Genomic DNA, 70,721 nt, shown 5'->3' with positions numbered 1-70,721 from the left:
ATGACTGCCAGGTCTGTAACACCCCTGCTTAAAAAAAAAAAAAAAAAAAAAAAAAAAAAAAGTGGGAGCAATAAAATAAGAGCTTCCCCGGGAGAAGTTCATTAAATAAGGCAGGCTGGAGAGCCATCTGCTCCTGGCACTGCCCGGTGCCTTCACGGTGTCCCTCGCCCGGCTAGGGCTGCCTGCCACCTGAGGAGTGTGGCATCTTTGATGTCGTCTAGGGCAGCAGCCATACCCAATTGCATAATCAAGGTCACTGGAAAATTACACAAAACTTTGCCCAGGTCTATTGGAAAAAAAAAGAAAAAAAAGGGAAGCGCTGGCAAAAAAAAGCCCAAAAAACCCCCCAACCACCCAAACTCCTGCTCATGCCACCAACTTGGTACTCTGTGTGAATGCACCTACAGTGCCAAGCTGCCCCCTTACCCTCCCCTGCAAGCATTGACAAAAAAAAATTATATTTTCCACATTAAGGCAATTGCAAATTTTCCCCGGTAGCCACATGGATTCATCCCTGTGGTTTTCCCTTGTCTTTCCTTCAGCTACAGTTTCAAGTAGATAACAATGATGTGCAAATGCAAGAAGTAATAGTCTCATGCTTTGCATTGCTGAATGCTGACCTTCTGAGGATTTTAAGACTCAGGGTGGTGAGCTGGGTTTCACATGCCCTTAGGAGCTATCAAGTCTTTCCAAGGCTTGATAGAGAAAACAGCCAGCTTGAAAAAAATCTGTAAATATTTTTTGAAAAAAAAAAGAAGAAAAAAATTCAGGATTTATCTCCAGAAAAAGAGAATTCTTGTAGAATTTTCTGTTATTCCTCCAACATTTTTCCACTTCCATTTGTGAGGAAAAGAAAGTCATGGACGTGGCGTAAAGAGGAAGAACTTGTAGCTTGAAAGAAACCGGGGCTAAAAAATGGAACAAAAAAAAAGTCCTGAAAAATCAAAGGATTTTTCTGACAACAAAAACCCCAATCTGGGGGGGGAAAAAAAAGGAAAAAAAAAAAAGAAAAAAAAAAAAAAAAAAAGGAGAGAGAAGAAGAAGAACACCTTGCTGGCCAGGTGCTCTGTGTCTGAAGTGTGCAGATCCAGCCCTGTTTGCCCAGCTGGACTAGCAAGGGCCATGTTTCCCAGTTGCTGCCCACTGTCAATTCACTGGGGATCTCCTGCTGGTATTACACCACCAAAATGTGCCACAAAGGTCCAGGCACTGCTGGGCAAGACACTGTGATGCCCCTTTGAAAATGTTACACTTTTAACTCTGAATTTACATTTCTGACTAGCCCCCTTTTGCAGCCTAGGCATTTCTGGGTAATTCGAGTTTGTCTCAAACCAATTTCTACCCTGTAAAAGCTCTTCTTCTTCAAGCCTTTCCCAGTTTCCTGAGGAGGGTTTGATAACTGTCAGTATTTCTGGTCGTGAGAATATCGTGACAGAACTTTTTAGCTTCTCTTTCCACAGACCCAGGTAAATGAGTAATATGAAATATTTGTTGTTTCCTAACTTTTAGAGTTCAGGTATCCTAGAGACAAAACCATCTTCCCCCACTCCCCCACAGCAGAAGGGCTCTGTCTTTCTGTTCTTCACATCATACATGGAACAACAATTTGAGTCTGTCATTTTTGAAAGTTTGAAAGTTTAATAAACCCTTTATCCTATTTTTATTTGTGAGGAAGTTGCTAGTAAACATCCCCATGGCTTTCCATGCCTATATCATATCCTCTAAAAGAGAACTCAACCTCCTTAAGCCGAAGGACTTATTTGCAGCATAGGAGTTGAAGGAATGGCACAGTCCATCAGACTGAGTTTCCCTTGTGCTCTTGTTTTGGTTTTTAAATGGACACGGTGGGTAAAGATCCTTATTCTTAGGACACTGACGTTTGTAGGGTTGTACTGCTTATATTATCTCTGATGGGCACTTTGTTATGTCTTAAGTAGTTTAAATTTCCACCATCTGATTTCATGCTGGAGAAAGAAAAAAATAAGATATCCATCCTGGAGAGCTCCTAAATGCCTGTGGGCACCTTCCCACAGATGCCTGGTGTACAGCCAGGCATTCCACTTGATGTCAGCTACCAGCTCCTCCGTCATCACAACAGAGTCACTTTCCAGTTTGTTAAGGAGTAAGACTTACATTACAACTGACAAAGCATGTAGTAGATGTCCAAGAACCTTTGGTTCCTTGCTCAGGAATGAGATGCAACTTAAATGCCGGGGGTGGAAAGCACCGATAGGAGCTAGCACATGGAGATCTTGCTCTCCATTTATTAAGAGAAACTGCAGCAGGCCCAAGGAAGTGCCTCGTTTGGCATTTTTTTCCTCCAAGGGCTGTCAGTCATGGTTTAGCTCTGGAAGGCTTTCCTCTGCCCTCCAAGGAATCACCTTGCTCCCATGAAAAGGGGTGGTCTTGGGGCTGGGTAGCTGGGAGCCTCACAGACCCAGCAGTGTCTCCATGTGCCCGTTCCAGCTGTGGGGTGGAAATTCAGTGACAACATACAGGAATCTGGCTAAACCCGTGCCTGGCCTGTTGGGGTAGTGGGATGGCTCTGGGGCCACGGGCAGGGCAGGGGCCTGGAAAGCCAATAAATTCAGGAACTCTGCTTGCTTGGCTGCTTTGTGCAGAGATGTAACAGTACCAGCTGGGACATAGCCCTCTCACACATACCTCGAGCGTTTCCTGTCACCCTCAGAACATTTCCTGGATTAGCAGGATGGCTCTTCAGCTGTAATCTTTGTTGAAATATCTTGCTTTAAACCTAGGGAGCACCAATGAAGGCCTCAAATCTGTAAATCAGCTGCACTTTGGAAAACAAATCACTGCAGTGGAGCTCTGCCAAGCCAATTTTCTGTGCTCATTCGTTATGTAGTTTTCACTTTATGAGCTGATTTAAACCGACCGTGCTCCAACTGTACCAGTTGCATCCAAGATAGGAGCCTGATTTACACTTTGAAAATGTGAACTGCTCCATGGTTGCATTTCCAGGAGGAAGAAATGCTACAAAGAGAGGTCGTTTGGCAGCACCCACAGGCCTTACAGACAAGAGCTTGCCGGCTGCCTCTGCTTGCCTGCTTGAGCTGGTGAGGTGTTATTGGTGAAGGGAAATTGTGATGTTCCCATGTGCTGCAGAGAAAGGGGTGTCTTCCAGGGAGAAAATGACCACACAGCTACAACTGTGATTGCCCAGTGGGAAAGCAGGAGATAAGAAGGTAGAGTGGAAGAAGTGTGTATGAAAGCACCCCTGGATAAAGGGGTAGAAGAGGAGAGACAATGGAGATGTGGACATTAACATCTTCACTCTGTGAAATGGCAGTGGTGGACAGGCAGCATCCATGGCCTGTGAGAAGAATGGGAAGAAAACAACAGAAAATTTTATACTTTATTTGAGTGGCCACATAAAACTCAGTTCAAAGAAACTGTGCCTTCACCCAGGATGTCTGCAGGGGCAGTGCGAGATTGTGAGTCTCCACCAGCACGGTAACAGCCATTAGGGAGGAAGGAGTGCAATAGTTTTTAGTTTTTCTTCTTGGCTTTGAAGGTTCCCCCGGTGTCCCTGTGAAATCAGAATTTTTTGATCGTGGTAGTGGGACTAAGCTTCACCTAAAGTAACTTTGTTCCAGTTACAAGCAAGGCAAATATGAAAGTGGAATTGCTGTCATACAGCGCAGTTCTCACACCATTTTTGCAGTTCCTGTAAGTCTGTGTAATTACACAGACTTTGAGATGAACCTGACATATTCCTTCCTTGCTCATGGGAATGCCTTTCAGGCTTGTTGAAGATTATTATATTAATGCTATATTGGCACGCTAAGAAATACTTGTAATTTCTAAGAACACACAATTATTTACATCTATCGTAAAGATTACTTTTAAAGAAGAACTTTTCTTCCAAGGGTAGATGGGCTGCCTTGTCATTAATATTGCAGCATCTTTGTTTTCTTACCTCGGTGAACAAAAAATATCCATGTACAGGGAACAGGCTTATATCCAGAAATTTGAAATCCAGAACTGGTATATGTGCATGACTGAAAAAAAGAAGCTGAGTTTGTAAAATTCTCCAATTTCACATTTGTCCACTCATAGGATTAAGGAGATTTAAAATAGTTGAACAGATTCACATAAGGACAATTGTTATAGCCTCTATCAAAACAGTATTATTGATATCCTCTTTAAAATTCTTTTTGCTGCCAGAAGCAGGATGAAGAAGCCTTTGTGTAAAATCCCACTGAGTCACCTGTGCTACGACTGTGTTAAGTGCTTGGAAGGGCAGCTGTTGGAGATACTGGAACCCCGTGTTTTCCAGCTTCTGTGAAATTCCAGGTACATTTCTCCAATGGTGAGTAGCAAGAATAGATCCCCTTGACAAGCTCTTTTATGTGGATAGCAATTAAGGGTAGCAATTACCTACTTGTTAATCTTTACATTGGCTCATCTCTGGTGTTCCTCCTGGTACTGCAGTTCCTTTTCATGTAGTTAGAAGTACCATCCCATCATCATCTTTCTAGGGAAGTGATTGCAATCCCTCAGTTTGGGTATGTCCTTCCTTCAGGTGGATCACTTAAGAGATTGTCATCTACACTTCAATGCCTTCTTCCCCCCTGCAGCTGTAAGCATCTTGAGCCACATCTTCCTAGCATCTTCCTCACTTTTAGTATTTCCAAGAAGTCATCCGGGTGGGATATCGAGGAACTGAATGTGGTGCCAGGGGTGTTGAGAATTCCCCAACAAGAAGGCCGACTGCATTTTACAAAAGAACGGTTGTGCAAGGATGGGCAGGACAGATGGCTGAACCTGCAGAACAAGTTTCAGCCGTAAATGCTCTGAACACCGTAAACGTTCGGTGGCTTTTCTTTTTTTCTTTTTGAAAGCTGAAATATATTTGGGAAGTACTTGTTCAAACTACAGACTCGGTCAAATATTAACAAGTGGAAACTGAGCGGGAGGAAAAAAAGATACTTTGAAGGGCTCAAGCATGTGTGGGTTCTTGCCGTATTTGCCTAACTATAATCACCGGGGCCACACTTGCGACAGGCTGAAATGTTGCTGTGAATAGAAAGTATACCATAAGGGTTCTCAAATATGAAAGTGGGGCTGGAACAAAGAGCAGGCACCAGACAGACTTCCCCTGTTAACGATTGCTGGCCTGTCACCCTGGTGCCAGCAGTCTCAGAAATCCCGTCGGGAGCGGGCGGCACTATCTCAATCCCAATGCGACGGGGCTGCTTTGAAACCCTGCCCACAAGCCGTATTCCTCGCTACCGCCTCGTCCCGGGGGAATGAACATTAGCTCTCCACTTTTAAGAGTGTTTGCTTTAAAGATGATTTACCACACTTGACAATTACCGAATTTCCTAAATTCAGCCTGAGGTATTGTTGCTGTCCTGTATCCTGCGCCGTGCAGCGCAGTGCCTCGGCCGCGGCGCGCAGAAGGTCACCATCTCTCGGTGTGCAGCAGGTTGCTCTCAACATAAGCCAAAGGTCCTCCAAGGCTCTTTCCCTCTGCAGTCCCGTGGCTCGGGATGTCAGTGGAGACATGAAAACCTTCTGACAGAAGGGCAGAAGAAAACAAAGCTGCAACCCGGCCTTGCAGGAGCATCAGCGCACCACTGAGTTAGGTCTCCTCTCGCTGGTGTAGCAGGAGCAAACACACAGCTGAAAATGCTCCATAAAGATTTTCCAAACTTTTTTTCCCCATGCCTTTTTTTTTGTTGTTGTTGTTTTGTTAAACCATATTTTGAACCTGGTAATCAATGGGGCAACATCTCCAAAACCATACCTATGGATCAGTAATGAATGTGATCCATTTGGTGCTAATGTGATTTTCTTTGATTATGTTGTTGCTGACTCAAGTGTTACAGGAATGCTCTTCCTCCACTCAAATGTGAGGCAACACAAGGAGTTATTGTTTCATTTATATTTTATTGGGAAAACTACCAAAACTTTTATGTTAGAATATTTGACTACAGGGTTAACAACATTTCCCTGGACTGCTGCGTAATATACTTTTAATATTTGTTTTCCATATGTTGGTTCTTTTAATCTGTTTTTATTAAAGTCTTCCATGTTTCAGTAATTTTGTCCCTGTGTTTCTTTTGAAGAAGGCAAGTGTGTGTACTGAAAGATTAGATTATCCTGTTAAAAAAAAAAGAGAAAGAGAAAAGGGAGAAATGTCTTCAAAATGAAACACATCAAAAGTAAAAGTAGGTGACAAATGTTAATATTTGCAAAGTGCTTCTGCTTTGATCCTGCATTTCTATTTTTTTAAGAGCTTGACAAATGTGTCCTGTGGTTTGGCTCAAACCACTTTGCCTAGTGATTTACTTGACCCACAATCCATTTGATCTTCCACTTGTTTTTCCTTCTGTCCAGGAGGCCTCTGGACTTGATAAGAGCTAATTCTTATCTTCCACTTGCTGCTGTTCAGGGAAATAATTTTTAATTTCGGTTGCATTAGCTTATTATGTCTATTTGTTTAGGCAGTTTCTAAAGAGATACTCACTTTGCTGTTATTTGGGATGGTTCCCTTCCCATTTCCATGCCAGTAACATCTATGTCAGATCAGCATCTGGTTTGGCTGATTGACTCTGGCGCCAGATGTGAGGAAGACCTGGTTGCTAGAATGCCTGACTTGGATGGCAGGCTGCCACTTTGTGTCTACAGTACAGTTCCCACGTGTGCAGTATCCAGTACCTGAGGTGACAAGTATTTAATACACCAGACACTTTCAGGGGCTCTGGACTGGCTACAGCTGAGTAAAATGCACATGCTTCTACAGCCCCCAAAAACTCATCCCAGTCTACCTGTTGTGATCCCAACCCCAGAACTGTCTGCAGAGCATCTGATCTGCTTCCACTGTGCTGTTTGCACAATCCCAATATTGCCCAGCTCAGTGAGAGCCATCCTGTAGCCCAACAGCCCCAGCAATCTGGAAGATGCTTCTACAAGTATGAACGTTGGCCGTAAAAGTTGACATGTGATTTATGGCCTGATTTATAGCATCAGCTCCCTTATTCCCCCTTGAAGAGCCCCTCCTCCCAAGAAACCATAACCCACAAACCACAACTGAGGGAAGAATGGAGTTGTGAGCTGCCATTTCAGCCAAGTAGGCCAGGAGGTGCAGCATCTTCCAGCCATCCTCCCCGCAGACCACTCCAGCAGCTCCAGGCACAAGGGCACCCCTCCATACCTCTTCTTCAGGGGATTTCTTCTGTCTTTAAACCAATGGAGAATAAACCATAAATGGGAATAGAAGATGCCTGCTTATGCATCAGCTTGGGGAGCACCCCCCTACAACTGAGTGAGCCCCCACAGTAGTGCTGCCCCAGGGCCTTGGGTGCTGACAGTGATGTTGGTGTTATTTATGCAGCTCCCAGGTTTCAGGACAGAGTACATCTGTCAGGGCTGCCATGTGCTGTGCATTTGCTTTCTGGAGACACAGTTAGGATTTCATTTGCATTGCAGATGTGTGGCTCCATTGCAGTCAGCTTCTGCCCCCATAAAAGCTATTGACAGAGTGAGATCAATTCCACTGGCGTGGCAAGAGACATGTATGTTTTGAATAAGTGTGAATGTGAGGGATGAAGGGAAGCTTGCTTTTGGGAGCAACAATTACAATGCCTTGCTTAATTGGAGCAGTCAGGCAGGATGTTATAACAGCTGAAAAGCTTTGCAGATACACTTCTTGTCTTTAATGGTAGTATGACACCTGCCAGCTCTCCAGCTGTTTCCCTCTCCTGCAGAACGCATGCCATCAAGTGTGTGAAGAAGAGAAGGTATGCAGCAGAGCAGATCAAGGTTCAGATTTTCACAGGTACAATGGTCTGTCAATTAAAAAAAAAAGCACCAAACAAAGTGTATAAAAAATTCTGAGAATGAGGAAAACTGTGATGATGGCACTCAGATTCAGAAAGAGCCTCACTAGGTAAACACTTCAACATCACAGCGATCTCCTTTGTGTTTGTCTGTCCCTCTCCCGTCATTCATTTTTCATGCAGACTTATTTCCTTTTGCACTTAGAATTATGTGACTCCTTTGCCTGTCAACTTTGTAGCTTCTAATACTTTACCCATAATAAGGCACTCGGCCTTCCCTTGGGTAACAGGATACTTTTCTTCTGGTGAGAACTATTTTGTGGGTGGTGGTTGTTCTTTTTTTTTGTTCTTTTTTTTTTTTTTTAACAAAGCAAAACAAAACAAAACAGAAACAACGAAAAATCATGCAAAAATGGCACCAGGGTTTTGCACCTTTCTTATTTCAGGGAATATCTGCAGCCAGATCAGCTATTACTTTCCAAAACTGTTTTCACAGGCATTTCCTGAAGACAGACTATCAGATAAAATGCTGACTTTAGCCTTTTCTTTATCCTCTGCCTAGGGTATTATTTTATTGCTTTTGTTGTTGCAGTTTCTCTCTCTGAGTTTTGCTGAGAGCAGTTTTGCTAGTACACGAGGAGTTCTGGTGCCACTGTCAAAGAACCTGCTCATGTCTCTGCTGGGTAGATGCCCGAGATTCTTTATGAATTATAACCAAACTAAATTAAACCACTAATTACAATTAAGGAATGAATTTGTTGGTTTTATTTTTTTAAATTTTTGTTTGGGTTTTTTATATTTTCAAAGACAGTCTTTTCAAGGATTCCTCTGCTTGGAGGATGTCTCTGACGGACAAAGGCTGCTGTAATGTCTCTTATTCCACCTTTCAGTCTGCAGGAATGCAAGTGGAGAGTGGAAATAACTATTTCTTGGTGCTGTGCTGGGGTCCTCTCCACTGGCTTGCCAGCCTTGGAATGTCAGAAATATTGTTACTCTACCTGTGAGCAGGTCCAGTCAATATTTAACTATTTGGTTGCTTCTGAGGCTGCAAGTCTGCAGTTTTTCCACAATGGTTTTCAGCAACTGAATGCAAGAGGATGTACAAAATTACTCCTTAAACACAGTGCTGGTTTGTGTGGAGTAAAACACCCAAAAAAATGACCCAAACCATGGAAAAGGGAGGATGTAGAAAAATATATTATAATATTAATTATTTTAGTAACAATACAGTTTCTCACCTCCCCAGTAGCCTTCTCTCATGCTTGCTCCACACACTGTTAGGTTGACATGCAAATTTCCTTGCATTTCCTGAGGAGAAGACCAAGCACAATCCTTGTGCCAGGCCACTGGTTCAGTCAGCAATAACTGCTTGATTTGCATGAAGATAGAATCATTGCTAAAGGAAAAGGTGTACATGAGGTTGAGAGTCCCAAAATGCAGGCTCTCTGAGGAGCTCCTCTTTTTGTTGGATAAATGACCTGCTGGATTCTGTCTCTGAACTACAACCTAACACAAAATGTGTCATGTAGGAAACGAGAACTTCTGAACAACATCTGAGCATCTGGATCCCAAGGGAGGGAATTCATTCCACTTGCTTGAAATCTAGAAGTTTCATTGCAGCTAATTGTCCTGATTAGTTGATGGCCACAGAGACTTAATAGCAAGGAGTGAAGACTAAACTGGTTTAGTCTGGACACTTACAAGAGGCAGAAAAGGACAGTGGGGAATGCAGTGAGAGGAAGAGTATCAGGCATCTCTCTGAAGCTGGTATTATGGCACCCTCTGAAGTGCTTGTGCTCTGCATGTGTACATTTACTGCTTCTATTTAGCATTGGCATTTTTTACCTCCTCCGCAACCAAACTGACATCCCAGCCCTTCAAATTCTCTTGCAGTCCTGATTTCCTAGTTCTGGCTATGATGTTGCTTGTGTAAGTCCTTTCTGTAAGTGCATGTGGGGGTTGACTCCCTCAACAGAGAAGGGCCAACTAACTGGTGTGAGAGAATTTCTATGCCTCTGTGCGGTTCGTTTTCTCCTCTGGGTCCTCAGCCCAAGCACACCCCTGCTTGGTGGGGAGATTCCCAACACCATGCCTCAGACAGACCCTAACCCAGGGGGACAATGCCAGCTGTGGCCACCACAGAGGAGCCCTGAGGCTGTGCTGACGTTCACTGGCTCTTCTAGACACCGTGCAAGGTGGGGAAAGTCTGTCTTTTGCTTTTGTACTTGCAGAAGTGTGAGTGGTGTTTTGCCTTGGCACGAGCACAGCCAGGAAGCCTCCAGGGAGGATGGAATAGCAGGAATAAAAATCTGTGCAGCAGTTTGTAGAATGGAAGCTTTCATAAGCTGAAGGTGGTTCACTGTTGTTACAACACCTGTCAGAGGTGGGAGGGAATACCTTGACCCTTCCCTAGTGCTGCTCAGTCTGGTGCTGATACAGTGATGGATGTCACTCACACAGGGATAAGGGAGAGGCAGGAGCAGGGCCTCATTCTTTCCAGAGAAACATGTTGTGAGAAAGGTGCAGATTTAGCAGGTCCGGAAATGCTGGGCAAGAGAAGGAAAGGATAAGCACGTTAAGAGATGAAAATGAGTACAGCTTAAAAATAAGGGAAGAAGAGTTAATTTAAAAACCCAGGCTTGAACCCAGGTTTCTTTTTTATTTATTTTTATTTTAAGTTGAAGTTTGCATATCTTACGCAAACTATTTTCCATTTTAAGGAAGGGGGGCATTGTTTGATCTAACCAGAATTGGCTTGCAAGGTGTAGCACCATGAAACGTTCAGGCAAGATTTGTAGCCTGCCTCAAGATGGGAAGCACTGGAAATCACATGAGGACTTGTTATTTTCGTTCTATTTAGTTCCGTTCTGGAGATGCAAGAAGTTTTATCTTGATCCAGCAAGACAAGTAGCTTTGCCTGACTTTTACATGTGTGAGTAGCTGTTTTGTTTTTGTGCAACTATAGCCGAGGCTCAGCGTTACAGCAAGTGTTACACAGGTAGAGAGGTATCCCACAAAATCCTTCCTTATGAGAGTCTATTAGGTACCCAGGTGTTTGTGAAACATCCAGAGTGAGGTAAATGCCACCATCTTGTGAAGCTTGTTCTCACCTCACACTGCCTGCGTTCAACCTTTTGCCCAATAAGGTGTCACTAATATAAGTTATTCCGGTAAAACTAATAATGTTAATTTAATACCAGCCTCTCATGTAAAGCCTGTTACTGTCTTCATACAATGAATTGGTAACCAGCAGGGCTGTCTGAACTGTGTACATTATTTGAGGTTTGCATATTAGCATTAATCATAGGCTGATCAAGACAAATCTCTAAAGGGATAGGGAAAGACAGTCTTCTGCCTGTTTCTTCTGATATTAGAGTTTATCTTTCTGCTGGGTGTCAAAGACAGGAGGCTTGTTTTGCGTTGTTCTCCCCTGCAGATGACTGCCATAGGTAGCGTCCCTCATCAGCACAGCCATCTGATAGGCTCTTGCCGCTCCTGAAGTTTGCCAAAGCAGTGGCATGCAGGGCAGGAAGTCTGCTGTTGCACTCACAAAGTGGAGTCATGGTGTGCCCTGGCATTTCTCTTTGCTCCCTGATTTTCCATTTGCTGCTTTCTGCTGCATTTGGAGCCATGCAACTCAAATCTCCTTCATTTCCCCAATGTGAGATATAAAGCTTTCCTCTTCCCGTTGACTGCCTCCTCAGAAATGTGCAAACCAGTTCTGCCAAAGAGCAAGTGGTGGAGGCTGTGAGTGAAGTCCTGGGTAATCTGCGGCTTTTATTCAAGGCTCCCGTAACCCCCTGAGGAAAACGGTCGTCATGGCCTTCATTTTGGTCATTCATGTGGCCATAGCCAAAACACAGTTTGCCACAGATCTTTGGGCTTTGGGCAAGAGAGCTCTGGGAGCCTGGTATTCTGCCTTGCTTGGCTCTCCTGTGCTCTTAAAAAACAACAAAACATTTCAAGAAAAAACTGAAGGCGCTTTTTTTTCCCTCCAGGATAAATGGCCTTCCATGAAATATGTCTGAAAATTTCCAAGAGGCCCTCTTGATTTTAACCAATCATGTCCTATAGACCCAGAATTTTTCTACTGAGAGAACTACGGAGGTTTTCTGTCTGCTTTGCTTCTCTCTTGCCTTCCCCCACATCCTCCATTTTCCCTCTTATATTATTACCTTAAACAATGCCTTTTTGGAAAGCATACCCTTTTGAGAGGTGCTTTGTTAAAAAGCAAAACAAAAACACAAACCCAACAGCAACTAACACACTTCCCTGAAATTCCCACAGAAACAAATAAGACAGCTTTGAAATTGTAAAGCACTGGCACACGGTGGGTGCCACTGAGCCCAGATGTTACAGCCTGAGCAAACCACAGTTGCCCTCCAGTTGCCCTGCTGACTTATTTTCAACTTCCATTTGATGCTCTTCCATCAAGCCCCAAGGTTTCCAGGCTCTAGTACCAACATCCACAGAGACCTGCTAACTGGCAGGGGAGGACCCGAATGTGTACAGAAATAATGTTCCTTCGGCTTCCTCCCCTCCCCTCCCTCCCTCCACGTCTTGGCATCTGAAAGGGCTCCCACGGGACGTGGCTACAATGGGAAAGGTGCACTAGACACTGTGTGCCCATAAGTGTGTAGACAAAGGAAAGCTCAGAAAGGCCCTGCTGAGCTGGAGCAGCCAGCATGTATGAGGATGAGGGATTTTTTTCCACAAAGCAAGAGCTGTTGTTCTTCCTCCCTCAACCCTCATGACCTTTCTGGGAAGAAAAAGAGTAGGTGCCCTACCTGCACAGTGCCACATGCCCTTAGCTAACCATCAAACCTTTTTGCAGGCAGAGAACAGCTGAGCTGCTCCATTCCAGACAGAAACCTGGAACTCGCTCTCTCCCCGTGTCTTGACTACCAAATAAGTGCCTTGTGGTGGGTGCATCAAAAAAACCTCGCCAGGAAAACGTGTCCTCTTTGCAATGCTCAGTGTTCATGAAGAACAGACAGATGAGGGGCAGTGGAAAGAAAAACCCCACGTAGTCCTTTCTCATTTCCTTTTAAAATTGTTCATGATTCTTAATATTACAACCTCACCAAGTGTTTGGAGACTGCGTTTTTAATTTAATCTTTGGAAGGGCCTTAGGACTACTGGATTCATTATATCATTGCTTCTAGAGGGATTTCTGTATTTTAAGCTATCCTCTGGGCCCAGGGCTGTATAAAGTGCACTTTCATTGTGTTCAGTTGGCATGAATATGTTGAAAATCGGGGGTTTTTTATGTCCTGCCACATCTGTGGTGTTGACATCACAGGACCGACTCCTCCTGCCAGATACTCCTGGGTAAAGCAGCCTGTGTGAGTATCTCGCAGCACAGGCAATTTGTGTGGAGGGAATTGTATGAGACCTTCTTTGCATTGTCCTACCAATGACCCCTTCTGTAATCAGGCAGAAATCGTGCTCCTGAAGAGTGGGAGGTATTAGTGCTTCCATGCTGGTCTGTTCCTGGGCCCCCGCTGCACAGACATTGCCAACAGTAACAAATTGCTCTGAGTTATGTGCAGCGGTTTAGTGATGTGGACTAGTTATTCATTAGAGAGGGAGCTGAGACATCAGCAAAGGGCAAAAGAGTGAATAAAAGGAAAATCCCCAATCAAGTGGAATGAAGCTGCCTCGTCAGGCAGGGTTCTTGCAAAACTGCTCTCTCTTCTGGATCACACCTTGTTTATCTAATGGTGGGATCGCGCGCAGAGTTTTGAAAGTAAACCCCCTAAAATTAAGGAAAGTCCCCGAAGGCTGTGGATAAAGGTGACAGAGTTGGACTAAACTGCATTTCCAGAGGTGGCAAAGCAGTGATTTATTGTTTCATTAGTCACAGTTTCCTAAGCACAAACCTGTCTGTGATACTGATTGCCTTGCTCAGAGGCACCTTTGGAAGATATATGATGAAGATAAAAGACCTCCTCCCATGCACTTGGAAAGAGAAGGCAGCTCCAGAAGAGTGAGGGACCTGTCTGGTAAAAACAAGACCAATGGAGGTCACTGGAGCAACATTCATTGCCAGGAAAGTCCTGTGCTTGTTTTGACTTGGAAAAGAAACTTCCAAGTTTAACACCATGGGTCTATAATGCGGGCATTCAAAAAATGAGAGGAGAGGTCTTTGTGGTGATTCTTTAATAGTGACATTGATGTGCAAAAGTGATGCCATTACACTACCAGCCTGCAAACATAATTAAGTTTCACCCTCATTGATTGAATTCAGTTTGCCCAGCACAGGTTTCTTGCTTTTTTCTTCCCTTCAGTTACTTAATGGTCACCCATATTAATACTCAGCACATTTTCCTGATGCAGAATCCTGAAGGGCTGAAGTGCTCTGGAGAGGACACTGTCAGCTCCTGGGAGGCAAAAGACTTCACAGTCAGAAGGGGGTGTAACAGCAACGTGACTCAGACATGGAAAGATCTGGAACAGAAGATTTGGTGGGAAGAGGTGTTGATGTAACCCACAGTGCAAAAGGCAGGCTCTGATGAACAAGAACCTCTCACTTCCCGGGCCTCTGACTCCTCACCAGAGAGATCTGTGCTCGTCTGGTGCACCAGAGAAGTTAAATACGTTTTTCAGCATCTGTGGCACACGTCCCTGGGAACAGAGACCCGAGAAAATTGTGCTATTTGCTAAACTTATCCTTGCAAAATCCTGCAGCACACCAGGGAAGTGACTTCCCCCAGGCTTTCTCCACAAAGAGAGAGGACTAAAGTAGACAGTTACATTTATAAATAGATGTTGATCTGTGAATTCTGCTGGGAAAAAAAAAAAAAATCTGACTTTAATGGTGGCTACAATCTGGATTTGGGTCTACCTAACCACTGAGCTGTGTCTTCAGGATAAAGGGTTTGAAATAAAAAAGGAGATTGGCATGGTTCAGGTTGGATCACCTCCTTCCCAACAAAAACATTGTGACAAGACCCTGGGAATCAGTGAGGCTGTCAGTTACGAGCTTCAGAGGGGCTGAGGGCTGTACCTGCGGGGGATTTGCTGCTGAGACTGCAAAGCCATGCACTGCTCACCTGTTGACCACCTGCATGCAAGGCAGGGGCTGTGCATGCCTTCCACGGGAGCAGCCACTAGCAGACCTCTTATTTGTGAAATTGCTCATTCTGTAAAAATAGAAATGAATTTTTAAAAAATTGCTTTTTTGAATTATGGACTTCTTAAATACTGGATTAATTTTCTTTTCCTCTTTCTCTTTTATTTATTATTTTCCATTATTTTTTGGCTGAATAGTATAGTAAGTGAACCCTTTTGCTTTCCCTCCTTTTCCCCCTCCCTGGTATTTCAATATTTCCTCAGCTTTGGAGGCTTACTGACCAGTTAAAGGAAAACAAGGTGGATCCTGGATATGTTTCACTCACCAGAAAAGAAGTATCTGGGGAGGAGGGCAGAAAACTTTTCCAAGTAATTAAGGACAGCTCCCAAAATCAGATGAAAATAAATAATCTAGTGAAAATAATCTAGTGAGACCTGAAAACTAAAAATAACATTGCAAGTCCATCTTGCCCCTGAGATAGTACTTCTGTTATTTGGCCATCTAGAGCAGCAAGGACTAAGATACTTTTCACCATCTTGCGAGCATGTAGTGAAAATTTATGGGAAGCCTCAACATTTCCAGTCCGACATAACGGACATTAATGCTTTTTTTATAGACTTCAGTAACAATGTGTCTAGATCCACCCAAAACCCTAAAGCCAAATCAGCTCTGAGATGGAAAAGAGGAATTTAATTTTTCCTCACTTTCACTGCTGGGACAGACAGCCTTCCTCCCTTATGAGGTAATTTAATTTTCACATAATGCTTTATGGGATATCCTTATTTACCTAATGCTTTCCTGTCAAGTCTTTTCAGACTATGAATCTTGTATATTTTATATACACAAAGGTGACTTTTCCTTCCTTTAATGACTGTGGCTTATCAGTGCAGGCAACCGATACTGGACTCATAAATATGTCACTCTTGGGTTTGCGGCAGCCCCTTCTCCGCCGTAAGACCGTTCCTGGCTGCTTGCTCCTCCCTTCGGCTCGCTGCGTACCCATGGTCCGCTCAGCCCCTCACTGCTGTTGGGCTCACCATTGGCTGGTAAAAATAAATCACTGATTCGAGCTATAGGTGAAAATCATTGTGAAAGGAGCGCCCGGAGGAATGCAACACAAGGTCAGTGGAGCCAGCGCCTTCCGACTCCAATTAAATATTTCCTGTAAGTCGGTGCCAATTGTGCATCTTGTAAGAACATTTGAAAGCGGGAGCTTGAACTCTCCGGGACCCTCTCGCCTCGAAACCTGTTTCCTGTTTAACAAGATTTAACAAGTACAACCAAACATGCGCCATCAGCAACAAAAGTCATTGTAAACGGCTCCAATGTGCAAAAGCGCTGGGTTTCCTCTCGGCCCCAAACGCCGACTGACCCCGTCAGGCAGTCACAGGGTGGCCGCAGTGCAGTGGGGCTGTGTCCCCTGTGCCACAGGACTGATGTAGGCTCAGCCCTTTCGCTGAGAGAGGTGGAAGGAAGGAGGAAAAAGGCAGCCTTTTCAAACGGGGTCAAAAGGGGTGAAAGCTTCAAGAGCAGATGTCGATGTCCCAGGAGTTTTCTACAGAGGATGGAATAACATCTACTCTGTGCTGTCTGCCTCTTCAACTTAAAGCACAGCCTTGTTGAGATGCAAGCCTTCTGCATGATGCCTTGACAGTATCATTGCAGTCAAAGTCATCACTGTGAGGCCTGGAACAGGTTGTATCCCAGGCCGAGCTCCCTGTCCAGGCAAAAGAGATGCCAAAAGCAGAGATCAGCCAAAGTCAGCTTCTGATTGTGCAATCAAATATGGGGAGAGTGGGCATGAGAGCTCCAAAATTTAGAGAGTCCTTCTGGTTGAAAATTCAAGGGAGACACTGTTCACAGTGACCAGGAACTGAGAGCATAGAACTGCTTCCCAGAGGGCTGTACAGTGGCAGGAGACATCTAGAGATGTGTGTGTGTGTGTATATATATAATATATATGTATATACACCACTCTTATATGTAAGATACATATGAATACAAAACATGTGTGTGCTTATTTATCTACATACATTTAAGTGTTCTACATTTCTGTGCACCGTGCTTATAATTCACACTAGAAACTGTTGTAGCATGCTCTCTGTATCTGTCTGTATCTCTCTCCCCAGTTCAAAAAGCCTGAGACCTGGGATGAATCCTCTGGTGCTCCTGAGATAACAGCAATAAGGGTAACAGGAGCAATCCCATCAGTTTACTAAAAATTGTGATGTCATCCTGCACCAGAAAACACATGTCTGACTAAAGCTTCCAAGTGCATAGCCCATGTCTTGCCTCTCATCTGCAATCTGCTGCTCTTCCCACCTGTCCATCCCTTCAGTAGCCAATAACCAGGGCAAGGTCTGGAAGCAAAGAGGGGACATGGGTGGAAAAGAGCTGAAAAAACAAAGTGAAGTGGAGCCTAATGTGATGCAGAGAGCTCTGTCCTCAGTGTTGCTCACACACTGAAAATGACATTTCAGCCATGGATGTTAAAATCAGAATAATTTTCTTCAAGGAGGTCATGAACTTGACATATAAGATTCATTAAAAACAATTTTCTCATTGTTAGGGAGGAGGAAAACCTTGGGAATTTGATATGGACTCCTTGGCTATGTGCTAAGTGGGCCATCCTTTATTTGAAATCCATCATTACGGGACATAATTCAAGTTCACAGAGGACAGCACTTTGCTGAGAGAATTCTCCTAGGTCTTTTCCTAGGCTCCCTGGACCATGCTTAGACAGGAGCCAAATCTGTCCTCTCTGCCTGGTGCAACAACACATAGAGTCAAAATAGTGAGCCCAGTCCTCAAAGGAAGGTCTGCCAAGGTCCTCACCACCCAAAGCAGAGATGTGCTGGTGTCCCTGCCTTGTGGCTGAGGTGTAGACAACCCGTCAGGTCCTCTGGTCATCTTTCCTCTGCAAACTGCCTGTGACTCTTCACCACCCTGCTCGAGGCAGTTCCCATACACCAGGTCCCAAGATCAGCCTCTCTTGTGCCTGTGTCATGAGGCATTTTGCTTCATCGTCCTAAACTGACTTCAAAATAATTCTTGGTGTGAAAGCAAGACATTGTATGATGCTCTGCTGGCTTCAGCAAGGCCATCCACTCTTGCTGTCTTATCACAGCACAGGGGCAGAAGTGCGGTGTTCCGGGATCTTGGGATCTGGCGCAGCAAGTGGGAGTTTTGGGCACTTCTCCAGCAGAGGAGCGTGCAGGAGGAAGGCAAGACTCCTGCTTGGGAGATCTACAGTTTAGCCATGGAGCTTGGAGGAGACCTTACAAAGTGCCCATGGGCAAAGCAGTGGCACAGGGCAAGACTGCACTTCATCATTAAAAGGGCTCTGATTCACAGTGCCATGGACGTGCCTTGGGCACATTAAATCTGGACAGCTCCTGTAAGCTGAGGTTGAGGTGGCTCACTTGGTGTTGGATGAAGGAAGGAGCTCCCAGCCTGAGGAGCCTGGTGCCCCACTAGGAAATATACTGACAATGCAGAGGAAAGAAAGCTGCAATGTATTTCCCTCTTACAGACGGGAAACTGAGGCAGGCCATGATCCTGTTCTCCAAGAGTGTGACTTGGATTTATATGAGGTCTCTGGAGCACAGCTGGGCATTAAAATCAGAAACTACATCTTATGTCTGTGCTCAGGAGGAGGAGGAGGGGATGAGTTGACTGGCAAACATTTCCAGACAGACGGTGGAGCGGATTAGTACAAAAGAGGATGCAGATCTCTGCTGTTCAGCTGCCAGCAGAAAGGAGGGGGGAGTATGGTTAGGCAGCTGGTGGAGAAACAGGTGCAGAGAAGGTTTCCTGATAGCCGTGCTGTCATCCTGCTTTGAACCCTCAGCCCCTCAGTAAATCTTCCCTCTTGGAATTCTCTCATCAAAGTTTCATTTCCTCACGTTCCTAAAATAGTTCTTGATAAGCAACTTGTCATGCTGGTAGAGCCCTTTTGGTTACTTTCCTAGAAATCTATTTTCATGTTTTCTGACTGGGCTTCAGCTGCTTGCATTCCCATTCGGAAAAAAAAATACTGGTGAAAAAAAAGTACAGCCAAGGCTTAACAGAACAAGAAGGTGAAGTGCTTGTGTTTAGTAGCACAGCAGGACCTTGTCTGTCAGCTGAATTACCAAGCAGTGACATAAAACTATAGTGATAGAACTCACACCTAACCGGAGTGATGGGGAGGAAAATATAATTTCTTTAGCATGTAAAACATCTGCAGGAAATACATACTTATCACTTTCAGTGGCTTTTTGTGGGCATTTTGTCTTCACACTACAGTCAGAGATGGAATAAAGCAGAGGTGGTCAAGCTGCAGTTTTCAAGGCCCAAGGGAGCCCTTGTGCAAGGCAAATGCCCTTTCCATGCTCGGCTCAGAGATACGCTGGGGCTGTGCTGGCACAGGGCAATCCCAGGTGCTGGGGGAAGAAAACTGGCAGAATAGATTTGGTCTAACATGGCTAAATGGCACTGTACTCAGGCCACATCCAAATCATCCCCATCGCAAAGGAAAGTAGTGGGGAATGCTTGTTATCCCCAAACAAGGAGCTGTTGCCAGAACTCCTCCCTCAGCATTCTGATGCCCACGGTGTTGTGTCGTCCCATGGCTCTCATCTGGAAAAGTTTTTGACACATATGAAAGCTTGCCTGGGGGAAAGTTGGCCATCCTTCTTTGTAGGGCAGGAGTTTTCAGAGACTCATAACAATGTGGGAACCTGGGATTATTACAGGAATGGGAGAGCTGAAGGGAATAAAAAGATTCTGGGTGGGGAAGCACTTGGTTGTATGTGGTCTTTTCAGGTCGACTTGCTACCATTCCTTGGGGCAAGTGCAGAAGTCTCTGTATAAAAAACTACAGTGAAATAATGAGAGGTGATTTTATTGGCATGGCACCAAGATGAACGATAAAGGGTTTGATCTGGAATGATTGGGACGCATTATGGCAAAAAAGTGGATTGTCTGATGAGAGCATCCAGGGAAAGAGTCAGTTCCCTTTGTTTGAGCTCAGACAAGAGCTCTTGCAACTTTGAAGGATTAGGAAAACGGGTATCAAAACTTCTGGGTGATTCTTAGCTGGTTTAGGGTGTCTAACAACAAATGAAATATCTAGTGCCAAACCTGTGTCTGTCATTAGAGAAATTGTTTCCACGTGATGTGCCAGGACTGTTGAGTGAGAAAGGCAGAATGAAAACTACGCTTAAAGTGGCCTGCTCGCAACAACCCTGCTCTTATATCCTCAGCAATGTGGGAAAAAAAGACTGGACACCAGATGCAGGTAAGGGCTCTCTGGAGCCCTCAGAACAATTTATCCAGCCTGTCGTCTACTGGTTCTGGTGGCTTTCTTTTTTTTCCTGGGAACACACTGGCACCCCAGATGAGCTGTTCTCTGCCATTTTTTTTCAGGACTCCTTTTTCTTGGACACAGAGCCGCTAGGAAGAAGTTGCCACTTCCCCAAAGGTTCAACATTTCCAAGGCTGATCCCATACCCATTCCAGGGGTCGGCGCCTTTTCTCGCATGTGACAGGCAAGGGACACGTGTGTGCACACATGCAGCGGGTCTGGAGCTGCTCAGTGTCCCTGGGAAGCGCAGCAGGGACTGTGCCTGGCTGTGTGGGTCTTACAGCTCACTGAGGGGAGGCAGTGCCCAGACCTCTGCTCCCACTGCAGGACAATTCAGAGCTTTTCTGAATGTGGAGACATGGAGAGAACTTCACAAGTTTTAACAATATTCCTAAATAGATAGGTCACCACAGTGTATCTACCCCACTGGCAAACAGCATATTTCTGTTTGATTTTCATGTATTTCTTCCCACTCAAGTCTGACACAAACAGAAAACACTGCCCCCAGCTTTGCCCAGAGGTGACCCCGGGGCAATACAGCCTCAGAAGTACCCAAACTGCACACACCCTAAACACAGACATGCATTTTTCTAGAGTCAAGAAGTCTTTTGTGTGGGTTTGCAGCAACTTACAGGCATTTGGGAGGGAATCAACCAGGAACCAACGCAGTAATTCCTCTCCTGTACATCAGATGATAACGAAATAGGCCAGTACCCTGCTTTACCCTCTGTACTGAGACAGTTGCCCTGTAAGCAAAAGCCTTGCTTCCCTGGGATCCAAGAGATCCACCATCCCACAGATTATACTAGAAAATCGCATTCATTTGGCTCGACTACAAACTCTGGATCAAATCACTGTCTCATGTGGGTTAATGGTAGCTTCTCATTGTTTCTCAGAGTTTCTCTTCGAGTCTCGAAGCAGCACAAGAAGGCTTCACCCCAAGATGCACGTAGGAGCGATATTTATATTATCTCAGAATTTAAACATTTCAATATGGAGTATTTTAGCATCATTCCTGTATAATTTTCCAATTTACCGAAGATGGGTTCCCTAGTGATGCAAGGGGCTCCTCTCTGGTGCCTGAATATCATTAGGAATGTTTGTTCCCACTAGTCTTAACCTTAATAATTGCAGCAAATTGATTTTAAATGGTGGATCAGGAAGGCCTGCAGAAAAGAATCACTTTCTTGTGTATATTCCACATATTAAACATGCAGAATGAAGAAAATTGAGAGTCATCAAAGCACAATTTCCAAACAGACTTGCATCATTAAAAAGACATTTGGCTTCGCAGTTCAAGGTCAAGTTTGTTCCCAGAGGATGAGGTAATTTAGTAAAATAATAAAGCTCCCATTAAACAAACCCTGTAATAGAACTGAGCCTTAGCGGCCGCAAAGGAAGGAAACTCTAACTTCTGTCAAAGCACAGAGATGAGATTAGCGTTAATAAAGCATTCCTCACAAAGCAGAGTGATAGTAGATGGGGGGGAAGGCACATCCAAATAGCTCTCATTTCCACAGCACTTCCCTTCAGATATGGGCTTTTTAATTAGCCATCGGAAAGAAAACTGAAAGTGTACTTTCTCCTCCTCGGTTTCTCCCTGACTATTAATCTCGGCGCTGAAAACAGTGCCACCGGTCCATCTTATTGTTATTAGCTAGCGGAGACGTAAAAGAGCTACATCCATAGCCCTTATCGCAGCCCAGAGGTGTTTCCTTTGTGTTACGAGGAGTATTTTGATTAGTTTTGACTGTGTCTGCAGGGAAGACACAGTTTATGTTTTCCACAGCTAGAATAATTTCTAGAAATACGAAGATTTGTTCCAGCACTCGCCAGTACGTATCGGCAGGGTTTAATGATTGAAAGAGTTTCATTGTTGTGCCACAGGTCTTCCTCTTTTAACTCCTCTTGGCTTCATGACTACGTTTGAGGCAAAACATGGATAGTGGATTGTTCCTGGAGCAGGTTGCTGATTTTTAATGAATCATTTGTTTGAGGAATGCAGCTTTTCTCCCCTGTGACTGCCCTGTCCACTGGCAGATGTGGATAATCACACATTTGAAGAGCCACAGAGGTATCCTCTTGGGAAGGATCTCAGAGGGACACCGAATCCTTTTCTCGCTATGTCTTGAATTCTCTTAAAGAGTCTAACCTCCTTTAAGAGCACGGGTGATGACAATTCTCCAGTTTTCTCTGGTGGATCCCATACCTTCCATCTGTCAATGGAGACAAAATAATCCTTTTCTCTTTGCAGCAGCATAGTTTGGATATTTGAAGTCCGTTACCTGAAGACTCTTCCCCTCATTCCATGCAATACTCAGTTTCATTCCAGCCAATGCAGCAGGTGGGAGCTGGGGCCAAGCAGAAGTTTGAGGGGACTGCCACTGGCGGATGCTCTCAGTCCCCCAGAGCCAAGTCTGCTTGGAAACTGTGCTTCGATGATTCTCAATTTTCTTCATTCTGCATGTTTAATACGTGGAATATACACAAAAAAAGTAATTATCTTCTGCAGGGGGATGCTCTGCTGGGCAGGAGCTGTGCTGCCCACCCCATTTCCCACACGCAGCCTGGGGTACGAGCACAAAGAGTCACAGCACTTTTGCTTCCCAGGAAGAAAAATCTCCCCAATAAATCTGGTCATAGCATTCCAGGATGATGCATCTCTGTGATTCCCTATGGCTTCTTGCCACGTGGAGGGCAAAGGAAAGAGTAATGCTCTCCTTCCCCTCTGCAGAAAGATGAGGTGGCTGGGCTCACAGCCCCCAGGTAAGAGCCATGACAGCGCTCAAAAAAAAATTTGCAGCAAACACGGCTGCTCTCACTTGTTTCTCGAGTCTCATCAAAGGGAGACAAAAAGAAAAATTACAGTGCTTCCCAGGTGTGCAGGTTTGCTTGAGGGAACTGATGGGAAATGTAACCCACTTTTGGGTATAACAGGAGCAACACATGCTTATACTTTCCTTCTTGCGGTTGCTAATTTTGCATAACTACTTCAGCTGAAGTAACCAGATTTTAAAAAATCAAGTGCTGGCAATGTTCCTGTTGACTCAAGGAAACTCAGAACTGCATTCTTCTTTGGTTTATCTTTTGTTTCACTCACAAACCTGCAAGCAGAATGTTTAGGAGTGCTAATTTGTGAGCATTAAAAGTCCCTAAATAATTTAATGGTGACCTCCATTGTTTTGTATGTGGAAAAAAACCCCAAACAAAAACCCCAAAAAGCCACATCAGTGTAACAATGGAAAATAGCCCCCTGACTCATGGATTCCTGTCACTTCAGACATTTCCTACTCTGACAGACTAGGAATATAGCTCCAGAAGAAGGATCAGGGCACACATCACTGTGAATTTTTTTTCCACTGCTGTTGTTAAGCCCTCCAAGTGCTTTTACTCTCTGCAGTTGCTCTTACCCTAAACCAGGCCGGTCAGAGTTTTGTCTAATTTGCTTAATGCACAGCAGACCCAGTTTTCCTCTCTTAGTTGAGCCATTGCAACCTCCCACCAGTGGTAGTAGCTACACAGGAGCATCGGAGAGGAAACATTCTGCACCTCAGGGCTGTGTAGGCAAGTGTCAGCACCCAGGGCTGACACTGGAGTGCAGGAACTCAGACGCTGGGTGCCCGAAGCACCCTGCTTCTCTTTGCCTCCCTATGTCTCCAGTCTCAACAGGGCAGGAACAGTGTTCCTCACGTTGTGTCACTTAGATACAGTGAGCTAACTCATTATTTATGGAAGGTCTGGAGCAGATTGCTTCCACTGCTATAGCACGTGCCTCAGACGAGCCTTTGTCTGCTGCAGAAATCTCCCTGCACCCTACAATCAAGGGAGCAATAGCAAAGGTATCTAAAAAATGTGGCAACAGTGCACAGTCGGCAGCGCTTGAAATCAAAGCAAGGTCTTCAGGGAGCAAAACAAGCTTCCCAATCTGGAAAAATTCCCGATCCCCGGTTTCCCAAAACGCCATGGCAAAACATAATTGTCACGGCTCTCCCTATCTCTAACATGTGTCATTGAAATGGCCTGAATGAAGTTGTTATTTGTAGTGTGTAGCTCATCCAAAGCCTCTGTCAATGAATCCACTTAATTGCTTTCTTTGGGATATTATGCAATTGGCTTTTCTGCTGTAGTTTTCCTTGTCAAGGCGATAATCTTGTGACTCACTGTCATGAGGGAGACTTCTTTTTCCTGCCAGCCATAATCGTAATCCACTCACTCCTGAGTCTGTGCTTGCTCCTGCAGATGGGAAGGCACCTCCTGGCTTTGTTGGTGCCTTCAGGAACACATCAGAAATTACTGTATACAAATGAGGACAGTGAGGTAAGGCCCCTAAGAGAAGCTGCGGGATGGAGGTAATGGTAGACAAAATTTCTCATGCAGTTCATTAATATTGAATCATTTATTGGATGACTCTTGGGGAAGTATTGCTACTGCTTGATTTCAAGCAGAGGGTTGCCAGTGGAATCATTCCTAAATTCACAAGTGTGGGATTCCATCCATCCGTCCCTCTCATCTAGTGTAAAGCAGGTGCTTTAATCTCTGTGAATGTAAAAAGTGTGCTCCTGAATGAGGGCTGGCATGAACAAGGTCCCTTAAAATCCTGAAAATTAGTTGCTAAGCTGATTCTATTATTTAGATTCTCTGTCCAACAAAGCACTGAGAAAATTCAGAAGCTCGTTTCAATTAATGCTGGAGGTGTTTAGATTCCAAGGTTTTTAACACGCAGGGGACAATAACCTGCCTTTCTGGAGGAGGTTTCTGTCAGTGCCTGCTGCTGGCAGCTCTCAGGGATGGGATGTGAGGAGAGGGAGGTCTTCGAGGGTGCACTGAAGGATTTCTCTCCCTACTGAAGATTTTTCAGGTCTCCCTTTCTCCATGCTCTACTCACTTTCTCCTTTTACCTTCTTTCCTTCCGGCCCCTCTCCTCCTCACCTCACTGAGGCTGTGCAGCACAATCCAAAAGAAGCACAGAACATCAGGTTATAGGAATCCAATAAAGGGTGCTCAGGTGGGCAGCCAAGCTGAAGCACAGCTTGCTTGCTTGTGCTGCTTAGGTTTGTACTGAATTTTACAACCTGTCATGAAGCCTGCTCCATCATGGCTGCTTCCCCACGGCCAGGCAGCCCCAGCAAGCCAAAGGGAGTGGTAGTTTTACTTGTGAAGCTACAAAAGCAGCCTTCATCTCTTGCTCTGTCAAAGTTTGCTGCCTTTGCCAGCTACCTGAGCTTATTCTGCTGCATACCTATTAAAAAGAAGTCCAGGATTTATTTTTTTTTTAATGGGGTTGACACAAGCTCTTGGTCCAAGAACCAACTTTACAAGAGGTGCGTGATGCACACCCACCTCAGTGGTGATGGAACAGAGCCCAGCAAAGCTCTGCAGGGTGCAGATGAAACATTCCCTGGCTCAGGGTGAGACAAAAAGGTGATAAACAGCAGCACCTGGGGAATATTCCCCTTCCCACCTACCACCACCACCTTCTCTCTTTCTCAAAAACACAAATAAGCCAGCTCAATTTGCATTTTCATAGCTGGGAGTGATTGCTAAATTAACGAGCACTGCTATTTATATCTAAATAATCACAGTCCAAAACAACTGCTTGGAGGCATCAGTATGGAAGGTAAGATTCTGGGCTATGATTTGATGGATTTCAGGCAGCACTTGTTGTCTGAAGGAGGAAAATAAATCCCAACTAAATAAATAAATATTAAAAAAAAAAAAAAAAAAAAAAAAAAAAAAAAAAAAAAAAAAAGCTTTACACTATTTCAGACAATCTGAGGGAAACTGGAATAAGAATGTTATGTGAGCAGTGTATACAGACTTGGCTTGCTTACCAGACTGTGCTGGCCTTAACATTATTCAGAGGAAATACTTTTGCTAAGCAACTTCCTTTAACCATCTTGGTTGCCACAACCCTGCTAGGACCTCAGCACAAGCTGTCCTGCCCAGATGCACAGGGTACTCAGCATTGTTCCCTGAGTGTCTGAAGAGCCCTTGCAAGCCAGCTCTGTCCTTGCTGTCTTTGGCTGAGTTTCTGCAAAGTGAATCTCTTGGCTTAGCACAGAGCTTGTGAGGCCACTTAAATCTCTCTGACCCCTTAATGAAGTTTTTAAAAGGGCTTCATAAATCTTCATCACTAAGAATTGCTTAAAGCCCTGCAGTGTTTCTCTAGTGGCATTAACCACTAAAACAACTAGACAGGCTCAGGTCTATTTATTGCATTCATCTTCATTATTCCATGGCTTTTCCTCCTTTACACTCTTCTACATAAGCTGCAAACGAGAAAGGAAGCTCAGGAGTGGGAGCTGTGAGTCAACACTGCCTGTCTGGCAGTTTGTAGCCATCCACTGTGGCTACATCTCTTCTTGGGAAGGTTTTCTGGGCAGGCAGCAACTGTTTGTTGGTCATTTATCCTTCCTTATTTAAATCCCTCTGTTGTTCCCCTTTAAGGTAAGAAGCTAATTTTTGCCTTTCCTCAGGTCACAACCTGACAGCTTCAAAATGGATTAGTTACCTGCCTGCCCTTCAATTTTCTTTTTTATGCTTGGAATTTTGGCTGACTTTGATAATGGCTTTTTTATGAGTAGCGTGAGTGTTCTCTGAAATAACTTCCAGCTCGACAGATAAGTAAAGACTGCTAGGAAAGTAGGATGGTTTTTAAAAACTTTTTACATACCATATATTGTGCTCTCCACAGTGAGTGTGTAGATTCTATGTACTCTGTACAGGTTGTTTAATTCTTCACCTCTGCAAAGTGAGGACAGAAGAGTCATGATTGAGGTTCACAGATGAATGGAAAAATGCTCCAGTGCAGGTAAAGTCATTGAAAGCAGTGAGAGACTTTGAAGAAGTGGTTTCAAAGCTAATTCTGCAGACAGCGAAGGACTAAGACTCTACTGAGCTTTTGAAGGACTGGGGATTCTTGTGGTCCAACATGGTCCAGCCAAGTTTGGGCTGCCCCATTCCACCACAAAATCATACTTTTGTGAGCTAGATGATTTTCAAGGTTGCCTTTTAATTTGGCATTTCGTTTTTGCCATCAATATATGGTAGAGTGCCATGGAAGTGCTACTTTAGAGCCATTGTAATGCTATTTTATTTTGTTTTAAATTTATTTGCATTACAAGAAGGTTTCAGGGACTCAGCCTCAAGGAGGACTGAAACAGTGTGCGTGGAGCAGAAGAGAAGCATTATGCTCATGAAGGCAAACAAGACCTTTTTTGAAGAGCTTGACACTGAAGTATTAAATCTGCTGCCAGTTATCATCAGGAAAATCCCCTAGGTTCCTAATCTGGTTCAAGACTGGAAGAAAAAGTAATGTCTGATGAACACGGGGGAGGTGCAAAAGTCAGATTGTGATAGGTGAAGTGAGTTACTCGAGGTATTAAAGGAGAGCTCCAGACTCAGCTGGGTTGGTGTTTCTTCCACTGAGGTTAGTGTGTTCTAGATGACGTCCTGCTGTGATGCTTTCACACGTGAGCCCGTCAGATAACTGATTTTAGCATAGGGAACTGTAGGATAGGTTGCATGATGCAGTGTTGTCTGCTCTAGAATGTATTATTGGTCAATAGTGTGCTGGGGACACTCTTTTACCCTGACAAGGATAAGATTAGATATTATCGGACTTCCTGGCTGCTTAAAGGCTGTGCAGGTTCATCCAAGTGCTTACTAACATAGCTGTTAACAAAAATTCAAATTGGGTCATAGATTTCAAGTCCTCAAAAGACCGAAATCACAGGCAGGGGACAGAAGAAGTCAAATGGCCACCACAGCCTGAGGTCCACAAAATGTCAGGAAGCTGTAGAGAAAAGGAAGATGGTTTCAGCAAGTGACTCATGGCCTGTGCTTTAAGAAAATATGGAAGAATCCTAGATCGTGGCCCAAACGACCTGCCAGAAGCTCTTCCTCCATCTTGAGTCCCATACACAGCTTGATCCTTGGAATGCAAGCCAAACATAGAAGGCTGTGAGAAGAGACCTGGGAGGGTGGGTGGGCAGGTGGCCGCTGTCCTATGGCCAAGGCATCGTCCCTGACCATATGCCTGCTCCTAACCCCGCCCATTTAAGCCTTCCACTGCCTGAAAGTTAGCTATCTAAATGTCTTTAAGGATGTCAGCCTCAGGATTCAGCTGAGGCTTCATGTACACTGTATTTCTTGGTGATTTGGCCCACGTGACTGTAAATCTCTGGTGTAAATGAACGGGGCTGGGGTAGGAAGGCAACACTGGACCTGCTCTCCTGTACTAAGTATTTGGAGATGCTTCATGGCTATGAAAACACTCAGGAAAGGCAAAGTTTAAGTTCACACGGTGAACTATCACACCATAGTCCCATGATACACTGCCTTTGCCAGCTAAGCTGCTGCGGCCAGCTCTTGCCCCAGATGCTTGTTCCCACCTCTGGCCTGCAGCTTGTCACCTCCTCAGCCGTGCCAAAACAACTGCGTGTAGAGAAATGCTTAAATCAGCGCACTGAAGTGATGGAAGTTAAAAATAAACTCTTTGTGGGAGGAGCAGAGGAAGAGCTATTTTTAATTGTAATCACTTCAATGGTCTTTCTTCCAGTGTGGTCCCGCGAGGAATTTCATTAATACAGCTGGGAGAAGGCAGTGGATTGCTGTGCTGGCACTGGAGTGACTCCTCCAGGCAGAAGGGTCCCTCCTGGCAGGGGAAGGGATTTCTGGAGCCAGGAATGCACCAGGGTCAGTGTGCTGCAGAACTGTACCTTCCAATATGCGGAATTATGACTTCCCTACCTGAGTCTAAGCTAGACTCAGGTGTCCCAGGCTCTCCATTAGCTATTCTGCCTCCTAGATTCTCACAGCATTCATTAAAATATTATTGCATGCAAGCCAGCATTGCCCTTAATAAAAACAAATAAAGAGACGCTGAGGTTTTTCCCTGTTTTATAAACAAATCCTCCTTGTAATCATTCTGAATACTAGTCTCCTCCACAATTTACTATGGTATGGTTAGATGTCACCCATTAAAATCTATTCAAATACAACATGCACAGTAAATTGAGAATAAAGAAACATCAGAAGAGATGCAAAACCTGGTTTTATTTAATAAAGTTTCTTACATGATCAAGGAAATATTTATACAATCCTTAAAAAGCATGAGAAGTTTAAGGAAAACCATCTGAAAAGGGTTCAAACAGTTGCAGTGTAGCTACAACTTGAAAATTCACAGAATAATTCAGCAACTTACTTTTGTTTTAGCTTTAGTCATTTTGGTGCTTAGGTGAGATTTTCTGTGAGTGAGTGACATGTGCAAAGCCTTGGCGATGTCTTGCGTTCAGGCACCTCAGTGATTTGTTTCTGTTTGGACATGAAACCCCTTCACTTGCATTCAAGCATTCCTGATGCATTTCTCCAGAAGCTTTGTACCAGTGAAACGTGAAACACGAGCAGGTTTCAAACTGCTGTTGCCTTTTGAAATAAATAATTAGTTGCACCTCTTTTTGTGCGTCATTAACATTATTACAAGTTGGTTTTTTATTGGTTTTTGTTGTTGTTGTTGTGTTTGTTTGTTTGGTTTTTTTTCTGTGATATTGACTGAGTTTCAAAGCACTTCTCAGGAAAATGGGGCAATAGTTTAATTTCCATCACGCAGGAAAATGAAGTAGTATCCTGAGTCCCACATCAAGGCATCCTTTTGGGACTCACGATCTATGTTCTGGATCACACCAGTTCCTGGATGCTTGGGTGTACAGGCAGAATTTAAATTCCTAGACTCTGAGTATGTTTAGTAGGTCCTTCCATTCTCTTCTAATAAATAGAACCAAGGGCATAGTGAGTCAGTTTTGTAATTAGATTAAATAGTCGTCTCATGAACTCTGTACAAATTACCTATTCTCCGTATTGTTTTTGCAGTGTATTGTTTTTCTTGAATAATATGGCACATATCCAGTATATATTGCAGTCAATTAAGTACTCCAGTTTATAGCTTGATGGTCCACAAATGAATAAATGACATCAACAAAAATAATTAAGTCATTGCCTTTTTTAGTACTGTCAGTACTCTTCATTTAGACCACCAAATTAGTTTTAATTATTAACATGTTTCCTTAAAAGCATCTTTTTACATTTTTTTATTACCAAGAGGTAACCACAGAAGAACCACATTGCTCAGGTTTCAACAAATTTGTGATTGTAAGATTTACATTAGCATGTAATGATGTAAAGGAAATTGCATGTTATTGCATTTTAATTAAACATGTCAACCTGAGCAGGCCTTTCTCCAGCAAAATTTCTGATCTCCATCAGAGTTTAGTTCTCCATCACTAGATTTTATTTACTTCTTGAGCTTTGCACAGCAGGTTTTTGCCTTCCAAAGAGGACTGATAAAATAATCTAATCCATTAAACAGTGCATTTGTGACCCTTGGAAGAAGTGCTGTTTTGGGTCCACACTCACATTTAGCATTCAGCCAATGTCTTCCAGGTTTGTTCCCGTTCATTTGGTCCACCACCATTAAATTCAGGGGGTGTCCTTTTCCAGCTGAAAAGTTTGCTTTCCAATTCTCTCTATAGGCTCAAACTAGCCAGCTCTGTGATCCACAAGTCCAAATGCTGAGCAACTGTTATTTCAGTATACAAAATATTTTTAATCTTCTGGTAGCTAGAGCTCACAACAATTATTTTCTCCTCTCTATGCTTATTACAGGAATCACTTGTGAAAAATGTCACCTTCTGGACCTCAGAGGCACATGTAGTTCCAAGCAGGCACAAGGAAAATACATTTTTTCCAGTTCTTGCAAGCATTAATGAAGTAACTCTGTTTGGAAAACTCCTGATAAAGGACATGTCATTCAACAGTTCTGTTGAAGCTATCAAAACCAAACCAAAAATAATTTGAAAACTTAGCACAGGTCACAGGCAAAGTTCGTGATTTGAGTAGTAACTACTCTAGGCAGTAGGAACTAAAAGAAGAGTGTAATAAATTCTGGTTTCAGGCTGAATTACACCCCTCTTCAATTCCATGAGTGAAATATCTTGAGGGATATTCATGTGAGCCTCTACCTTTAAAATAAAACAGTTTAAAACCTTCAACCCAGAGCACAGGCAGCAGTTTCAACCAGTTGAGGGGTTGTGGCTTTCTCTGTGCCCTGCTGACCATGGGGAAGACAAGGTTTTGCTGTAGTTTCTGGTGGCTGAGAAAGGATGAGGTGCTGAGGTTTTGGCTTCTGGTCCAGGCATGACAGACCTTTCCTACCACTCCAGATGTGAGCCTGTTACCAAACTGAAAGAGAAGAAAAAAAAATACAAAGCACTTTTTCTGCCCTCTTGAGACGAACCTTGCTGCATATTTGATTCCAAGCTGATTTTCTTTAAAGGGCTAAATACTTCAAAAACAGCACACACACACACACACACACAAAATCTTAGTTTTGGATAAAATGAAATGTTTTGATTGATACAAAAAATTTTGGAGGGAAAGAGTTTGGCTTGGTGTAGAAGCTGAAACACTTTGATTTAAGTAGTGATAGGTAAAGCTGTGTCCCTACAGCCCAGCTGGTGGTCTGTGGGGAGTGGCACTGCATAGGGAGTCACCTATGGGGCATTTGGGGCAAAGCTGAAAATAGCCAGGGAAAAGCCCTAAGCACTGCTGAGTTTTCATCTCCCAGCGCTCCTAGGCTCTGACAGCCTCAACTCTGTTGGATTTATCTGTGATGCCATGAGATGCCACTGATGTCAGTGCTCATGGTTGTCCTTTCTGCTGTGGTCACTAGCACCCAGAATTAAGGGCAATGTAAATTTATAAGGGTGGGCTGGCCATGGAGCTGGATTTGCCATTCTTAGTGTCCAATGGCACGGCATCTGTGTCATAAAGAGATGCTGTTAAACCTGACAGAGCCTGACATAAATAACAGAGAGCAGCTACATCACCTTTACTGTTGAGTTCTCTGCAGAAGCTATGGTAGTTGCTGAGTTAGTGCTGATTAGGCTTGTTTGGGACCAACAGCTTCCAAGCTGAGATAGCAGAAAACTCTGCATCACCTGACAAAATATTCATCTGAAGTTTGTATGAGAATCTGCTTAAAGCCGGTTTAGTGAAGTTGAAACAATGACTTGAAGGGCTAAGTAGCAATTCTTGCTGGTAACCTCAGAAGTGATCTACTGGCAAGGTTCATTTCTGCAAGAGGTATTTCCATGCAGGTCTGCGGCACTGGCTCTTCATGTGTAAGTCATCATGAACAAGGACAACTTTCAGCTGAATGAGTAGCCTTAGACCTTTTTAGGATCTGGATAAATGAGCAGAGACACAGAAGCAGGGCTTCTTTGTAAGCCCCATTTCCCACACCCTATCAGAAAAAAGACAACTTACAGTAACATTACAATGAAGATATGCTGCTGCAAAGCAAATAACCTATGTAAGTTTATACTAAAACTGTGTTGTTGGGGGGGGTTAGGTTATTATTTCAGAAGTGAATATTAAAGTTGTGTGCTGCTAAGCTTACGTTTGATTGCCATTGGCAAATGTTAAATGCATCATCCTGGTTACTGATGGATGTTGCCAGCAACTCTCTGAAGTTATCCTGTAACACTGTAGCATGGTATTTTCTTCAGTTTATTGAGTTTATTGAATGTGCATAGGTCTTTTTTTTTTTTTTTTTTTTTTTTTTTTTTTTTTTTTTTTTTAACCCTTGGGAATAGTAGTCACTCTATACAGCACACTGATTTACTCTGAGGGTTGCTTACTTCAGAAAAAAGGCTGCTAACTCTATCCATATTAAGAATATGAAAAGGAAAAAAAAAAAAAAATCTTGAACCTCAGTAACATTAGGATTACTCCTATCTCCTTTGTTACTGTATTCCATCTTTAATACAAAAAACTATTTTGTCCATCAAGAAAGACAAATCAAGAAATTATTACAATGTGTATATGTAAAAAATGTAAGAAATTACAGAGAGAAAAAACCACTTTTTTATACTGGGCTACGTTACTTTTTGCTCATCTAATTGGAATTAAAAGAAAATCGTTTGACTCTTTAAAGTTCAGTCATCTGTGACCTCTTAAAAATCAATCAATAACAGCAGGGGAACAATATATTTTAGCCACCTAGTTTTGCGACGATTGGCTTGTTAATTGTTCTTTTTATTGTTTGCAGATACTGGCGTCCTTTACTATTGAATTATAAATTCAACGGGAGCAGCAATAACGGATGCATAAATCCAATCTTTTCCCAAAGTAATCGAAAAGCGCGGATTATCTGCACGCCCTCTTTGGTGCTCAGGCTCAGGCGGAATGGATAAACACTGGCAGCGATTACACGAACGAAATGGAAATTGCGGTATTCCCACTGCGAACGTATATATTTATACCTCTAGCTGCAAACAGAGGGCTGTGTCCGCGGAGCCATTAACACCGAAGGTAAGAAAAGCCAGAGGGAAGGAAGGCGTCGCCTCCCCGGAGGTGAATCGGCAGCATCGCTTATCTTCGGGCCGATGGGGATGGGTGCCGCCCGGCCGGGACCTGCCTCCGCGACCCCCTCCGACACCTCCAGCTATCAAAGGGAGGGGGAAACCCGCTTCTGCGGGGATGACAGGCCACGCCAAGGGGGGATGCGCGCATTTTGCCTGTCCGCGGGGCCGCACACCTCTCGTTGGAAACCTCTCCCCATCTCCATCCTACCGCCCGTGGCATGCTTGCTCGCACCTTCCCGAGGCAGGAGCCGCGCACTGACTTTTGATAGCAGCGAGGAGCGGGGCTATTAATAGGCTACCTAATTACCCTGAGCTGCTAACTCCGAAATCTCTCATTCTGTGATGTGGTTGTTTTGATTTGATTTTCCAATCTAGTAGCTCTTGCGTGTACAGAACTGGTCAGACTCGCTCTGGAAGATATTATTTTAACGTTTAAAAATCTACTTTCATTCCAAGCAGGAACAAAGTCCCCAAACTTTGACATTTCACACGAAAGCAGCAAGCCGAAACATTTTTAGCTGGGATGGAGGGAATCGGTTTGTTTAGCTAAGTTTACGAATGTCGTTGTTTGGGGGTTTATTGTGATTATTTTCACATGTGTTCTCAGACATTTCGATCAGGCAGGTAAATGGCGAGGAAAGCGGCTCCAAAAGGGAAGGCGAGAGGTTGCCACGATGCCAAGAGAAACGGAGCGGCCCCGCCGGAGCTCAGCGTGGACACGCGAGAAACGGAGCTGCTCCCGAAAAATCCTTCCAAGAGAACGCATTGATTCTGATCCGTGGAAAACATTTCACTGGAAAACTGTGACTTTTTCTCGTGGTTTATTTTATTTCCTGGACAGAGAAGTAAGAAGACAACTATGTGGGGGGTTTCCCGGCAGGTTTCGATGCATGCATAGACCGATATTTCCTTCACGGCGTGCGGCAGTGGCGACAGCCATCCCAGGGAATAATCGGTGACGGTTTTCGTCTGGTTGTTTTTTGTTGGTGTTTTGTTTAGTTTAGTTTTGGAGTCCTTTTGGGAGGGGTGGGTTTAAGTGAAAAAGAATTAACTCTCTGTGCTGCGGGCATGGGGGCGGAGGCAGGATAGCTAATTGCAGATCGGATTTGATATTGCCTAACATCCGTGAGAGGGAACGGGGGGAGGATGAGGAGCAGCCCGGCTCTAAAGCGCTGGGGAGCAGCAGCGCGGCTCCGCCGTTACCAGCTCTCTCCCACAACGACCTCTCGCAGCAAGAAATTTTCCCCCGGGTTTTCCTGCCAGATCCAGAGGGAGAGAGCCCTGAAAGCCTTCCCCAGCACCAAGGCAGGAGCGGACAGTGATCCCCGCTGCTCCGGCCCGGGGGACGCGGCGGTGGGAAGGGCTCTGGGCTCCCACTGCGGCCGCGGGCGGCGATGGCTCCCACCGCTCCCCCCACCCCCCCGCCCCCCTGTTCCCCTCTACGGGGCGGCGGGAGCCAGGGTGGGGACCTTTCCTTCTGGCCTTGTCTCGAAACGAGTTCTTTCACTAGGTGTGAAAGCCGATTCGCACACAGAGTCGAGGTCCTTGATTTATCTGCAGCAGAGCGCAGAAAGGAGTACTGCAATTAAAAATAATACATAATAGTCACCGCAAGCAGTAAGTGGACCACAGCCCCACCGCAAGGACATTGAGATAAAAGGGTCAGAATTAGGCCATTTTAGCCACCGATTCTCAAAAGCTTTTAAACGGCCGAGGAACAATAAAAGTAATCTTTAGCTCATTTTCAAGGTCCCTGTGTATGTGCTGGAAAGAGACAAAACCTGGATGCCCCTGTTGGACAGAAGCAGGTAAATCGTAGGGTTTAGCGTACTACGTGTGTTGCGGCTGCCTCCCGGTCACCCCGAGAACTGGAGGGCATCGCCTTCGTCCTGCGCGCCCCACCGGGGCTCGGCGTGCGGGTACCGCGGCGCGCCGGCTCCGGGAGTCAGGTTACGCGGCAACAGCAGCCTCCTCCGCGCCTTTGGCTGATTTTATTTATTTTATTTATTTTATTTATTTATCTTAAGGCTGAAATCATTAACCAGCCGGACCTCAGAGACTGGAGGGAGGGCAAATAAAAAGAAGCTGCCCATCATTATTTAAAAAAAAAAAAAAAAAAAAAAACAAAAAAAAACCAAAAAAAACCAAAAAACCACAAAAAAAAAACACCCCCAAAAAACCCAAACAAACCAACAAACCACCCCCCCAAAAAAAACCCCAACCCCCCTCAAAAAACCACCCCCCCCCCCAAAAAAAAAAAAAAAAAGACACAAACAATACAACAACAAAAACCCCAATCACACAGAAACTACACACTTGGGTACATATTGCATAAATGTCCTTGCAGGCTCTCTGCTGCCTGATGCTTATTTGAGCCTCAGGTGTTGAAAGACACCGTGGAAATCACCCAAAAGCACGCGGCAGCGTGTCACCAGTGGCCGGGAGGCCGCTGGCTGTAGCGGGGAATATCCTTCTGCCCCGCTCCCCGCTGCCGGGCACGGCTTCAGCCTGGGGGGAGCCGAGCTGCCGGGAGGGAGCGGGCAAAGTTCCGCAAGCCGGGTCAGGGTGTCCTGCTCCGCGGGGCCCGGAGCCTGCTGTCTGCGGCCAGCGAGTGGGGCTGGAGCTGAAGCCCGGCCTCTGAGCACCCGGCAGCCCATCGTTGGGAGTTTCGGGGAAAGAAAAAACAATGCCTCCTCATCCCTGAGAGTCTGGGGGTCCGTCCTCACCATTGGCACACCTGATCTACGGCAAAGGGCGCGCTCACCGCCCCCGCCTCTGCCCGCGCTGTGGTGTGGTAGAGGACTTCGCTGCTTTGGGGGTCAGTTTGGCCGACCACTACCCTCAGCTCCCCGGGCCCAAGACGGAGGTGATGGGTGATGTCAATCCCTCCGAAACCCATCTCTTCCCCACCGTTCCTGCCGCAGGGGCTGGAGCCCAGCGCGGCCGGCAGCTCCAGGCTGGGCTGAGCGCCCTCGAGAGCCGTCGGTTCCCCGATCGATATGTCCGCCTCAATGTCACAGCCGCTGGGCAATGGAAACAGCCCGTATCGTGGGGTAGCCTTGATAAAAGTATATTTTAAGTAGCGCGGATAAGCGAAGGGGAGAAGAGAGGGGGAGAGGTGCCGGCACGTCGCCCGTAATAACCGCTGCTCTTATCAGCCCGGCCTAAACTCCCCAGCAGTTTCTAAAGTACATTTAGTTACATAAACACGTCTCGGAAAAGAATACACTCCAGCCTGCGATAGTCACCAAAGTGACCCCTCGTACCGCCTCGCACCCCAGCCGGCCGGGCCCCCACGGGAGCGCTGGGGTCGGACCCGGCGGGCGATGCCCGCTGCTCCCGGGACTGTCCGGGCCGAGGAGCAGCGAGGGCGCAGCCCGACCGAGCCCTCCCCTCTTCCCGAGTGCAGCCCCCGGTAAGGGATCGCCTTTGCAGAGAGCCGAGAGTGGGAGAAGGAGCAACAGCTCTGCGCTGCCACACGGCTTACCCCCAACCCTTTTTTGGGAGGTTAAAGTGCCCGCGAGGGAATTTGCCTTAATTGGATACGAAACTTTTTTTCCCCCCCAATCTGCCTTCTTCCCTCTTTGTCCGCAACTACCGGGAGCGATGGTCACCTCGCTGGCACCTCCTCCCCGGCGGCGTCTTCGCGCAACCGAGCACCCCCCTGCCCTCAAAAATGTCCCTGCACATGGCACCCCCGGGTATCGAACCCCGGCACGGCGACACCTGAGAGCCTCCCGGAGCCCCGGGGTGAAAGTTACGTCAGCAGAGCTGGATTTGGGGAAGGAGTGACGTAATGGAGAGTTGAGAGTCTATGATTCGAGCGGTTCGACAGCAAACCCGAAAAGAAAAGGAGCGGAGAGGAAAGGGGTGACTGGGAATGGTTTCTCACGCTGGTCCCAGTTTAAGCCGGGTTTTCTTATCGCGTTTATCGGAGGAAATAAAATGAAGCTTGTAGCCCAGCTATAACGTAAACAGGCTAATCGGCGGGGAAAAAAAAAAAAAAAAAAAAAAAAAAAAAAAAAAAAAACACAAAAAACCACCAAGGCGCCTGAGTGTAAAACACGGGTCACTTTGGAGCCAGGGAAAGAGGCGCCTGCCAGGCCAACTCGGCCGTTCTTGCCAGCCATCCTCACCTTTCGGCAGGCGCCCTCCGGGCCCGGGAGGGTCCCACCGCCCACCGTGGGTTTACATGAGCACCGGAAAACCCCTCCCAGAGAGCAAAGCCCGTCGCTTGGAAAAAAAACCCCCAAAACAGAAAAAAAACCAAAACCCCCTCACGGTATTTCTCGCTATATATCTATGTTTATATATATTTTTACACGTGTTTGAAATACCCACGTGTTTAACCGGAGATGGGGCATCCAAAAGACTGAAAGGAAACGCCGGGTTTAAAGCTCGGCGCTGTTCAGCACACAATTTGGTGTGGCAGCACCCAGGCTGGGGAGAAGCGGCGCGGGCATCGACTCCCGTGGCTTCCACTGCTCTCGTCTCACATTTGCAGGTAAAAACCACGACAAAAGTGTTTTAAGTTTCAAGCTAGGATCGGAAGACCAGCCGGGCAGAAAACAAATCACTGCCCTCGCGTGCCAAAGCTTATTTTCTATTTAATATTGCATTCACTAAAATACGCCCAAAAGCAAAATGGAGAAAGAGTCACTTCAGCCTGGCAGGGTGACCGATATTATTTAACGATATTATTTAGAGACAACTGACAAGGAAAGAAGTATCACCTTTAATCATACAATTTAATAAAGAAACGGTTTCCCGGGAACATGATTGTTTTCCGATCAAACCCCTGCCGCGCTATACCACAAAAACTAACGCGCACAGTAAACTTCCAAGTCACAATCAGTTCACCCACGTCGGCAGAGCGGATCGCTACAGCCGGTGTTTTCCCGTACCCCCAGCACTGCAAATTCTTCACCTCCCGTTCACCTCGCCTGGAAAGACCGAAAGAAAAGCCGTGCCTACCCCAGGAGCGACAGCACCGGGCATCAGCAGGTTTGGGCTCGGTTTCTGTCGGGAGGGCTCATGCCTGCCGGCTGCCGAGAGCCGGGCTCTGTTCTAGTCCAGCCCTTTGCCGCAGATGACTTTCTGTACAAACTGATGATGACAGATATCCAGCTGATAACCTCTGGTGAACGAAGTTATTTTAATTTCCAGTCACTTTCCTGCTAAGTACCATATCAGTTTGTACACAGCTGAGATAAGAGGGTTGAGGAGCGGGGGGGTAATAAGAAAGAAACGCAGGAAAAATGCCTACCGCCAGCTGTTGGGATGGACACATCCCACAGCTTGCTTTGGCTTCACCTGACGGTTGGGGCAACTCAAGGAGGAGCCACATTTTTTTTTAATCTCGGATAGCTCGAATTTTGACGAGCAAAAACTAGGGAGATTTGAGGGAGGGATACGTTCGCCTGGTTGCTTAGGGTGAAAGCCAGGCACACATCCCCCCCCGCCGGGCCGCTGCCAGGGGACATTTGCTGACATGCCGGCAGGAGAGGAGGAAAAAAACCCAAACAAATACAAACCTTATTAAAGTTGAATAGTCACTACATATTAAAAAAAAATTGATATTTTATCGGGGAAGGAGGGAAGAGTGTGTACTATTTCTGGGTTAAAATAAATTAAATTAAATTAAAAAAAAAAAAAAAAAAAAAAAAAAAAAAAAAAAAAAAAGACTGCGGTATCTGGCAGAGCCAGCCCTCTCTGCTCGTCCCTGCTCTCCGTGCAGGGGTCCGTCGCCCCTCAGCTGCGGGCGCCCCGAGGTGCCCCCCCCCCCGCCCCCGGGTCTGCGGCGGCCCGGCTGGCCCCGGGACTGGCACCCCTGCGGAGCCCCGTGTTTGTTTAGGGCTGGCCGAGCCCAATCAGGGCCGGCTGCCTGCAGTTTTCCGGCAGGGCTGCGAGAGGCGCCTCCTCTCTCCTTTTTATACATGAGCCGCCGGCCGCCGCCGCCGGAGTCGCCGCCGCCGCTCGCCCCCGCCGCACTGGATTTACCGCCCGCCGCGGCCCCGCGCCCCGGCCCCATGCGGGGCACCGGCATCAGGTTTGGCCCCTCTCTTTCCTTCCTCGCCGCGCTTTCGCTAGTCCTTTCTCAGTCTTCTGCCGCTGCCTCTCTGCCCTCGGGCGCTCCGAGGGGAGCGCGGCGCTCCTGGCTGGGGGAGCCCGAGGGAGACTGTGCCGGCAAACATCCGATGCCGGTGCCTGGAGGTCTTATCTGCCGGAGCCTTATCTCCCAGTTATCTCGCAGGAGGGAAAGACGTATTTGGTGCCTATCTGCGAGGGGGCTCTGTGCGTGTGTGTCCTGTATCCTTGTGCCTGTGGTTATCTGGAGAGCCCCGAGGTGGGCTGAGAAGGGAGAGCCTCGCCTTCTCTTACTGTCACTTCTCTCTGTCCCCTTTCGCTTTCTGCCCCTTCTGCCAGGGGCTGCGCACAGGGCTCTCTGCGTCTGTCTGTCCGGCCTTCCTCACGCCGGCAGCTCCGAGCTGGCAGCGCCGGGCTCGGGACGGGTGTCCCCCCCGCGAAGTGCGCTGGGGCTCGGGGCAGGCCCGCAGCCAGGGCTGCCCGCTGGAGCCGGCCCCCGGCAGGCACATCCCGCCCGGCCTCGCTCCGCGCCCCGCCGCCGCCGCGCACACTTCGGGCCCGGCGCATCTCCCGTCCCCGGCTGCCTTTCCCTCCTCCTCCTCCTCCTCCTTTCTGTGACCTTGGGCTGCAAATAGGCAAACAAGCGAGGCGATGCGCGGAAGAGCTAACATCGCTCTCCGGCGAAGTAACCTTAAAGGGATCGCCTTACTAATTGTTTTCTCGGTGGAACAGAGTCAAATGACTCATTCATTGAAATAATCATAACAACGACAGCAGCCAAGGAAGGGCAGAGACGGGGAAAAATGCCCCCTTCGCCCCCCTCCGGCCCCACGCCCTTACGCCCACCTTTGCCCCGGCGTGCTTCGTGTTCGAATCCGCAGCCCGGGATGCGAAAGGAGCGGGGAGCAGCCCTCCCGCGGGGCGGAAAGCGGGGCCGGAGCCCCCGGCCCCGCGGGACTGGCGTCTCCCGGCCCGTCTTGACCTGGGCTGCCTGATCCCATTCCGCCGGGGCGGGGGACGACAGTGCCGAGGCGACATGACTGATTAAGGCGCGCAGAGGGGCCAGATAAGCACTGATGAATCTCATTACGGGAGGGAGACGGGCTGTCCTGTTTGCAAACTTTGTTATTATTATTTCTCTCTCCCCCACTTCCCCGCTCTTTTGTGTCCTCCTTCCCCGCCCTGCCCTGCGGATCCCCCCCTCCACTCCTCCTCCTCCTCCCCTCCTCGCCCTTCCCCATCCACACCCAGCGGCTAGAAGGGGACCTGGATGGCCGTGGCTGAAGGCGGCTGGTGCGCGGTGAAGCGGTGCTCTGCGGACGTCGGCGGATCCTCCTGTCCCTTCGCGACCGGGGAGCCGCGCCCGTCTCCTCCTTCGCCCTCCTCCTCCTCCGGCTCCCAGGGCGAAAGCGGCTCCTCCAAGACTCCTCGGCCGGAGACCGACGACAGCCACCGGCCGGCCCCGCCGCCGCCCGCCGCCGAGGGCAGGTCGCTGCTCGCCCCCTACGTGCACTTCGGGACCCCGCACCCCTCCGGCCGTCCCAGCTGGGAGGACATCCTGCTCTTCGCGGACTTAGACCAAACCAACAAGCTGATCTGGTCCAGCCGCGGGCCCAAGCTGAGCGCCCTCGGCGCCGAGCAGCCCGAGGAGATGTACCAGACCCTCGCCATCTCGGCCGCCCAGGGCCCCACGCCTTACGACGGATCTCCGGGCGGCTTCATGCACTCCACGCCCAGCTCGCCCGTCTACGTGCCCACGACCCGCGTGGGCTCCATGCTGCCCACGCTGCCGTACCTGCAGGGCAGCGGGGCGGCCCAGCCCAGCCACCCGGGCGGCGGCCACGCCGTCTGGTCCCAGCCGGCCGCCGAAAGCCCCTCGTACAGCAGCGGCGGCGGCTCGCACCCCTCGGGCCGCTTCCCTTACTCCCCAAGCCCGCCGGTGGCCAACGGGGCCTCCCGGGAGCCCGGCGCCTACAGCAACAGCCTGGGCGCCAGGGACCAGTACAGCCCCCTGGCCCGGCCGCTCAACGGCTCCTACCCGGGGCCTTACACGTCCTACGTGGGGCCGCAGCTCGCCCCTGCCTGGCCCACGGCGCCCTTCGAGAACTCCATGCTGCACTGCCTCCAGGGCCGGGCCGCCCCCATCCCCGTCCGGGCACCCAGCGCAGGTAGGAGCCGCGGGCAGGGCAGGGCAGGGCTGGGAGGGTCACCGCATGCCGGGGCTGCTCGCTGGAGGGGCGGCGGGGTGCCGGGGGGCGCGGGGGAGCCGCGGTAGGGCAGCCCCGGAGAAGGGCTCGCTGGCGAGGGGCGGCCCCGCTGTCGGTGGCAGGACGGCGGTCCCGGGACCGTGGCTGTACCGGAGCGGAGGTAGCTCCCGTCGTTTGTGTCGAATTAAGGGAAAAATACATCTCCAAATAGCGGCGTTTGTTCGGAGTATGGCAATCGGGGATACCTACCCGAAGATCCCAAAACGAATTGCCCGGTGTAAACTTGATTTTTAATTTTTCCAAATCGATACATTCCCGCTTTCCCTAAATGCGGTCATCTGGACGCGAAACGGTGACAAATTCACTGCAAATTAATCTTTCTTGTATTGTAGAGGAAAATTGCAGGGGCTCGCTTAACCCGTTTTGGATTATTTCGACTACAAAACACTTCACTGCTTCGTTAAAAAAGAAAAGCAGTGAAGCAAAACCTCGTATATGAATGAGGAAACCTAATTTGTAAACTGCTGCTAAAATACGGCACCTCCGGATGGGGTTTTGTTTTGATTTCCGAGGTGTTCGGTCCTTACTTTTTGTTTTAGTTAAGGAAATTCTCGGTGTCATTAAATCACTTGTAGAAGTGGAGTTTGAGCTGCCATGATTTAGTCAGATGTGGGAAAGATTAGCAATTATTGCCATCTCTTCAGCTTTAGAATAAATCTATGTATACATAAATAGAGGTGTACAGAGAGGTGTGTGTGGCTATGTATACATATTTATCTATATGTTATGCACACATATATAATGTATTTATACATATTTATGTAAATATGTATATGCACACAGGTTTGATCATCATTCACTTTAAGCATAAACTACCCACCAGGTGCATGTGTTTTATAGACACTGTGATTTTCTCTTTCAGTGCAGTGTAGCAGAAAATTGCTCCCGTGGATTTTTGTCTTTTCGTAGGGCTGTGCACACAATGCTCCTCCCGTCTCTCGATGACACCCTGTAGATTTTAGCATTTTAAGCCTCCCACTTGGTGTTTAATATCATGACAGAGGGAAGGAAATCAGTTGTAGCAGTGTGACTAGGAGAAGTCACATCTCGGAGTAACACAAAAAAAATTTTTGTGTGAAACTAGGTGGTGGTGGAGGCAAAAAAAATCAGTTGTGGGTTTTTTGGGGGTTTTTGTTTGTTTGGGTTTTTTTTCTGTCGCTTTTCAAAAATTATTTTATTTTTATTATTTTGTCGGGAGAGATGCGGAGTTGGAAAATATCACAGCAGGGAGAGGAGAGGGGTGAGTAAGAGGGAGCAGAGAAGTGAAGGAGCTGGAGGAGGTTGGGGCAGGAGTGTCAAGGCAGCCGAGGAGCACAGCAGCTTCCTCTGCTCCAGCGGGTCTCTCCCGCCCTTGTGCCTCCCTCCCACCAGTGCTGGGGGCCGGAGGGGTAGGGATTAGCCTTTCCATGAGGGAAAGGACGGGTGCCAGGGCAGCCGCATCGCGGTGTAACGCGGGGCGAAGCAGCCCGGAGCTCCTGGGCCAGGCGAGTTTTCCGCTCCTGCGAGGCAAAACGCGGTAGCAAACCCGAAGCCACGTGTTGTCCCGTTTCAGAATAGTAGAAAAATTGTAGCCGAAATACATATTTTGGGGGGCTAAATATTAGACAGTTTGGTCAAGTTTTCTTAACGTTACTCCTAGGGATGTTAAAACAGTATCTAAAATTAAAACTTTATTTTGTTTTCCTTGGAGGTAAGTGTATTACTCTCCTAGGGGAAAAAAAGATTTGAAAATGCCTCAATTTGAATTGAGAAATATTGTCACGGTAGAATTTCTTTCTGCAGGCACGAAGGCAATGCTATAAAATAAATGGCTGAGACAAATTACTGTTTAAGTTCCAGCGTCCTTGATGCCCTAAGCATTTTCCTGGTAACAGTCTTCAGTGGTGCTTTTAGTGCAAAGATTAATAAATCTTAGCGATGTGCTAAGAGCTAGGAGCTGACAACGTAAGTTGAACTGTGCTCTCTGGACTCTGCCGTGTTCCCGTTCCTCTTTAGCGCCTAATAATTCGCAAACGAAGGGAGGCGAGAAACGTATTTGGATGGGTGCGGGCCAAAAGGCCGCTTCTTCCTCAGCTCAGTGCCCGCCGTGTCACCGCAGCCCAGTCTCCAAATCTGCTCGACTTTTGCGAGCTCTCTTTCGCTGTACAGTGAAATGTAAGAGAATAACCCAACGGTGAATTTAGGCAGGTAGCTGAGGGAGAAAAAAGAAAAAAAAAAAATCAAACTCAAGCTCTGAGTTTGAAACATACATCCCCAGACTCGACTCGAAGGCTGCTGTAAAAATCCAAACGTCTCCTTTTATTCTTTTATTATTTCTGCACAACGTGGCACAATCTATGTAAAATTAGTATTTATTCACCCCTCCCTGAAATAAGGAGAGGGGAATCAGAACAAGGATTCACATGGGTGAAATTATTAGCTTTTATAGGTGGGTTGTCTATTTTTTTTTTTTTTTTTTTTTTTTTTTTTTTTTTTTTTGCCGTGCATTGAAACTTTTTTTTTCCCCTCAGTGCTCAGTAACCATGAAAGCAGAAGGCACAATACCGCTTATTTTTCCATTTCCTCTGTTTCCTACAAGCCAGCCGTAATTTGACCAAATAGCCGAGGCAAAGCGGGCGCTGCCCGTCGCTGCCTTGGCACACCAGGGTCCCGAACGCTGCCTCTGAACTTGAAGCTTTACTGCTTGCGAGGCATTTAAAATAAGAGTTAGGGTAGAAAAGTTCTTCCAAGCTTCGACCCTGGGGAATATTGGGCAAAACGACAGCTCCTTATATCCAGCTCCCAGAGTGGCTCTGGAAGTGGCTATTTCGACAGCCACCTCACTCCCCGCTCTGCTCCCCTCTAAAGGGAAGCGCACCTCCCTTTCCGTCCTGTGGGCACCACTGGGGGGTTTCGCCCCTCGAGCGGACCCCAGCCCAATTTCCCGAGGGTCAAATCCCGACGGGAGTGCACGGCGGGCCGGGGCTGAGCCCTCCGGCGGGTCGCTGTCCGGAGCGCACCGGCTTTCTCCGGCTCGGAGAGCAACTGCGGCGCCGGGTCTGGCACATTTAAATAAATAGGGAAAAAAGAATAAAAAAGAAAGAAAGAAAAAAGAAAAGAAAAAACCTCTGGAATTTTGTAAAAAAAAAAAAAAAAAAAAAAATCACCGTATGGCCGCCGTCACTGCCGGGGAATCGCTTTTCTGAGGGCCGGGGATCGCTCGCCCGGGTTTCGGCGCGGCGGGGCCGGGGCTGCGCTGCGCGGGGCTCCACCGGGCTCCGCGGCCGCCTGCGGCCGTGCCCACCGCCTCTCCCCTCTGCTCCTGCCCGCAGAGCTGCTGGAGGACCTGTCCGAGAGCCGGGAATGCGTCAACTGCGGCTCCATCCAGACCCCGCTGTGGAGGAGGGACGGCACCGGAAACTACCTGTGCAACGCCTGCGGGCTCTACACCAAAATGAACGGCCTCAGCCGGCCCCTCATCAAGCCCCAAAAGAGAGTGGTGAGTCTGGAGGGAGGGGAGGAGGGGGGTGAGAGCAGCTTCGACCCAAGGAGCCCCAGTCAGCTCCAGCCAGGGAGAAATTCGGGGCAAGGACAGGGGACAGCAGTCAGTGTATCAGCCTGGTGATCCTCTTGGCTGCAAAACCGAAGTGGGGCTCCTGACCGGGTTTGCAGGCCAAGCTGGTCGCAGTGAGGGGTGACGGGGCTGGCAGCCTTTTGGGAACCGCTTCGGACCCACTTCCAGGCTCTGAGCTGGCAAAATCTCTCTCTGTCCCCTTGTGAGCTGCATACTAGGCATGGGCCAGCCTGGATTTTTGAGCTATGAACCCCATCTGTGAGAGGGATTCAGTGGCTTGGAAGAAATTTGTGCTGGTGATGTTGGACATTTCCAACAGAAAAAAAAAAAAAAACAAAACAAAAATGAATCAAGATTGGAAAATGTTTGTTCAGAGGGCTAGGAATTTCTCCAGACCTGCTTTGTTTGCTGAGAGCTCGATCCTTGGGAATGTAAGCAAGTTTTGTATATAATTCAAAGAAAACCAATTGTTTAAACAATGATAATAGCCTTTGTTTTGTTTCACTCTTAAGAAATGAACGACAATTTTTCTAAAAATATACTCCTAAAACTAGGGGGGGAAATAAATAGTACAAACCAGAACCCCTGTTTATAACTCAGGCTGGCACTGAATAGGCAAGGAGAAAATTTAACAAGCGGGAACTGCACATTATGTTTAGCAAATCTGGGTGGAGGTCAGCAGACAGAAAGAATATGCTCTTCAGAAATGGCTGTTACCGAGCGAGCCGCAATAAATCACACCACAATAATCCAAGCTGATGTTTGGACCCTTGTGTATGGAGACAGTGTATCAAACCCATCAGCCTTTCAAGCCCCTTTCAATCGTGCCAGCTGCTTTGCTCCATGCCTGTTTATCTTGGGCTAAAACACCTACTGTCCTTTATTTCACAACCGTTTAAATTTAGTGCCCTTACGGGGCCGAGGAGAAACAAGACCCAAACACACGATGATCAGAGCAGACAGAAAGTGCTGGTGGGAACCAACCCACCTCTGCCTGAAGAGCTTTCTTTAAGCTAAAGAGTTAATTTAATTTTAAGCCGGAGGTTTATTGCTGCTAGGTGCCCGGTTTTTCTAGCTGGTCGTCCGGTAAATTTCGTGACACAAGGTGTTACCTCATTAATGGGGACAGATGCAGCGGAGGGGCCAGATCTGCCAATTGAGCCCGATTTGCTGTGGCACCCTGGCCCAAGGCAGATTTCAAGGAGCTGACACTCAGTTCTAGCATTTGTGTCTTTTTTTCTTTTTTTTTTCTTTTTTTTTCTTTTTTTTTTTTTTTTTTTTTTTGAGGGAGGGGTGGGGGTGAGAATACTGAAGCGGAGTCAAACTACAGCCTGATTTCAGTCTGACACCTCAGCGAAATAACTCTGAAATAGCTCTGTGCAACAATCCCTACCGAGTACCCTGGCCATGACTATAAATCAGCCGTGGCTGTGTGTTCATACAGTTGGAAATATGTAGGTGAGAAGGGAAAATGTTTTGAAAACGCTAAACGTGTTTAGATTGCCCCAAACTTTCTGATAAAATTCCTGCATCAGAAACTTCAAAACATGCCAGAACTCCATGTCGGTTTAGATATGGGAATGAGCAAAAGCCATTGAAATAAAATGTATGAAGGTTTAGGCCAGGCTGCATAGGAGAGAGAAAGATTTAACAGAGTGAAACAGCTGACAGCATTTCACTTGCAGGGAAAGAAAATGAAGCATATGTGTTATGACCAGCTTTCTTTTACTCAGTGTGATCACGTAAAACACGTATTGAGTCGAGGGCGCAGTTTGAGCGCTGTGCGTGTGTACGTATTTAACAACTAGGTCAAAACTTCAGTTTTCGTGGGTTTTTAAGATTAAAAATTGTATTTGTGTACTTCAGCCTATATAACACTTGGCCGGGTGGTTTGCTTTTTTTTCCCTGTGCAGCTAATAATGGATTACTGATTCAAGATTACAAAATTTGTATTTAATCTGGAGCTTTTTCTGAGCTGTGGTGTAAAATGACGGTTTACTGCTAAAGACACTCAAACAGACAATATTCAAGAAACTCAGTTATTACTCGGAATATTCTTCATCCTCAAAACATTTTTATTGGTTTCCCCAGTGGCAGGCAGCCTTGTGGTATCAAAGGTGACCCAGTTACGTCTAACAACCCAGCAGTAAATGATTCAAGAGGAAGGGCATTGTACCCTTAAGTTAGTAATTTCAGTTATGGGCACTCTATAGTCAGAATAAGATTAATGCAGTCCTCTAAAACTGACTTCTCCGTGTAAACTTGTTCAGCTGCCAGACACAGAGCTAGGCACAGATTTTTTTGTGTTTTTTTGACAATGCGATACTTTGAAAAAGACTAGATTTATGATGTAGCTGGAATTCCTTGCTTGTGATGAACGTAAAAGAGATCAGTTGTTACAGGGACTTTTATAACCCATTCACCTTCATTTCACATGTTTATGAGGACTGCCTTCACTTATGATCTACAGCCCGTGGCCATAAAGCTCTGGGTTATATACGGTTATTTCTGATACAGAGTTGCTTCATCTTGGCTCCAAACTCCACGGAAGAGTGTCATAAATGGCTTGCTTGCAGTGGGAAGCTTGTTGTCATCCACCAGCTTTTCTGCTGGCCGAGGGAGGCTCTGCTCCCTACAACACACTCCCAAGGCATGCTGGTTTTTGTATGAGGATAAAAAGATCTTTTTATGAAAGTAGTGCTGTTGTACGTGCTACCCCCGGGATGCCCAGGAAAGTTTTCCCCAGATGTGGTGCCACCGAGGGCAGGTGAGAAAAGTGGCTGATTTTTCCGATGAGTCAGGAGTATCAGTGTCAGGCTCGGAGCTGCCTCTTCACCCACCATACAGGGGAGAGAGCATTGAAGTGTCTGGAGAGATGTGCCTTCTCTTCAGCTCGATGGAGCTGTACTGGAGATATTTCCTAGCTGGCCTGCTGGAAAAAGAACCATGTTCTTGGTGGTCTGAACAGACTTCTCCCAGTCTCCAGCTCCCAAATGAGAATTTTGCCTCTGCTGTGATTGCCCAGGGTTGAAAAACATTCGGTACTTCCTCACACCATCTTTCCAGTCTCTGATATGAGGATAATTCTGTTCTAATTCTGGGCTGTTGCTGTCAGATACTATTAAAAAAAGCTCCTGCCATCCCCGCCATGTGTTAAAGGACTTTTTACGAACCATAAAGACATAAATCATTCTCTCCTGCCCGCCTGCCTGTTGATACCCGTGTTTGCCTGTGCTTGCCTCCAGCCTTCTTCGCGGCGGATGGGCTTGTCCTGTGCCAACTGCCACACCACGACCACCACCCTGTGGCGCAGGAACGCCGAGGGCGAGCCCGTCTGCAATGCCTGCGGCCTCTACATGAAGCTCCACGGGGTAAGTGGCTGCTTTACCAAGGGAGACCCCCTGTCAGCTCTGATGCTGCTTTGGGGAAGGGGTGGTCCTCAAAAAAAAAAAAAAAAACAAACCAAAAACGATGAGCGAAATGCATAGAACAGCAGAAGAATGTGTGACGTTAGAAAACGTACCACTTCAGCTTGTTCTGCTTTTGGCTAGTCGTGTTTGCCACTGTAGCTCTCTCAATGGATTTGTATAAAGAAAATAAAGAAACCACCTCTGGATGAGCAGCAGTGGTGTTTTTGCCCCTGGGATTTAAACCAGATCTTTAGTGGGGAAAAAAATCCCTAGACCTTTAATGAGACAGTTTTTCACGGACAGACATAGCTATGCCAGCAAAACTTCAAGTGTAATTCAAGCCATAGCTATGTCAGAAAAACTTTAAATGCAATTTCAGCCTTTGTTGGGTAGTAACAGAGTAAAAACTCTGTCCTGAATGTGATGGAGTGCATTTTGGGTGAGACTCCTGTAGATTGCATTACAGTCAAGCATGAAGTGTTTGAAGAGAAAAGGCATTAGGAATGATTGTGATGTGATCTAGCCTTCAATAAAATGTAAATTATGTCACAGGTTTAAATATTATAACTAGAGAAAACACATGAATTGCTTTTGCTCAAACTGGTGTTAAAATATATTTTAAGCCAGTGTTTTTGCAGCGTGATTACCATTGTGATGAACACAAAGATGATTTTTGAGCACATTAAAATATAAATTTACCCCTATAAACATAAATTTAGATACCATAAAGCTGTATCATGGGCAGAACTGTTTATAGGAACAAATACTAAGTCAATTCTTCTACTCTCAGGCTTCTGTCCTAAGACATTTCCTCGTGATATCTGGTTTGCATAGCTGGTCCGCAGGATGAGGATGATTTTTTTCTCATATACATTCTTTCTTTCCAGAATCAGGCACTTAAGATAATTCCTAACTGACTGGAACAATAAATCAAGCATCAGATATGCCCCATCCAATTTAATTTCTTATGGCTTATTGCCAAATGATGCTGGTTTTCCCTAATTCTCTGCTGTTTTCCTGTGGATCGATTGAGGGGTTGAAAAAACTATCAAGTTTTGCATAGAGAAATAAAAGTTTTCCTCCTTTCTTAATTCAGCTACAACTCTCCTTGAATTAAACAATTGTTTTGCCCAAATAAAATGCAAACATTTTTTTTAGAATTAGCACTGTGACAAAGAAAAAAATTACTTTCTATACAGACATTTGCAGTATCACATAGTGTATTTTGAGTTTTGATGTTAGAGTACATTTACAGCTCTCTGATTGGTGTGGAAATTTAATTTTTTCAGGTTCCTCGGCCTCTTGCTATGAAAAAAGAAGGAATTCAGACGAGGAAGCGAAAACCTAAGAATATAAATAAATCAAAGGCATGCTCTGGTAAATATAAAATATAAGAAAGCGTAGCTGCTATAGTTTGCTGTTGTCTGGGGGGTTTTAGGGCTGGGGGTTTGGTTTTTTTTTTTTTTTTTTCTTCTCTGTCTGGAAAATATTTCTTTTTAATACCAATTCCCAATTTTTCAGGTAACAGTACTACTGCAGTTCCTATGACTCCGACATCCACGTCTTCTACTAACTCAGACGACTGTAGCAAAACAGCTTCTCCCGGCGCACAGACTGCAGCCTCGGGGGTAAGTGTCTGTATCTGCAGGCAGGCTGATCACTGGGCAATGTTATCACAGCTTTTATCTTATCTAGCAGAACAATAATCTAAACAAACTTTCCAGTTTTGTTAGCTGATACTAGAACAAGATTTTCAGAGGATATTACATATAGCTGTAAACAGAACGACAAGCTGAAGTACTTTGCAAACCTTCTTGATTAAGATCTATATAATTTTTATGATTGTTAGCCGCAGCTTAACCGCAGATATTTTGTTTTTAAATATTCAGGTTCTTTCATTTCAAAGGTTTTCTTCTGAACAAAAGACAATAAAACATGCCCAACTAATCCTCTCAAGAAACAATGCTATCTATCTATCTATCTATCTATCTATCTAGACATACAGATAGAGATAGAGATAGAGATAGAGATAGAGATAGAGATAGAGATAGAGATAGAGATAGAGATAGAGATAGAGATAGAGATAGAGATAGAGATAGAGATAGATGTCTTTATGCATTATCCCAAAGGGTAAAACCAGAAAAGTGTTATCCTGCTGCTCAAAGTAAATCATAAGGGCTTTTGTTTTAAACTAAAATGTGCAATTAAACCCTGATCCAAATCCAGCTGAAACCAGGCTGGAGTGCCCTGCTGATTGCAGTTCACGGGGGTTCAGCCCTCTGCCTGCAGAGGGTTCTTCAGGAGCCACATGCTCAGCATCTGGCAGCACCAAGCTCCAGAGTAGCACCCAGGAGTGCTGATCATCCCCTGCTTTAGTTTTGATCCTTATTTTACATCATGTACTCCAAACATCTCAAGCTTCCTTACTTCACTCAGCATGTGTGATAAATACTACTGCTAAAGTTGTGAAGCTTAATGTAGATTAATTTCTAACCCCTTGGCTGTACCTATCCATATCCACACTCACTTCTCAGCCTTCTGTATCCTTTAATCTGACACATCATTTCTTTGAGAAACTTTCCTAGTGTGGCTTTCTTTAGTCTTTTATTAATGAAAAGAAGACATTGTTTATAATAGCTATTTTTCAGTATGTCTTGGTGTTCCCAACATCCAATTTTCTTTCAATAGTTTAATTTTTGATGTACAAAGTTTCATTGTACAAGGGGAGGAAAAACCCATTTTTTAGCAAATGCGATTGTTTGTGGACTGACAGGGCCACCCAATTTCAGAGGCACTGGGTTTTGGGTTTGGATCCTGTGAGACTAGGATATTACTAAAAGGGCTTGTCTTTGACATGAGAAAACTCTGTCAATCCAGTAAAATAAACAGATCACATCAAAAAAAGAGAAACACTAAGTGAAAAGTGAACCATTGCAGTTTCAGACTTCCCCAGTGAGCTACTACGCACTGTTTTAGGCTCTCCCTTATACTTGCAAAGGAAAAGCAAATTTTTCCTTAAATTTTCCTTGCACTACCTTAAGCAGTGCTTGTGATCTGAGCAATGTGGTGAGATTTATGTAACGGCTGGAAATGGAAGCACAATCCCAGCAGAGACTGAGGCAGCACAGCCGTGTGCTGCCCGGGGAAGGAGAGGCCACGTAGATGAGATCTCATTTCTACCGTGCTGCTGCCTTCTTGGCTGGCTATAACCTGCCTTCCTTTCTCCAGCATTTCTCCCTATGTTATTAATAATCTTTATGTTATAATTTTAGTAGTACCACTTTTAATATGGTTTTGCCAGATGGAGATGAGCGGGTACCAGAGGAGAGTGGTGTAGGGGCATGGATTGTGGGCCAAAAGACTCTTGAGAGCTGTTAGCAGCTAAGAGCAACTCCCAGGAGGGACCCTGAGGCTGCTCTCAGTTACATGATGGCATCCCCAGTGACAAGATTTCAGTTCTTCCTGATTTTTCCACAGCTGATCAGACTGGGAGAGGACACCTGCACAACAGCTGGGAAAATCTGTCCCCTTATAGCCAGCAGGCAGCATGGTTACATCTGCATAGCCTTTTCCCCACCATGATTTGATCAGATGTGCCCAGCATATGCAAAGCCCTTGCAAATACCCCCTCGTGAAAAAATTCAATTGAAGGAAGTGATGGAGAGGGGCTGTGACATCGCTGAAGAGGAAGCTGCAGCGGCATCCAGACGTATGGGCATCTCTCTGACTCCACCCCAAATTATGCGAAGGGCTACTGATCTCCCAGCCCTGTGCCCCAGTCCCAGATGTATGTAAATTAAAAGAGGATTTGCAGGGGAGCAGTTGTCAGGATACATCGTGGGCATGGTCACATCCTTCTCTCAGGCTCCTGGCTTCACCCAAGCAGTTGTATTTCAAAGGGATGAGGACTTGGGAGAGTGAAAGTTTAAAGCAGAAAGTGGTGGTGGTGGTGGTTAAGACCGGCTCCCGTTGTCCCAGACATAATTTGGGAATATGATCACTACACGCAAAGGTTGCAAAATAATTTCTAAAGGGTCTAAATCCTATGGAAGGGACTGAGCACTCATAAAGCCCGTTTAAGCTGTTGTGAGTGATGTCAGCGTTTGAGAGCAAGGCAGCCTGTAACCTCATCATATGTTGAAGAGAAGATGCTCTACTAGATTTCTGTTTTCCTTGATTATTTTTTCTTTTTCCTTTTGAGTTGATCCACTGATAGATCAAATATTTTTAATTATTTCTAGAGTAGGCATTAGCTTTGCATAAGGAGAATAAGCTTCTCTGGCTCATGACAGGAGATGGATGAATCCAGGCTTTATAATCTTTGGTCACTTTAACAACACCAATGTTGATTCCTGACAGCGGTGCTGGTGATGTTGCTGCAAAACAGGCACCTGCTTGAATAGCAAACCTGGCTTGTTCCCCCTGCGTTACACAACGGGCATGGCAACTTGTTTTTGTTTTCCCCTGTTTTTGCTTCTTTAGCCTTTATTCTGTGAAGAGGGGGAAAATGCCAAATTGACATTAGGCAGAGAAATATGATGACGTTTTAGAAACTTGTGTGAAATTCACAGCAATGTTGTTGCTAAATGAAACAGAGAAAACAAATTCCTCTACTGGTACAAAAGCAATTTATTATGCCTTTCGTGGGAGGCTGCCAAAAAAGTTTCCAGTTATGTAGAAATCTAATGGAAATGAAATTCAGCAGAATTCATTTGTGTCAGTAACATTCACTTTTTGCCCTACCTTTCTTTATCTCTTTAAAGTAAAATAAAGGAGGGAGGGCAGAAAAAGAGGAGTCCAGCAATTACTCTTGGCAATGTCTTTGAGACTATCCATTTCATGAAGGGAATCTTATATGATGCCAATTCTGAGGCAAATTAGCAAGAACCTTAAATGTTGATTTTACGCCCTAGCTGAAGTTTAAACATATAAGAGATACGATTAATGAATTGCTGTGGGGGCAAAGTTGATTTCAAACATCCCAAAATGTAGAAGTGTTTGGATCGGAGGTATTTCGTTGTCCCATTGTAAAGGGGCTATTTGCCAAACTCACATCTGGATCTAGGATTGAGGCCTATTTCTGTTTTCCTAAGCAGTATAAGTACTGGGTGTCCTGTGTTACTAATATGGAAAGGGTCCAGCTGCATGATATATGAAGTTGCCTTACGTCCCCATAAAAAGAAAATTTGAAGGTTTCAGACATCCTGCATCTATACCTGCTCTCCCTTTGATGCTGCTGAAATTGTACAGGGAAAAGCTCCACCGAATAAATTGCTAAAAGAAGGACATGGTCTGCAGTGCAAACCCATCCGTTTCCATGCAGGGGCTCCAAACAAGTGTGATAACCAGAAGGACTTCATTTCCTTATTAGGATAAAGGCAGTATGAAACCTGCTGTAAAATCTACTTTTTATGGCAGGACATGGAGGCTCCTTGAGGCACAACTCATGTCAGGAAAAACTCAGCAGCACCAGGGGAACTCTTCTTTTGGAAGACTCTCCTGTGTCTTTTGCCTCTGGTTTGCAGTTTTCTCAGTACCATAACCTCACACCACAGAAAAACTTAGGAGGTAAAACTAGTGCTTACCTCTCTTGGAGGTTTACCTTGAGAAGAGGTTCAGGACTGGGTCTTCAGTTTTGTAGGGTGGGAAATGAGAGAGCTGACTGAGATGGCCTCGGCATGTCGTTGAGCTCGCAGGAAAATGCAGTTTAAACTGTCTCCCGAATGCTGGACAAATGATGAACTGATTAGATGAATGGCTTCTCCTGCCTTTTGTTTTTTTTTTTTTTTACCTGTCAGAAGAAGATTTGTGAGCTGGTTAGAGGTGGTTTTGCTTGCTCCTGTTTAGGCAGTAAATTGGTAGGACATTCATGCTGGCTATGGGGAAATCAGCCTCCATAGAGTATATCCCAGAGTCTGGATGGACTGGAGATTCAACCACTTAAAACAGTATGCTAACCACCTGGGTAACTGGGAAGTTGAACCTCCAGGGGTCCTTCAGATTATCTGATGATAATATTCCAGTTGTATGGAACAGTTTTGTTGGTGTTGGGACAGTGTTTCCATGAGAAAGGCTCACCAGCATGGTTGGTAGGACTTTCACCTGGAAAATGGGAACACGGTGCCTCAGTCCTGGTATGAGTAAATATTTATCTAAACGAGATGGAATAAGATCAACAGGAGGCATGAGGAACATGGCAACCCCAAATACCAAAGAGCGTGGCAGACAGAGCAGTATGCTGGGAGATCTGACACTCTAGACTCTAGTTTAAATCTTTCTCGACCTCCTACCTCTTCTGCATCAGTCCTCACTCCTGGACAAAATGGGATGCTACTTTCTTCTTCCCACTCAGTTTCATACCCTGCATCTTTTTCTTTTACACTGAATAATTTTCTTTGCTCTGTGTATCTGTATCCAAAAGAGAGCATTTCATTTTTATATCAAACAGAAGGAAGCAATCCAGCTTTTTCGTTTCAGTGGGGAGAAAAGAAAGTATTTTTGCTTCTATCCCAAAATTCTACATTCATATGGACGCATACCTTTTGCTTGGTTTTGTTTTATTGCCAAAGCAATAAAGCCAGTTACTCATAGAGCCCTTGATAGCACTGGGTCATCAGTTTTCCAAGCCATGCTGGAAGTTGCCTCCCTTAGGAAATTAATGAAGTATTAACCACAGATTTATGTTGCTATAATACAAAGGAGAGATTAGAAGACACGTAAACTTACACGTCTGCTGTATAAACAAAAGGATCAATTGGACTAGCAAGAAAAAAGGGTCGTTACATCAGTAAAAAAAGCTGTAATTTTGCAGTGCCAAGACTTGCTCTTCAGATTCCAGCGAGTGACGGTGTTGGGAAAACGTGCTCTTTGTGGGGATGGAAGTTGTTGCAGGGAGGCTGAAGCTGGAAAATTAAGGACCCCACCAGTTTGCCACAACACTTCACATGTGAAAGAACTCTTTGCAAGTGTATTTTAACTGTAGATATCATTTATGTGTTGCAAAAGTAAACTAGGCTGAGGAGGAAGAGCGTCTCAGCTGAGACTCAGCTTATTGCTGACTTGGTGTAACGTCCAAAATTCACGAAGCATTTTGAACGCGTTAAGTGGATGGAGCAAAGGTCTATCTGATGGACCAAAGGTCTAGATCAAGGCCCTCTGCCACCCCCTCCAGCTGTCCTTGCCCAGCGCATTTCCCTCTTGGCTGCGGAGGTGTGGGGAAGGCCAGAGGGGAAAGTGTCCATCCCCTCTCCCTGCTCTCTGTGGGGGGCAGATAGTGCAGGAAGGAGTGGGTGGAAGAAAGCAGGAGTCTTTCAGCCAGAGCTGCTGCTGCTGTTCCCTGGGTGCTGGCCAGTGCAGCCTGAGCAGCCTGGTTTTGATCTGGAGCAGCCTTAGTGGGGGTACATTCGCCTCTAAGGTGCTGGTGGCAGGTTTGGGTGCAATCTTGTTGTCTCTGTGGCTCTGGCAGAGTCTTCCTCTGTGTGTGGTGGGCAGGTCCTCTACAGAAAGGCCACCTCTGATGCAGACAACCTGCCTGGGGGCTGATTCGTGACCAGCTCCTCCTGGTTTGGGTAAAAAGAAGAACCTTTGCAGATACAAACACAACCTCCCTGTTTGTTTGGGAGGCAGGCTCTTACCAGAAAGCTTCATTCATTTTTTCCTCTGAAATGACCGTCAGGTGATTATCTATCAGATTTCACCAATAAAAATAAAGATAAAGGCATTACCTTTTTACAGATAGAGTCAGTAGCTGTGAATTAGACCCCGTTGACTTCATCAGCATTGTTCAGCTTATTTATTTCAGCTGAAAAAAATCCTCTAATAACTAAGTGCAACTTCTGTCATCTTTTGTCCCTTAAAGCTGGAAAAGTAAGAGCAAAGGTAGGGAGGCACAGGAACAGAACTGTGATTCCGTCATGTCCTTTTCATGAGCTAGAGTTTGTTTTCCATGTCTCACTTTGGGAGCTGCCCAAGCTGCCTGGATTTGTCATGACATTGCCGGGGTGGGGTTTCCAGGCCCGGCAGTCCTGCCCAGGTCCTGCCCATCCTGGCTCAACAGAGCTGGAATCCAGCCTTGGACAGGCAGGGATGGGCAGGACATGCCTCCATGTCCTCCCTTCTGGGGTGCCCGAGGGAGGAGTACCTGATAGCCTCATATGGAAACTGTGGGTCCCTGCACCCCACCTTTGTAGGGCTGAATCAGGAAAAGGTGAATTACACTTTCCAAGCCCGGAAAAAACAGGTACTGATAAGATATTTGCCTACCAGAACGGCAGTGGCAAATATGGGCAAATGGGAACCTTTCAAAGCAGCTCCTAGTATTTTTAGCTCAGGTTGAGCAAACACTGCTCAACAGTAATTTAAACCTTTCTTCCACTGTGGGGAGACTGAAGCTGTTAAAAATTATGTCTTTTGTGCTGACAGAAATCTGTTTGAGGTATTAGAAATAAAAGGAAGGCTTTGAAAAGCTAGGCTGATGCAAGATCAGGACTGTACAGGTTAGCATGGAACCTGCCTCACTGAATTCTCCTTGCACAGTTACTGGAAAAGAGGATGCAGAGATTCATTGTCACTCATTGGCAACTGTATGTTCAAGGGACCGATAAAACTTGTTTCTTAGGTTTAGAGCTGTTTCAGCTGGTTTTGAGGGACAGATAGGTTTTGGGTTTTTTCCTTCCTTCTCTGCATTTCTGGGTAGTGACTGACCTGGTTGATGACCAGGTGGAAGAGTAGTGGCAGTCAACCATTTTAATAAAAGGTTAAGAAAATATTGGAGCCCAGGTTATTTCAGACAAAAATGACTGCTAGCAGTATCTCTTTCAGAAGGTGAGGTTTTCTCTGGGTTGTGCACGGCAACAAGAGCCCTGCATCACGCCATTTGGAAATTACCTTTGAATAAATGAAGCCTTGCTTTTCCTGTGTCAGGACTGCTAGCTTGGCACAGCTCCAGGAAAGCCAAGAGCTCTACTCTTGTAAAATGATTAAATGTGTATACTTCGTACTTAAACAGCAGGCAGGAAGCTCCTGCAATCACAGTTTAGGATAGCCTTTTTTTTTTTTTTTTCTTTTTAAGGAATTTCATCCGAAGACTATCCATTAACAAGTAAATTAAGGTTTTAAAGTTGACATATCCAAGAGTTAATTTTGCATGAAGTCAGCTCTTAAACATTTCCTTTATCAGGTGAAAATGTTGCCCCTTCTCTGTCTGGTACTGTGAATTTTTCCTCTTTAGCGGATCTGCTCAGCCTCATGGAAAAAATGATTGTTCTTTTCCCTCTTTAACTCTCCATTTCTCTGCTAAAATAAATGGACTGGTTCCAGTGTGGTTCAGAGGTTCATCTCTGTGCCTACCAGGGCTCCCCTGCATGTTGTCTTATGCAGGCAGCAGAACAAAAATGCTCCTGCTTCAAAGGCATAGTGTCTCTCCACTGGAGATTAAAAGAGCACCTCCTTTAGTGGCCAGACCTACAGGGATAAAGTGGTTTCAGCCGGCGTTTTGAAGGGTCGGGAATGATTTTAAGCATTTCAAGGGCTGAAGAGCCCAAAGAAAACTGCTTTCCAGGAGATGCTCCATATCTGCTCCTGGAGAATTGGGATGCATCAGGCTCCTCCCATGGGGGGAAAAATGAGAGCTGCCACCACTTTCAGATCACATTTTTGGTGTTGGCACCTGTGTCTCTTCAGTAGGGGGCAGTGGGACACTCACACATTTCCTTCACCATGAGCTGATTTCCAAGCCTTCCGCACATCACAACGTTTCGTTTCCTCCTCTTCAAACACAGACATCACTCCAGCAGCAGGGCTGAGCAACTGGGCTCACGCTGAGACATTTTTCTGTTTCAGGGTTTCAAGGCACAGGGGCAAGCAGAGCGCAAACCCTGGTTTTGAGCAGAAATCCCGTGATGATGGCTGTGCTTCAGGCCCGCTGCGCTCTCACTCACACCCCAGCGTGTGCAAAGCTCAGCCGCTCGATGATCTCTCTTTGCTCTCCCTCTCCCTGCAGGCGAGCTCGTCGGTGATGCCTGGCCCAGGAGAGAGCACCAGTCCCGAAAGCAGCAGCCTTAAGTATTCAGGTCAAGATGGGCTGTACACAGGAGTCAGCCTGAGCTCCACGGCCGAAGTGACAGCATCCGTGAGACAGGATCCCTGGTGTGCCCTGGCTCTGGCGTGACCTGCTGCGAGGGAAGCTGGATCCTGGCAGCCCCCAGACATCTGCGCACGGTTTCCTCTGTGGAGCGGTGGCAGCGGCAGCGAGAGTGCTGGCAAAGACCATTCCTCTGAAACAGTTTTTGAGCCTTGGTGGCAGAGGTGTTTTTCTACTTCCGAAAGAGGCTTTGCTGAAGCATCCAGTTCCTCATCTATGCAAGAAAAATGTAGGGAAAGCAAATGACCACCGGGGATAGCTAATGCAGCCTTACACTCTCAAAAAACCCCCTAAAAACTCCCCCCAAAAAAACAAAAAAAAACAAAACAAAAAAAAAAAAAAAAAGAGGAAAAAACAGCACCCAAAAAGAAGAGATAAACCCACACCTATTGATAGATTCCAGAAATACACCCTCGACTTACCTAGCAGCGCTGCCTTTCTGATTGTATAGTTGTTGTCACTCTCCCATCGCCTTTTCCCCTAAGAATTTGGTGGAAGTTGTCAGTGCCAGGGAGGGAGTAGCAAAGACTTTAATTACCAGAGATAGTGAGAAACTTTTTAGTGAGTGTCAGAAGTGCTTACAGCTTGATTTGACGCAGACTTCTCGCTCCGAACATTTGATGTCTTCAGACAGACCCCGTCAGACCTCTCTTCCTGTGCTCTCCATCTTCAGCGTGCCTTGCTCTGCTCTTCAGAGCCCAGTTATGTCCCTGGAAGAAACGTTTGGTACAAGTCCCACAAGGTCCAGCTGGTTAAGGAGATTTTGGGATTGGTGTTTTTTGGTTTAAAATATTTACTCACTTTTCAAGACTGCGATATAACTTTCGAAGTACACTGTGACTGAGATTTATGAAAGTCCATATTTCCTGGCTGAACTGTATAGAGTCAGTCAAAACTTGTAAACAGGGTAGCAATCAGATATTTTTCTTCCATATATACAATAATTTTTTTAAAGAAGTGCAATTTGCGTTGCAGCAATCAGTGTTAAATCATTTGCATAAGATTTAACAACGGTTTTTATACGAATGAATGAATGTAAACATTTTAACTTAATGGTACGTAAATAATTTAAAAGAAAAACTTAACTAGGCATCCTTAGGCTTTTTAGCGCAACAAAAATGCATCCACTTTCTGTATTTCCAGTTGTTAGAGCAAGAGTTTCAAAGAACAAGCCTTCTCTCAGGAAAATTGCCCTAGCCATCTGCTCGGAAGTGTTGTACAAAAATGCAAATGCATCCCCAAGGGGTTTTTTTTTGCCATTGAATAAGTGTGAGGTGGAAAGAAACAAATTGCAATGAAACTTTACTACCTAACTGCTACATATGTAAATACTACAGAAGATATCTAGGCATCTTGAAAATGTAGGATGCAATCTGTATAGTGTGACTGATGCATAGTTAGGTTGGTTTTCATTGGTTTTTAAGTGGGATGTCATTTGGAAAGTTGTTTCATCAGAGCTTTACAAATAAAAGGGTATCATTTTAGGATTTTTTTTTTTTTTTTTCTGTACAGCGTGCCTTTTCCTTTGTCTCCAACACAATTGTTAAGCTACATTAAAAGCTACGGAAATGTATCTGGTACAGGTGGCACCTCTGATGGCTGCAAGGAAGGTCTCCACCTGAAGTGTCTGCTCTGCCTACCTAAGTCTGCACTGTGTGCTTTTTCTGCAACTCTCTTCACTACACCTTCTGATGATCTGTAAAACTAGGGCTTCTACCTACCAACACAGGCTCCTCATGGGCACACGTGAGGTTTTTGTGGTGAAAGTCTGGGGAGCTGAGCCCATGTCCTGTGAGGATTATCACAGCTTTGCTTGCCCATCACACCATAGATAAAGGGTGTCACCCAGGTTCCCTGAGTAGGCAAATATCAGGATGTTACCCACTGCTGAGTGTCAGGGGCTCTGAGTCCCTGCATCCTCCTGTGGCCAGGAGGTGAAGAGCAAAAACTGAAGGCACTGCTGCTGAAAAGAGAAGACAGTGAATTTTAGCTACTAAGGGAAGTGGAGAACATTTTGCTGGCTCTGAGGACTGGTTCTTTTAAATTCTCAGTTCATTGGAGCCAGACTTATTGCCAGGTGTGATTTCCAGCTATGTCAGCAGTGCTGTTGGACTGGGAAGCCAGGATGCCCAGCCTCCAAACCCACGGAGTGGCTGCAGTGTGTCTCTGTCTCTGTGTGCCAGGCCTACTTTTGGGGTGAATTGGGGTAGCTCCTTGGCCTCCAGTGAAGCTATGCTGACTTGCACCAGCCAAGAATCTGTCTCTTGGTTTTCCAAACCTGACAGCTGAGGCCGCCTCCTTATGCCGGAGGTTGTGAGGACTGTGGGATGAATGCTACAGCACAGCCCCAGGAGGAGAACTGATCCTAGCAAAAAGGGATCAGGCTGAGCCTTCCCTGGGATTTGGATTGCTGGGGCCAGCCAGGAGTGGGGATCACTCTCCCGTCTTGGAGGGGTTGTCATGCCATGCTCAGTGCTGGGCAACCTCACGTCCTGGATGCCTGCGGGTTAATGTAGCCAGGTACCCCAGCTCTGCTAGCCCTGGGGCCATGTGAGCTTGGATCTTGTGATTTACAAAAATAAATATCCATCTAAGTGCAAACTGAGCCATGCAGAGAAACACTGGGCTTAAAAAACAAAAGGTGCGGACAAGAGGGTGGACATCTTTCCTCTTGAAGCATCTACCGGCTAAGATGGCCTTATTTGTGATTTTACAAGTGTTGTCACTTAAATGGATAAAAAAGCTGTTGCTTGCTGGTGTTGCAGAGTGTTCAGCCATAGCTAGGGTCAGCATCCTTTCTTGCTTCCCTTTTCCTTTTCCATTTTTCTTGCCGGGGTGATGTTTGGGGTGCCCCTTCTGAACAGCTTAGCACATAACTCATACCTGCTGGGTGTGTCAGAGCTGCATCGCTCAGAGCCACCATAAAACAGGAGCTTCAGACCAGCGTGTTCCAGTTTCAGGCTGCTGACCCAGCAGAACGTGTCACCTGGTTGCTGATGCTCTTGCTGGCAGCCTGTGGAAGGCCATGTTGCTTTGAAACCCTGTGGCACCTGGTTAAGAGGGCTCCTAGGAGGTCTGGCTCCCTTCTCAGCACCACCTTAGCCCAGGGTCTATCCTAATTAGGGTGGTTCCTGCAGATAATATGTTTTGCAGGGGCATATAAAGATGCCATATGTGGAAACCTTCCTCTTGGATCTGAGGATTAAAATGCTCTTTAAGGTGATACCGGGAGAAAAAACCCAAAACCTAGAAACCCCCAATATTTCATAGGGAAGGTGTTTCCAATTATTTCTCATCAGAAAAAAAAAAAAAAAAAAAAAAAAAAAAAAAAAAAAAAAAAAAAAAAAAAGAATGCTTTGCCTCCTTGGACCATAAGCAGGGCTGTCAGGTTTTCAACCCCCTGTAAGAGTCAAAGGGGGTACAGCACTATGTTGCCTTACTGAAGAGGTGCTGAGGACCTCAAAGCCAGGTTCGACTGTGAGAACGTATCTCCATACTTACCAAAACTGCTCTCCAAATGTATTAATTGCTCAGTCTGCTAGTCCTAGACAAAATAAAGGTTTCTCTTTTTTAAAAATAATTATTTTGCATTTTAGTCCTGCTGAGCTAGCACAACTCTGAGTGTGTGAGCTGGACTTTGCTCTGACTCTTATATTGCTGATTTCACTGCTCCCGATGGATGGCCTGGCCAAAAGCTTTCCTCACTTATCACCATTTCTCTGCAGTGACAGGCCTGGGCTGGGCTGTGAAAGAGCAAAGAAAGGGTTGGACCATGAGTTTTGGTTACTAGTAAGGCTGAACAAGCCAGGTTGACCCCAGAGCCTCTTTCTAGCACCAGAATGAAGCTTCAAAGTTGACATTTGGAGGTGGGGGGAAAAGGCATATGACCACTTGTCGTGTCAGCACCTTTTCTCTGGAAAGAGTAAAAATTAAATACCAAACATCCCAGGGCATCTGCTTCAGGGTCCCCCATCAGGCAATATTAGAAGGCTCAAATTTGCTCGAGTGGCCCCGCAAGATCAGACTGCTCCTGTCCATGTGTGTTACCCTGGTCTCCAATCGTCCCTAGGTCCTAGATCCTGTTTTAGTAGTATTCCTGACACCCTCAACCATAATCATATTTTCTTCAGTTCAAAGTGCCTGAAATTAGATTAGGTCCCTACTGTGGCTCAGAGTGGTATTTTTCAGCTTGGCTGTGGGAGTGTGTGCTGGTGTGCTATGAGTGGGTGCAACAGCTGCCAGGCTTGGGTTGGTGACCCAGAGAACCAGCCCAGGCAAAGAGAACCAGCCTTGGACAGGCTGCCCAAAGGGAATGAGGAGTGCCTGGCTGTTTCCAGGACTGCAGGCAGGCTTTGTTTCCTGTGAATGAGCAGAGGGCAAAAACCTGGGTGTGAAGTGAGGAGCCAAAGTAGCTGATCTTTTGTTTTCCTGCTCCAGAGCTAGACAAAGCCATATGTCAGCTCTGTGACATTTGCCGTATAGAACTTGGGCAATTTAGTCTGTTCCTGCACAAAAATAATACAACTTCAGCTCCTTTCGAAGAGAAGAAGGGATTTTGGAGTGACATCCTGTCCTTGCTGTTGTGAGCCTTAGTTGAGCACAGGCTGCAGAAACCCAAAATGGGCTTCAACTCTTCCTGTGCGATCACAGCTCCAGATCTTCCTTTATCCAGCTGTCATGAACTTCATTCCTCACAGATCCCAGTTCCTAAATCTGTATACACTGGACATTCCAGGGTTTTGTCAAACACACGGAATTCAGTAATAAAATGTAGGGCAAGGGTTGTTGCAGTGGGCCAATGAGAAGGAAAACTGAAGGCTTGAGGAGCATTTTCATGTGCCTTCTGCTCCATATGTTGCAAAAGGCTTGAGGCCTTCACTACATATTTGTAACGTGTTTTGGAAACACTTCTTAATATTTCCTCAAAGCTATCTGATGGAAGCTGGTCTCATACCTAGGAGAGGGGAGTAGAATTTCACAGAATCACAGAATCGTTTAGGTTGGAGAAGACCTTCAGGATCATCAAGTCCAACCTTTGATCTGTAAATTTAGGTGCCTGGGTGGACGTGCAATCAAATGAGAGTTGCCAATGTTGTAGCCAAAAGTGCTGATGTACTCCTTGAACAAATAACCAGGAAAACAGTGAGTAGGAGTAACGAGGCAATTTTACTTTGGAATGCTGTATCCAGACCTGGCATCCACATTTGAAAAAGGTGTTTAAAAATTGGCAAAGGTAGGGAAAAGAATCCATAAAACGATTTACGAACTGAGGAAAATATCTGGTCTTGATAAATTTAAAGACCACAGTCTGCTTAGAGTATCTAAAGGAAGACTAAAACGTGACTAAGGGTGTGGTAAGTCTCTGTGGAGAAAAAATGATAGGTGCTAAGAGGCCTTTGACCTTTCAGAGAAAGACATAACAGGATCTAGTGGCTAGAAGGTGAAGATGGATTAATTAAAAAGATAATTTAACTTCAGCTGAAACAATGAACATAATTAATGATGGGAGAAATAGCAAGGGAAGAAGACGAGTGCTCAGTCTCTTGTTGCCTTTGCAACAAAGCTGTCTGGAAGATCAGCTTTAGCTGACCAAAAGCGACTGGGTTCAGGACTGAGCATGTTGCATCTGCTGCATCATGATTTATAGGCTGGATTAGTTTCCATTTGGTCCGAAACCATATTGCTTTTTGGGATGAGACCCAATGCTGAGATCTTGAATTTTTGTTGTTATTAAAAAACCCATGGCACTCTTCCTGAGACCCGTGGTAAACACTGTGGTGTTTTGACCCAGTTTCAGCACAAGTAATTATTTTTTGCATATCTAAAAAGTCCTACTTCCTCTCCAAAACTGCCCCACATCTTTACTGTTTCCTGCTAAATACATCCTGAACGCCATAGAAGAAAAAATTCAAAGTTGAACAAACAAAACTTGAAAATCTGTCCCCTCTTACAGTACAGCACAGCACGGCACAGCACGGCACGGCACAGAGACAGGGGTTGCTGAGCAGCCCCTGCTCTTGAAGAAGCAGGAAGGAAACCTTCTCTGAAAGCAGCAGTCTGCAGGTATTTAGTCTGTGGCCTTTTGATGCTGTGAAGATCACAGCCTGAAGAAAGAACAAAGGTGTGTGGGTCACCTCATAAATGTGGCAAATTAAAAAAAAAAAAAAAAAGAGTGCAATGGGAGGTTTAGTTAGTGCACTGAACCCCAACTGGAACCCAAATCCTACTTGCTCTTCTCATGGGAGTAAATAACACTTGGAATAGTGCTGCTTTCCGTGCCTTGCTTACCCAGACTTGTGGCACGAGAGGGAGGGGATGAGCTCTGCCATGTGTCTGATCCCCTTGTAGCAGAGAGGAGCCCAAGCCATGCAGGCAGATCCTGGTGAGAGTTCCCACTCTGAAGGGGATTTGCACAAGCTTGGCACGTGGATGTGCGTGTTTGGCCAGGGCTCTGGGGAAGGGAGGGGGAAGGTGGAGGGGAGATCTGCCCTGCCTCAACTGCAGCACCATGAGGAGCTGCTCATGGGCAGCCTCTGGTCACAGTGACCCAAGGTGCATGAGGAACAAGAACCTGAAACTGGCCTTCTCTGAGCCTGCAAGGACCTCTGGCAAGCTGTGGATTCCCATCTTCTATCTGTGTGTGTGTGTGTGTGTGTGTGTGTGTCTTCATTTCATTAAAATTAGATATTTTACTCGATGTCTTTTTCTGTCATGATCCACACTTGCCTGTAATTGTCCCATTTTACCTGAATAGAAGTTTATTAAAAATGGGATAGTGGGGCTGATGAGCCCCCTCTAGATCCGTGACAGAGGTGAAAAGTGATGCCTGTGATATCTGGGGAAACCCACCTGTCCCAACATTGAGCACATTATGCCTGGGTCTTTCCATGACTTGGACAAGATATAAAGATCTGTTCTTCACAGAGTTAATGAAGCATGTCACAAGACTCATTTGATTCAATTTAATTTTAAACTATTAGAAACCTTTCAGCCTGGAACGGGGTCCTAAAGAAGCAATAGTCCCTTCCTTATGGTGAGGTGATGTTCTGTAGTTTCCTGTGACTTTGATATGTCTTTTTTTCTTTCCAGATCAAGACAAGAGCCTAGAGACTGAAAAATAGCATTACTATTTTAACCAAAGGGGAAAAAAAAAAAAAAAAGAAAAAGGTTTCTCAAAAGTTTGACTAATAAAATGTTTATTCTTATTTGAAAGCACCAAGTGATACCTTTGAGATTTTTAAAAAAATGTGGCTACATTCATAATAGGCATGGAATAATTTTATTCTGTACACTTCAGGGACTCCAAGAAAACTAAAAGACAACTTCTCAAAAAATATTTGATAGGATTAGATGTGCCCTAGGCAGAAGGAGGCCAGTGAAGTCTTTAAAGTTAGAGGTCTCACTTTGTTACCCAGTCTTATGCTTTGCTCTGGGTAGTGATAAAGTTTCTAAAGAGACTAAATGAAAGCTTTGTATAAGCAGGAAATTCAGGGAAAACAACTTCTCTTTCTAAGTCTCCATGATCAGTTTTCAGCAGAAGTAAGGCACTTCAAACACAGATTGCAGCAGATTTGGGCTTTGTAAACAAGATGCTGATGTCTTAAAATTTCTCTGTGTCAGAGCTCATCAGGGAAGACAGGGATAGGCACTGACAGCTATGTGCTGTTCCCCTTCTCCAGTATAAACCAGTCCTGATCCCACTGCAGGCAGTTTTCCCTTGTGCAGGTAGCTAGGGATACAAGCTGGAGCACTTGCTTCAGCATTGGGCAACAGGATCAAATCTCTCACACTGCAAAGCACTTTCTTATCTAAAGCAAAGATTAGACTTCTGAAATGAGCCACATATAAAAAAACTCAGGGAAAACCTGAAAGAAACTCATATTTCACACCACTTATGTACAGAGACACCGTGACATTGGTTACACTCTACTTTTCCTATTCCTAAAAGGTGGCCAGGATGCTTCACTTGTGTTTCAATGTGCTCCACTGATGGGGAAACCTGTGGGAGTGGCGTGTTAACTCTGAGGCTTCAGCCGTACACGGTTCTGAGAAATCTTTCCCTTGCCTCTCTATTCCCACAGATTTACACTGAGATCTTCCATATCCCTCCCAGCCCTAGGTTTGCTTCTGAGACAGCTTGCACTTCAGGCCCAGAGATTCAGTTTTGAGCAAAAATGTTTTGAAAGGAGACTATATACTCCCTGTGGTTAAAAAAAAAAAAAAAAAAAAAAAAAAAAAAGCATGTCCTACCTAATCAGCATGAGTGGGTGGGAGGGAGGTGAGGTAGTAAGGGTCAGGTGGAGCTCCACTGATAAAAGGCATGGCAGTGGAAGGCAGTAGGAATATGCCTTTTCAGGTACAGAAAGAAGACTCAGCATTAAGGAGAACTGCAGCACAAGAGAAAAGCAGGATGAACCAGAACCTTAGTGTGCTCAGAAGAGCAAGTCTTTTCAACAGAAACTTTGGAAGATACTTAAATTGCTGTTCTAAATTGATGAGTTAAAACTATCTGGTTTTCAAAAAAATTCAGTTTCATTACAGCCAGGCTTCTTTGACAGGAACACAAACATTTTGCAGAGCCTCTCTGGTTGAGAAAATGAATTTTTGGTTACATTTTCCATTGTAGATTTTCTGATAGCAAACTTCTTATTGGAATAAGAAGAGAGATTTACAATTTCCCAAACTGTTTTGTCGCAGTGATTTTGGCACAGTCTGCTGTTGCCCTGCTTGCATCAGAGAGTGCTTGGAGACACCCACAGGCATTGCGACTACATGCTGACCTGAGGACAACCGACCCCAAAACAGAGCCCTCCAGAAGGGCATGTCCTGGCCCATAAAGTCCATGTGAGTTTGGGAATGTGCAGAGGAAATGTAGCCCAGATTAAATGGGTCATTTAGGTAAAACCCCTCTAAGCAGAGAGGCTCTGTTAGCAGACAAGTTAGAAGCACTGCTGAGAGACAGCAGGGACATCTGAGCTCTCTAAATCGCCTAAGCCCATTAGCCACGCCGGCTTCAGCCTCATCAGCAGGTGAGTGGGGGAAAGGGGAAGCCACCAACACTTTTTCTGGGGTGTCACCTGTAGAATTTGGCTTCATCCTCCCCAACAGTCACCCTCAGCTGCAGGGTGGCCCCTGACACGTGAGCAGCAAGGCTGTGTCTCAGCCAGCAAACTTGGACAGTGTGCATCCAGAGAGGGCTTCCCTGGCCCTGGGGAAAAGGGAGGTTCATTTTCCAGCCACAGATAAGATTAGATTCACTCCTCTGTTCTCTGTGTACTGTTCTGCTTCTATGAATTAACCATGCAGCCAGACAACAGGACAGCATCCTTTTATCAATAAATACAGAGCAGATAATTGAAAGAGTGAATGTGAGAATTTCATCATTTGAAAAGTTAAGCAGCGGATTTGAGGCACGCAGTATGTTTTTAATTAGCATTATTATTTAAAGTGAGCAATACTGGACAGGCTCCTTGAGTTCTCTGATAGCATATTCATTAGCTAATCAGCAGAGCTATTATTTTCCTTGAAGTATGCCCTACTTACCTGGTGGTACTAAAGTGCACACACTGATTTACTGGTAAGGGTAATTAAAGGGCATATCATAAACACCACCGACGTCACGGAATACTGCTCTTTAACCATCTCTCCAGCTAACCCTTCCACATGGAAAAACAGGCATTTTGCAGCTGACCCTCACCCGGTGTCAAGCATTCATTCTCCCTCTACCAGCATCTCTGCAGTTTTGTGGACCCGTGGCAGCAGAGGATGTAGCTTTGCATTTATGGTTTCCCACACCCATGAAGAATATGAATTTGAAAGTCTTCCACGCACCAGCCTTTGCAAAAGTCTCAATGCTGCTCAGAAGGTTTGTCACAAAACAGTCTTGTGCACAAGTTTCAATGGAGAGCCTACACATATCTAATGTATGCTACTCAGTGGTAAAGCCCTGATGGGGCCGGGGACCTCCTCAGAAAATGAGAGCTTTCCACCAGACATCTCTTGCACTCAGATCTTCCCTGAAGGTAGAAACACAGCCCCTGGTGGTATATTCCTTTCAGGTTCCAAATGGAAATCTAACGTACAAGGGGAAGGCCAGGTAGGTTGGAAGAACTGTAGCTAAACTATGTGTTCCAAACATATATCTCTAAGTAGCTCTACATATGGACTACAAAATTTGGGGGATCTTCTGCACTGAAGTTTGAAAATCAGGGGTGCTTTGCATCCAGCGGAGCTGCTGGCTTGTAAATGCTGGAGAGGAAGGTGGGTGCACAAGTGAGCACCAGCCCAGGTGGTTCCTTCTTCTTGCCTGCTTTCCCTCCTTCCTTCTTTCTCTCCTTCCCTCTTTTTCTTCCTCTACGCTTCTGTTTCATCCCGTGCATTTTGGTTTGTCTCTTCCCAGCTACAGGTCTGTCACCCAGAATTGTCCAATTCTGGACAACTGAGAGATCGGAAAACCTTTAAATCCACAGCACTGAATAAAAGAACTTCTTGATTTTTTTCCCATCCCATTTATTAGATTCTTCAGTATAAGAAAGTTGTGTCTGTTTTTACTGAAGTTCATTTAATGATATCATTCCTGATAGCAGCAATAAGTAGGTCATAAAAATAGAATGAATAATCATCTTTCACTCTTGCAAATGAAAGAAGAAAAAAAATATGTATACCAATAAGAAACAAAATGCAAAACACTTTTTTTTTCAGAATATGGCAAAACATTTTTATATTTCAAAGGTATACATTCCTGTTTATCTTAAAGATGCCTGCTTCCAGTGCAGATGAATGGCTTAATTTGTAATTTAAAGCAATGGCCAAAGTTCTGTTCTGATTATGAATTACTCACTTAAATGAGTGTTTGCTCTCAGTTCAAATGAAAATTATCAAACACAATGGGTTAAGCCCACTTGTCCAGCCAGGGTGCTGTCATACTTTCCCATTACTTTTGAGCTGGAAAGTGCTCTGTCCTCCCTCCACAGCTCAGGCATACAGTGGGGTTTATTATCCCCATTTTATGGATCAACTGGGATTTAGAAAGCCTCTGTAGTTTTCCTAAAATCTCACAGGAGTCATTCACAGACAAGACATTTACTGATTATCTTCCAGATCCTGGGCAATGTCCCAGCTGGGGAGTGTTGTAGGATCTCACCAGTGCCAGGACACAGGCAGCGGTGTGTGACAGCTCCTATTAGTGATTACATGGCATGGCATGGCTTTGGCTGGGATCACCTAGCATTTTCCCAGCTGTTGCCCACGTTTGGGGAAAAGCAGCTGGGCCAGGGGTGCTCTTGGTTTGGATTGTTGCCCTCCTGCTTTGGAGAGAGAGAGCTCAGCCAGAGGGACATGGGATGTGCTTTGCAGTGCTCCTCCTTTAACTGTTCACTGGCCCATTTTATTTCCCAGCATAGGTACAGCCACTTGGCATGTATTTGTGGTTTGTGTTTGTCTGCTGGCGAGGAAGTGACATATTTCAAGACTGGTTGGTGAAGAAAGAAGAGGAAACCTGATATGAAATGTGGATGAGTCTTATGTGACCCCGAGCCAAGCCCTGCCTCAAGACTGGGGATATGTTTTCATGAAGGAACGTGATTCTCTGCCCATGCAGTGTCAGCACA

General features: G+C 45.7%; 1 protein-coding gene and 2 long non-coding RNA genes across 3 annotated transcripts; all 3 read left to right on the top strand.

Annotated features, from left to right (window-relative positions):
• The first annotated feature begins 25,808 nt into the window (after nt 1-25,808).
• Nucleotides 25,809-29,291, top strand: LOC120764037 (uncharacterized). Its single transcript, XR_005704155.1, has 3 exons — nt 25,809-25,847; nt 26,956-27,041; nt 28,791-29,291. It is a non-coding gene; the product is annotated as an uncharacterized LOC120764037 (long non-coding RNA).
• A 3,046-nt stretch (nt 29,292-32,337) lies between these two features.
• Nucleotides 32,338-35,017, top strand: LOC120764032 (uncharacterized). The gene is made up of 3 exons (XR_005704154.2): nt 32,338-32,600; nt 33,339-33,601; nt 34,262-35,017. It is a non-coding gene; the product is annotated as an uncharacterized LOC120764032 (long non-coding RNA).
• A 4,599-nt stretch (nt 35,018-39,616) lies between these two features.
• On the top strand, nt 39,617-60,596 carry GATA6 (GATA binding protein 6). The gene is made up of 7 exons (XM_040087725.2): nt 39,617-39,703; nt 40,993-41,909; nt 45,320-45,486; nt 48,807-48,932; nt 50,261-50,348; nt 50,493-50,599; nt 58,972-60,596. The coding sequence occupies exons 2-7, from the start codon at nt 41,012-41,014 to the stop codon at nt 59,137-59,139; spliced, it is 1,554 nt and encodes a 517-aa protein (XP_039943659.1). The 5' UTR covers nt 39,617-39,703; nt 40,993-41,011; the 3' UTR covers nt 59,140-60,596.
• Nucleotides 60,597-70,721: the final 10,125 nt, after the last annotated feature.

Source organism: Hirundo rustica, chromosome 1 (assembly GCF_015227805.2).
Source record: "Hirundo rustica isolate bHirRus1 chromosome 1, bHirRus1.pri.v3, whole genome shotgun sequence".
NCBI lineage: Eukaryota > Metazoa > Chordata > Aves > Passeriformes > Hirundinidae > Hirundo > Hirundo rustica.
Note: the sequence above shows the minus strand (reverse complement) of the source record. Positions and strands in the feature narration are given on the sequence as shown.

What these genes read in the sequence shown, in the direction of transcription:
- GATA6 (XM_040087725.2), top strand. Translation starts at nt 41,012, where the DNA reads ATGGCCGTGGCTGAAGGCGGCTGGTGCGCGGTGAAGCGGTGCTCTGCG. An exon ending in TCAAGCCCCAAAAGAGAGTG is followed by an intron (nt 45,487 to 48,806) that starts GTGAGTCTGGAG and finishes GCTTGCCTCCAG; the next exon opens with CCTTCTTCGCGGCGGATGGG. An exon ending in TCTACATGAAGCTCCACGGG is followed by an intron (nt 48,933 to 50,260) that starts GTAAGTGGCTGC and finishes TAATTTTTTCAG; the next exon opens with GTTCCTCGGCCTCTTGCTAT.